The sequence below is a fragment of the Phyllobates terribilis genome, unplaced genomic scaffold, assembly GCF_046119375.1.
Source record: "Phyllobates terribilis strain yellow unplaced genomic scaffold, ASM4611937v1 Scaffold_4__5_contigs__length_816908805, whole genome shotgun sequence".
Taxonomy (NCBI): domain Eukaryota; kingdom Metazoa; phylum Chordata; class Amphibia; order Anura; family Dendrobatidae; genus Phyllobates; species Phyllobates terribilis.
This window is the reverse complement of record NW_027362764.1, coordinates 799,367,474-799,438,341: the sequence shown is the minus strand read 5'-3', so window position 1 is coordinate 799,438,341 and position 70,868 is coordinate 799,367,474. Positions and strand designations below refer to the sequence as shown.

Sequence of the window (70,868 nt, the reverse complement as noted above, 5' to 3'; positions counted from 1 at the left end):
GAAAATTTTGCAATTTTCAAAATTTGAATTTTTAAGCCCTGAAATCAGAGCGATATGTCACACAAAAGAGTTAATAAATAACATTTCCCACATGTCTACTTTACATCAGCACAATTTTGGAACCAAATTTTTTTTTTGTTAGGCAGCTATAAGGGTTAAAAGTTGACCAGTGATTTCTCATTTTTCCAACAAAATTTACAAAACCATTTTTTTAGGGACCACATCACATTTGAAGTCATTTTGAGAGGTCTTTATGACAGAAAATACCCAAAAGTGACACCATTCTAAAAACTGCACTCCTCAAGGTGCTCAAAACCACATTCAAGAACTTTATTAACCCTTCAGGTGCTTCACAGGAATTTTTTGAATGTGGAAGAAAAAAATGAACATTTAACTTTTTTCACAAAAATGTTATTTTAGACCCAATTTTTTTTATTTTCACAGGGGTAACAAGAAAAAATGGACCCCAAAATTTGTTGTGCAATTTCCCCTGGGCACGCAGATACCCAATATTTGGGGAAAAAACACTGTTTGGGCGCACGGCAGGGCTCGGAAGGGAAGGAGTGCCATTTGACTTTTTGATTGTAAAATCGGCTCAAATTGTTAGCGGACACCACATTGCGTTTGGAGAGCTCCTCTGTGCCCAAACTTTGGAGCTCCCCCACAAGTGACCCCATTTTGGAAACTAGACCCCCCAAGGCACCTTTCTAGATGCATAGTGAGCACTTGGAACCCCCAGGTGCTTCACAAATTGATTCGTAAAAATGAAAAAGTGAAAAAAAAAAACACTTTTTCATTTTCACGAATCAATTTGTGAAGCACCTAGGGGTTCCAAGTGCTCACTATGCATCTAGATAGGTGCCTTGGGGGGTCTAGTTTCCAAAATGGGGTCACTTGTGGGGGAGCTCCAATGTTTGGGCACACAGGGGCTCTCCAAACGCAACATGGCGTCCGCTAACAATTTGAGCCGATTTTCCATTCAATTTGTTAGCGGACACCATGTCGCGTTTGGAGAGCCCGTGATGTGCCTAAACAGTGGAGCTCCCCCACAAGTGTCCCCATTTTGGAAACTATACCCCTCAAGGATTTAATTAAGGTGTATAGTGAACATTTTGAACCCAGAGGTACGGCACAGAATTTGTTTACATTAGGTCATCATATTGAATAAGTTGTCATTATTCTTAAGCGCAAGTGCTCGCTACTTGAGTTTGCATTGGGTTCTCAGGTATGCACCATGTACAGCGTGTGCTCGAGTGAGATGCTCGAGTCCCTGCTCCGCATGTTTCACGGCTATTAGACACCCAAAAAAAAACATGCGGGGATCGCTCGTGCATGGCAGGCAATCCCCGTAAAGTTTTTTGGCCGCGAAGCATATGGGGCAGAGACTCGAGCATGTCACTCAAATACCCACGATACTCAATGCATACCAGAGCACCCGATGCAAACTCAAGTAGCGAGCACTTGCGCTCAACACTAGTCGCCATATCGTCATCTTTTTTTCTTACTTTTGAAAAAAATCCCAACCCCAGCCCTAGCCCTAGCACAACCCTAGCCCCAGCACAACCCTAGCCCCAGCACAACCCTAGCTCCAGCACAACCCTAGCCCCAGCACAACCCTAGCCCCAGCAAAACCCTAGCCCCAGCACAACCCTAGCCCCAGCACAACCCTAGCCCCAGCACAACCCTAGCCCCAGCACAACCCTAGCCCCAGCACAACCCTAGCCCCAGCACAACCCTAGCCCAAGCACAACCCTAGCCCCAGCACAACCCTAGCCCCAGCACAACCCTAGCCCCAAACCCAGCCCTAACCCTTGCCCAATCCTAACCCAAGAGTTTATTTTTGACGCCGTTCCTTGTGCGGTATAAGTGATTAGACGACTTTATTCTTCGGGTCGGTGTGATTACAGCAATGCCAGAATCATATGGGGTTTTTATGACTGACAGCTGTCACACACTAAAAGACGCATTTTTTGTAAAATCTAGTTTTTGCATCGCCATATTTTGAGAGCTATAATTTTTCCAGATTTTGGCAGACAGTCATGTGACGGCTCGTTTTTGCGGGATGACTTGACGTTGTTATTGGTGCCATTTTCAGGCACGTGACATTTTTTGATCGCTTTCTATTCCGATTTTTGGGAGGCAGAATAAACAAAAACCAACAATTCAGGAATTGTTTTTTTTTTTTTTTTTTTATTCTGTTCCGCGTGTGGTAAAATTGATGAGGTAGCTTTATTCTTCGGGTCAGTACGTTTACAGCGGTACCACATTTGTATCATTTTTCTATGTTTTGGCGCTTATACACAATAAAAGCTATTTTATAGAAAAAAATATTTTTTAGCATCGCTTTGTTCTGAGAGCTATAACTTTTTTATTTTCGGCTGATGGAGCTGTATGGCAGCTTGTTTTTTGCGGGACGAGATGACGTTTTCAGCGGTATCATTTTTATTTATATGCGTCTTTTTGATCGCGTGTTATTCCACTTTTTGTTTGGCGGTATGGTGATAAAGCATTGTTTTTTGCTTCGTTTTTTTTTTTTTTTTTTTTACCGTGTTCACTGAAGGGGTTAACTAGTGGGACAGTTTTATAGGTCAGGTTGTTCCGGACGCGGCGATACCAAATATGTGTACTTTTATTGTTTTTTTTTTATAATAATATTTATTGATGGGTACATTATATTTTTATTTTTGGTGTATTATTTTTTTATTTTTTTATAATATTTTTGCACATTTTTTTTTTTTTTTTTTTCACTTTCACACAGTTTATACACTTTATTACTTTGTCCCACTCTGGGACTTTCACTTTTTTTTCTGATCGCCTGCATGGCACAGGAATGAAGCACCATCCCTATGCCATGAAGGCTGTCAGCGGTGCAAAGTGTGAAGATTGCTTGGAGATGCACTGCGCATGCCCAAGCAATCTTCCTGCTCTCTGGTGACCCGGATGTTGTCATGACGACATCGGGTCGTCATCGCAACACCCGGGAAGCCTTTGCAGACTGCGCTGGAAGCCGGAAGAGGAGGTGAGTATCGCCGATCACCTCCCCTTGCCCCCGCAATGCCGCGATCGACTTCAATCGCAGCATCGCGGGGGTTAATGTGCTGGGAGCGGTGCAGGACTGCTCCCTGCACATAGTACCGGGTGTCAGCTGTGACAATCAGCTGACACCCGGCGGCGATCGCGCCCGCACAGCCTGTGTGCGCGCGCGATCGCCATGACGTACTAATACGGGTCTGGCTCTTAAGTCCCAGGGCACAGACGCGTATTAGTACGTCAGATGTTAAGGGGTTAAAAAAGCCGGTCGGCAATTCAGCATCTGTACCCGACAATTTATAACAGAAAGAATAGAGCATCACACATAGATTAGATACATAGAAACATGTCAGTCACATATATAAGAAGTACAGTGACAGTGTTGATTACTGTACTTGTCATTTAGTGTTAAAATAAAGGATTTATTAAAAAAAAAAATTGGCGTGGGGTTCCCCGTAATTTTAGTCTCTAGCGGAGGTTAAGCAGACGGCTGGGGCAGATGTTTGAAGCCTGGGAAGGGGGTAATATCAGCCCCCAGCTGAATACCTAGCCTTTACCAGCTATTAAAATGGGGGACCCCCCAAAAACTGATGTGGGGTCCCCACTATTTTAATAGCTAGCAAAGGCTAGGCAGACAGCTGGGGGCTGATATTAATAGCCCAGGAAGGGTGCCATGAATATTGGCCCCCTCCCAGGCTAGAAACACCAGCCGTCAGCCGCCCCAGAAATGGCGCATCCATAGGATGTGCCAATTCTGGCACTTAGCCTCGCTCTTCCCACTGCCCTGTAGCGGTGGCAGTGGGGTAATAGGGTTGGGTTTGATGTCAGCTTATAATGCCAGCTGACATCAAGCCCAGGTTAGTAATGGAGAGGCGTCTATAAGACACCCCCATTACTAACCCCATAGTCAAAGTTAAAAAAAACACAAACACCCAGAATAAAGTCCTTTACTTGAAATAAAGACACAATTCTTTATTGTTCTAAATTAAACCATACTTACCATCACGCCCATTCCAGCTGAAGCCAACGATCTCCTGCAATAAAAGTAAAATAATAAACCAACATTATCCTTACCTTTCCATGGTTCCCACGACAGCTTCAGCTCTGCTACATCGAGATGACAGGCTGGACCGCAGCAGAACGCTGCCATCCAGCCTGTCATCCCGCGGACACTGAGAAGCGCAGGCATGCTTGCGCTCCTTAGTGTCTGGCTGTGACGGCATAAAGATGAGCCGAGGTCATGTCCAATGAATTCAGCTCACCTCATGCACGTCACTGACAGCGTGGGAGAATTCTCCTGTGCTTGCAGTGAGCGTGAGAGAATTCTCCTGGTGAAGCGCTGAGCGCAGGAGAATTTTCCCACGCTGTCAGTGACGTGCATGAGGTGATCTGAGTTCATTGGACATGACCTCGGCTCATTTGGATGTTGTGTTTTTTTAAATACTTTCCTAGAAATTCATGACGGTCATGTCTAATATTGGCGTGACCCCATGAATTTCGGGCTTAGGGCCAGCTGATAATGCCAAGCTGGCCCTAACCCCTTTATTACCCAGTGAGCCCCCGCACCAAGGCCCTGGATGAGTTGGGTACAGCGCCAGAAGATGGCGCTTCTATGAACGCGCCATTTTCTGGGGTGGCTGCGGACTGCAATTTGCAGCGGGGGGGGGCAGAAAGCTTGGGCCTCCCTGCGCTGCGGATTACAGCCCCCAGCAGCCTAGTTGTACCTGGCTGGACACAAAAATAGGGCGAAGCCCCACGTATTTTTTTTTAAAATTATTTCATGAAATTCATGAAATAATTAAAAAAAGGGCTTCCCTGTATTTTTGTTTCCAGCCAAGTACAAATAGGCATCTGGGGGTTGGGGGCAGCCTGTTCCTGCCTGCTGTACCTGGCTGGACACAAAAATATGGCAAAGGCCACGTCAAATTTTTGGTAAAATTAGGTACCGAGATGAGATCCTCAGACCCCTTGTGAGACCATATGCTGGTGCGGTTGGCCCTGGGTTCCTCCTAATGCAGGACAATGCCAGACCTCATGTGGCTGGAGTGTGTCAGCCGTTCCTGCAAGATGAAGACATTGACGCTATGGACTGGCCACCCGTTCCCCAGACCTGAATCCGATTGAGCACATCTGGGACATCATGTCTCGCTCCATCCACCAACGTCATGTTGCACCACAGACTGTCCAGGAGTTGGCGAATGCTTTAGTCCAGGTCTGGGAGGAGATCCCACAGGAGACCATCCGCAACCTCATCAGGAGCATGCCCAGGCGTTGTAGGGAGGTCATACAGGCACGTGGAGGCCACACACAATACTCAGCCTCATCAGGAGCATGCCCAGGCGTTGTAGGGAGGCCATACAGGCACGTGGAGGCCACACACAATACTGAACCTCATCAGGAGCATGCCCAGGCTTTGTAGGGAGGTCATACAGGCACGTGGAGGCCACACACAATACTCAGCCTCATCAGGAGCATGCCCAGGCGTTGTAGGGAGGTCATACAGGCACGTGGAGGCCACACACAATACTCAGCCTCATCAGGAGCATGCCCAGGCGTTGTAGGGAGGTCATACTGACGCGCCCCCTGGGCCTGTGCTGTGCAGGGGAACCCAGAACCGGGCCTGTTGTAGAATGCTGGGGGTTGTAGTCTCCGTGTGGCGGTGACCCGGTCCGTGCCCAGGGTGGTCAAACCAGTGGCAGTCTATTTGTATTGTAATAAGTGTCCGACTACGCCACCCGTGGATTGCAGTCAGTGGGGACCGCCGCTGCCGACCGCTGAGGCTGATGTTTGTTGCGCAGCCGAGTATGGGATAACTCTCCACGGGAGGAGTATGGCCTCAGGGCAGCTAATGTGAGAGAGATGATGGGAGTGATGGTGTGAGCGTCCCAGTACTTATGGTGCTGGTGCGGTGAGGAATCACAGAGACGTGCAGTTGCAGTTTTCAAAGCTTTACTCACGGTTGTTATTCTGGTCACTTGTGCACATGAGGGACCGCCTGAGCCGTGCTGCGTTCACCAGGCAAGGGACTCGGTCAACTCCCAGGCAATTCCAGAGTGTGGTTCAGAGCTCCCCTCTCTTCCTTTCTACTGGCCGTCCCCACCAGGGACCCACCTTTGTCCAGCTTCCTCGGGCCTTCTGTTGGTGAAACCTCTCTCCGGTTTCCCTGACCCTATACGGTATGCCTTTCTGGTGGATGTAGTGAGGGGTCGCACCAAGATGTGGTCACAACCTCCGGTTTTGGCTGAGGATTAGTCGCCTCCACCAATTCGGGTTCCGGTACCCTGCTCTGCCAACCCTTCACCCAGTATCTCCTGGGCATATGGGGTTCCTTCTGCCTTCGTGTCTCTGGGCCTTTCTCTGTGTTCCTTGCTTCCTTTCTCCTCTGTTCCAGTTCCTTTCTTACTTTCCTTTCTGTTCTTTCTTCTCTCTCAGGCTCCAGCCTCCTGACAAGGCCTGCCTGCGGAGCAAAGCCCATGAAGGGGCTCTGTTTCCTGCCTTCTCCTCAGACTGTCTCCACTGAACTGAACTAGACTGGACTCAACCCTGTTCTAAGGTGGTGCCCACCTTATATACCTCCTTCTGACACCCGAGCCCAGGTGACTAGCAACCAATGGGCTCCTACCTATGCTCAGAGACCCACCCCTATCTGCTCCTACACCACTGGGTATTCCACACCCCTCCGTCCCCACTCCGGCCTGGAACAGATGCTGTCGTGCCTGCACTTCTGTCTAGTGGGAGCACCGTTGAGCTGTTCCTCGGAAATGGGGTGTGTGTGGTGCATGCAGCCTACTGAGCCCTGGTCCACACTCCATCCTTACCCGGGAGTGGAATATCACACCTCTGGCAGAGGTGCAATACCCCTGTAGCAGCCTAGCCCTCGGGGTGCTACAATACAGGCACGTGGAGGCCACACACAATACTGATACTCATCAGGAGCATGCCCAGGCGTTGTAGGGAGGTTATACAGGCACGTGGAGGCCACACACAATACTCAGCCTCATCAGGAGCATGCCCAGGCGTTGTAGGGAGGTCATACAGGCACGTGGAGGAAACAAACAATACTCAGCCTCATCAGGAGCATGCCTAGGCATTGTAGGGAGGTCATACAGGCACGTGGAGGCCACACACAATACTCAGCCTCATCAGGAGCATGTCCAGGCGTTGTAGGGAGGCCATACAGGCACGTGGAGGCCACACACAATACTCAGCCTCATCAGGAGCGTGCCCAGGCGTTGTAGGGAGGTCATACAGGCACGTGGAGGAAACAAACAATACTCAGCCTCATCAGGAGCATGCCCAGGCATTGTAGGGAGGTCATACAGGCACGTGGAGGCCACACACAATATTCAGCCTCATCAGGAGCATGCCTAGGCGTTGTAGGGAGGTCATACAGGCACGTGGAGGCCACACACAATACTCAGCCTCATCAGGAGCATGCCTAGGCGTTGTAGGGAGGTCATACAGGCACGTGGAGGCCACACACAATACTCAGCCTCATCAGGAGCATGCCTAGGCGTTGTAGGGAGGTCATACAGGCACGTGGAGGCCACACACAATACTCAGCCTCATCAGGAGCATGCCCAGGCGTTGTAGGGAGGTCATACAGGCACGTGGAGGCCACACACAATACTCAGCCTCACCAGGAGCATGCCCAGGCGTTGTAGGGAGGTCATACAGGCACATGGAGGCCACACACAATACTCAGCCTCATCAGGAGCATGCCCAGGCGTTGTAGGGAGGTCATACAGGCGCGTGGAGGCCACACACAATACTCAGCCTCATCAGGAGCATGCCCAGGCGTTGTAGGGAGGTCATACAGGCACGTGGAGGCCACACACAATACTCAGCCTCATCAGGAGCATGCCTAGGCGTTGTAGGGAGGTCATACAGGCACGTGGAGGCCACACACAATACTCAGCCTCATCAGGAGCATGCCCAGGCGTTGTAGGGAGGTCATACAGGCACGTGGAGGCCACACACAATACTCAGCCTCACCAGGAGCATGCCCAGGCGTTGTAGGGAGGTCATACAGGCACATGGAGGCCACACACAATACTCAGCCTCATCAGGAGCATGCCCAGGCGTTGTAGGGAGGTCATACAGGCGCGTGGAGGCCACACACAATACTCAGCCTCATCAGGAGCATGCCCAGGCATTGTAGGGAGGTCATACAGGCACGTGGAGGCCACACACAATACTCAGCCTCATCAGGAGCATGCCCAGGCGTTGTAGGGAGGTCATACAGGCACGTGGAGGCCACACACAATACTCAGCCTCACAAGGAGCATGCCCAGGCGTTGTAGGGAGGTCATACAGGCGCGTGGAGGCCACACACAATACTCAGCCTCATCAGGAGCATGCCCAGGCATTGTAGGGAGGTTATACAGGCACGTGGAGGCCACACACAATACTCAGCCTCATCAGGAGCATGCCCAGGCGTTGTAGGGAGGTCATACAGGCACGTGGAGGCCACACACAATACTCAGCCTCATCAGGAGCATGCCCAGGTGTTGTAGGGAGGTCATACAGGCACGTGGAGGCCACACACAATACTCAGCCTCATCAGGAGCATGCCCAGGCGTTGTAGGGAGGTCATACAGGCACGTGGAGGCCACACACAATACTCAGCCTCATCAGGAGCATGCCCAGGCGTTGTAGGGAGGTCATACAGGCAAGTGGAGGCCAAACACAATACTCAGCCTCATCAGGAGCATGCCCAGGCGTTGTAGGGAGGTCATACAGGCACGTGGAGGCCACACACAATACTCAGCCTCATCAGGAACATGCCCAGGCGTTGTAGGGAGGTCATACAGGCAAGTGGAGGCCAAACACAATACTCAGCCTCATCAGGAGCATGCCCAGGCATTGTAGGGAGGTCATACAGGCACGTGGAGGCCACACACAATGCTCAGCATCATCAGGAGCATGCCCAGGCATTGTAGGGAGGTCATACAGGCACGTGGAGGCCACACACAATACTCAGCCTCATCAGGAGCATGCCCAGGCGTTGTAGGGAGGTCATACAGGCACGTGGAGGCCACACACAATACTCAGCCTCATCAGGAGCATGCCCAGGCGTTGTAGGGAGGTCCTACAGTAGAGGCCACACACAACACTCAGCCTCATCAGGAGCATGCCAAGGCGTTGTAGGGAGGTCATACAGGCACGTGGAGGCCACACACAATACTCAGCCTCATCAGGAGCATGCCCAGGCGTTGTAGGGAGGTCATACAGGCACGTGGAGACCACACACAATACTCAGCCTCATCAGGAGCATGCCCAGGCGTTGTAGGGAGGTCATACAGGCACGTGGAGGCCACACACAATACTCAGCCTCATCAGGAGCATGCCCAGGTGTTGTAGGGAGGTCATACAGGCACGTGGAGGCCACACACAATACTCAGCCTCATCAGGAGCATGCCCAGGAGTTGTAGGGAGGTCATACAGGCACGTGGAGGCCACACACAATACTCAGCCTCATCAGGAGCATGCCCAGGCGTTGTAGGGAGGTCATACAGGCACGTGGAGGCCACACACAATACTCAGCCTCATTGTGACTTGTTTTAAGGACAATGAGAATATTTCAGTCATTCAAATCTAGGATGTGTTATTTCACTGTTCCCTTTATTTTTTTGAGCAGTGTATATATATATATATATATATATATATATATATATATATATATATATATATATATATATATATATATATATATATATTGCATTGTAAAAGTATTTGGCCCCCTTGAACTTTTCTACCTTTTGCCACATTTCTGGCTTCAAACATAAAGATATAACATTCTAATTTTTTTGTGAAGAATCAGCAACAAGTGGGACACAATCGTGAAGTGGAACAAAATTTATTGGATATTTTAAACTTTTTTAACAAATTCAAAACCGAAAAGTGGGGAGTGCAATATTATTCGGCCCCTTTACTTTCAGTGCAGAAGTTCAGTGAGGATCTCTGAAGGATCCAATGTTCTCCTAAATGACTGGTAATGATAACTAGAATCCACCTGTGTGTAATCCAGTCCCCGTATAAATGCACCTGCTCTGTGATAGTCTCAGGGGTCTCTGCTCTGTGATAGTCTCAGGGTTCTGTTTCAAGTGCAGAGAGCATCATGAAGACCAAGGAACACACCAGGCAGGTCCGAGATACTGTTGTGGTGAAGTTTAAAGCCGGATTTGGATACAAAAAAAATTCCCAAGTTTTAAACATCTCAAGGAGCACTGTGCAAGCGATCATATTGAAATGGAAGGAGTAGCCCACTGCAAATCTACCAAGACCCGGCCATCCCTCTAAACTTTCATCTAGAACAAGGAGAAGACTGATCAGAGATGCAGCCAAAAGGCCCATGATCACTCTGGATGAACTGCAGAGATCTACAGCTGAGGTGGGAGAGTCTGTCCATAGGACAACAATCAGTCGTTCACTGCACAAATCTGTCCTTTATGGAAGAGTGGCAAGAAAGCCATTTCTCAAAGATATCCATAAATAGTCTTGTTAGAAGTTTACCACAAACCACCTGGGAGACACACCAAACATGTGGAATAAGGTGCTCTGGTCAGATGAAACCAATATTGAACTTTTTGGCCACAATGCAAAACGATATGTTTGGCGTAAAAGCAACACAGCTCATCACTCTCAAAACACCTTCCCCACTGTCAAACATGGTGGTGGCAGCATCATGGTTTGGGCCTGCTTTTCTTCAGCAGGGACAGGGAAGATGGTTAACCCCTTAACCCCCGAGGGTGGTTTGCACGTTAATGACCAGGCCAATTTTTACAATTCTGACCACTGTCACTTTATGAGGTAATTACTCTGGAACGCTTCAACGGATCCCCCTGATTCTGAGAATGTTTTTTCATGACATATTGTACTTCATGATTGTGGTAAAATTTCTTCGATATCACTTGCGTTTATTTGTGAAAAAAATGGAAATTTGGCAAAAATTTTGAAAATTTTGCAATTTTCAAAATTTGAATTTTTATGCCCCCAAATCAGAGAGATATGTCACACAAAAGAGTTAATAAATAACATTTCCCACATGTCTACTTTACATCAGCACAATTTTGGAAGCAAAATTTTTTTTGTTAGGGAGCTATAAGGGTTAAAAGTTGACCAGCGATTTCTCATTTTTCCAACAAAATTTACAAAACCATTTTTTTAGGGACCACATCACATTTGAAGTCACTTTGAGGGGTCTTTATGACAGAAAATACCCAAAAGTGACACCATTCTAAAAACTGCACCCCTCAAGGTGCTCAAAACCACATTCAATAAGTTTATTAACCCTTCAGGTGCTTCACAGGAATTTTTGGAATGTGGAAGAAAAAAATGAACATTTAACTTTTCACAAAAATGTTACTTTAGACCCAATTTTTTTTATTTTCACAGGGGTAACAGGAAAAAATGGACAGCAAAATTTGTTGTGCAATTTCCCCTGACCACGCAGATACCCCATATGTGGGGAAGAAACACTGTTTGGGCGCACGGCAGGGCTCGGAAGGGAAGGAGCACCATTTGACTTTTTGATTGAAAAATTTGCTTGAATAATTAGCGGACGCCATGTTGCGTTTGGAGAACCCCTGTGTGCCCAAACATTGGAGCTCCCCCACAAGTGACCCCATTTTGGAAACTAGACCCGCCAAGGCACCTATCTAGATGCATAGTGAGCACTTGGAACCCCCAGATGCTTCACAAATTGATTCGTAAAAATGAAAAAGTGTTTTTTTTTTCACTTTTTCATTTTTTCGAATCAATTTGTGAAGCACCTGGGGGTTCCAAGTGCTCACTATGCATCTAGATAGGTGCCTTGGGGGTCTAGTTTCCAAAATGGGGTCACTTGTGGGGGAGCTCCAATGTTTGGGCACACAGGGGCTCTCCAAACGCAACATGGTGTCCGCTAACAATTTGAGCCGACAATTTGTTAGCGGACACCATGTTGCATTTGGAGAGTCCCTGTGTGCCCAAACATTGGAGCTCCCCCACAAGTGACCCCATTTTGGAAACTAGAACCCCCAAGGCACCGATCTAGATGCATAGTGAGCAGTTGGAACCCCCAGGTGCTTCACAAATTGATTCGTAAAAGTGAAAAAGTGGAAAAAAAATACTTTTCCATTTTTACGAATCAATTTGTGTAGCACCTAAGGGTTCCAAGTGCTCACTATGCATCTAGATAGGTGCCTTGGGGTGGTCTAGTTTCCAAAATGGGGTCACTTGTGGGGGAGCTCCAATGTTTGGGCACACAGGGACTCTCCAAATGCAACATGGTGTCCGCTAACAATTTGAGCCGATTTTCCATTCAATTTGTTAGCGGACACCATGTCGCGTTTGGAGAGCCCCTGATGTGCCTAAACAGTGGAGCTCTCCCACAAGTGACCCCATTTTGGAAACTATACCCCTCAAGGATTTAATTAAGGTGTATAGTGAACATTTTGAACCCAGAGGTACGACACAGAATTTGATAACATTAGGTCATCATATTGAATAAGTTGTCAATAGTCTTGAGCGCAAGTGCTCGCTACTTGAGTTTGCATCGGGTACTAAGGTATGCACCATGTACTGCGTGTGCTCGAGTAACATGCTCGAGTGTCCGCCCGGATGTTTCACGGTTATTAGACACCCAAAAAAAAAAATGCGGGGATCGCTCGTGCATGGCAGGCAATCCCCGCAAAGTTTTTTGGGCCGTGAAGCATATGGGGCGGAGACTCGAGCATGTCACTCAAATACCCACGATACTCAATGTATACCAGAACACCCGATGCAAACTCAAGTAGCGAGCACTTGCGCTCAACACTAGTCGCCATATCGTCATCTTTTTTTCTTACTTTTGAAAAAAATCCCAACCCCATCACAACCCCAGCCCTAACCCTAACACAACCCTAACCGTAGCACAACCCTAACCGTAGCACAACCCTAACCCTAGCACAACCCTAACCCTAGCACAACCCTAACCTGAGAGTTTATTTTTTACGCCGTTCCTCATGCGGTATAAGTGATTAGACGACTTTATTCTTCAGGTCGGTGTGATTACAACGATACCAGAATCATATGGGGTTTTTATGACTGACAGCTGTCACACACTAAAAGACTAGTTTTTGCATCGCCATATTTTGAGACCTATAATTTCTCCAGATTTTGGCAGACAGTCATGTGACGGCTCGCCTTTTGTGGGATGAGTTGATGTTGTTATTGATGCCATTTTCAGGCACGTGACATTTTTTGATCGCTTTCTATTTCGATTTTTGGGAGGCAGAATAAACAAAAACCAACAATTCAGGAATTTTTTTTTCTTTTTTATTCTGTTCCGCGTGTGGCAAAATTGATAAGGCAGCTTTATTCTTCGGGTCAGTACGTTTACAGCGGTACCACATTTGTATTGTATTTCTATATTTTGCACTTTTACATAATAAAAGCAATTTTATAGAAAAAATTATTTTTTAGCATAGCTTTATTCTGAGAGCTATAACTTTTTTATTTTTCGGCTGATGGAGCTGTATGGCAACTTGTTTTTTGCGGGACGAGATGACGTTTTCAGCGGTACCATTTTTATTTATATTTGTCTTTTTGATCGCGTGTTATTCCATTTTTTGTTTGGTGGTATGGTGATAAAGCATTGTTTTTTGCTTCGTTTTTTATTTTTATTTTTTACCGTGTTCACTGAAGGAGTTAACTAGTGAGACAGTTTTATAGGTCAGGTTGTTCCGGACGCGGCAATACCAAATATGTGTACTTTTATTGTTTTTTTTTTTTTTATAATAATATTTATTGATGGGTACATTATATTTTTATTTTTGGTGGATTATTTTTTTTTTAATATTTTTACAATTTTTTTTTTTTGCACTTTCTGATAGTTTTAATACTTTATTACTTTGTCCCACTGTGGGACTTTCACTTTTTTTTCTCTGATCGCCTGCATGGCACAGGAATGCAGCACCATCCCTGTGCCATGCAGGCTGTCAGCGCTGGACAGGGAGAAGATTGTTTGGAGATGCACTGCGCATGTCCAAAAAATCTTCCTGCTGTCTGGTGACCCGGATGTTGTCATGACGACATCGGGTCGTCATGGCAACATCCTGGAAGCCACGTCAGTCAGCGCTGGAAGCTGGAAGAGGAGGTGAGTATCTGCGATCACCTCCCCTTGCCACCGCAATGCTGCGATCGACTTCGATTGCAGCATCGCGGGGGTTAATGTGCTAGGAGCGGTGAAGGACCGCTCCCTGCACATAGTACCGGGTGTCAGCTGTGACAATCAGCTGACACCCGGCGGCGATCGCGTCCGCACAGCCTGTGTGCCCGCGCGATCGCCATGACGTACTAATACGGGTCTGGCTCTTAAGTCCCAGGGCACAGACGCATATTAGTACGTCAAATGTTGTTAAGGGGTTAAAATTGATGGGAAGATGGACGGAACTAAATACAGGACCATTCTGGAAGAAAACCTGTTGGTGTTAGAACCTTGCTCTTAGGTTTTTTCCTTTGCTGGTCACATGACCTTGTTGGCCTATTTAATCCTGCTCCGCCCTTCTGGCTTTGCTGGACTTCATTGTATAACTACTTTCTAGCTAGCCTGTGCTCTGTATCTAGCTCTGTTAGTTTGCTTGGTCTACGGACCTCTATGTTCTATATATTTTGTTTGTTCGTCTGTCTGCTACTATTTCTGTTAGGAGGTGTCCCATTTTCCTCCCAGTCCTTAGTACTTGTAGGGATTCCTTCCCCACATCTATAGGTCTCCGTACAGACTAGCTTAGGACTTTAGCAGGTCTGATCGCAGGATCAGGTTCCCTGTTACATCGTAGGGATTCAGCTGAGTTCTATCGTAGGGACAGATCTCCTCTCTTTCCTTAGCTCTGGTAGCAGAACATAACAGTAAGTCCAGCCTGCAAATTCTCTAAGGAAAAACCAGGATGTTGAGCAGTTCTTGCGTTGTTTTGTGGCAGACAATCAAGAGGGGTGGTCTGAGTTTCTGCCACTTGCTGAATTTGCTCTGAACAATCATACATCTTCTTCTGCTGGTTGTTCGCCTTTTTTTTGTTGTTCTGGGAGACATCCGTCGTTTGGGTCGTTCTCCAAGTTGGGATCTGCCGTGCCTGAGGAGGAGAATTTTTCCGGTGATTTGGAGAGAGTTTGGACGGATGTGCGTGGTAATCTTCAGGAGGCCAACAGAAAATCTAAAGACTACTTTGATAGGAAACGACAGGAGGTTTTGTTCACTGTTGGTGACATGGTTTGGTTGTCCTCTAGGAATCTGCGGTTGAGGATTCCTTCTAAGAAATTGGGTCCCAAGTTTGTAGGGCCCTTTAAGGTGCTTCAGGTTGTCAACCAATCTGCTGTTAGGTTGGAGGTTCCTACCTCCTGGAGAATTAATCCGGTATTTCATGTCTCTCTGTTAAAAAAAGCTGTTGTGTCGGATGGTGACGCCTCTGCCTCTGTTCCTCCGGTGGTGGAGGACGGGGAATATGAAATTTCTCGCATCCTTAACTCTAGACGGTATAGAGGTAGTTTGCAGTATCTTGTGGCCTGGAAAGGTTTCGGACCCGAGGATAACTCTTGGGTGAGGTCAGATGATGTTTCCGCGTCCAGACTTATCAGAGCGTTTCACAGGAGATTTCCTGATAAGCCTGGTCCTAGGGGATCCGGAGGATCCTCTTAGAAGGGGGGGTACTGTTAGAACCTTGCTCTTAGGTTTTTTCCTTTGCTGGTCACATGACCTTGTTGGCCTATTTAATCCTGCTCCCCCCTTCTGGCTTTGCTGGACTTCATTGTATAACTACTTTCTAGCTAGCCTGTGCTCTGTATCTAACTCTGTTAGTTTGCTTGGTCTACGGACCTCTATGTTCTATATATTTTGTTTGTTCGTCTGTCTGCTACTATTTCTGTTAGGAGGTGTCCCATTTTCCTCCCAGTCCTTAGTACTTGTAGGGATTCCTTCCCCACATCTATAGGTCTCCGTACAGACTAGCTTAGGACTTTAGCAGGTCTGATCGCAGGATCAGGTTCCCTGTTACATCGTAGGGATTCAGCTGAGTTCTATCGTAGGGACAGATCTCCTCTCTTTCCTTAGCTCTGGTAGCAGAACATAACAGTTGGAGTCTGCAAAAGACCTGAGACTGGGATGGAGATTTATCTTCCAACAAGACAATGATCCCAAACATTAAGGAAAATCTACAATGGAATGGTTCAAAAATAAACGTATCCAGGTGTTAGAATGGATAAGTCAAAGTCCAGACCAGAATCCAATCGAGAATCTGTGGAAACAGCTGAAAACTGCTGTTCATAAACGCCCTCCATCCAACCTCAATGAGCTCGAGCTGTTTTGCAAGGAAGAATGGGCAAGAATTTCAGCCTCTCGATGTGCAAAACTGATAGAGACATACCCCAAGCGACTTGCAGCTGTAATCGCAGCAAAAGGTGACGCTACAAATTATTAACTCAAGGGGGCCGAATAATATTGCACACCCCACTTTTCAGTTTTTAATTTGTTAAAAAATTTTAAAATATCCAATAAATTTCGTTCCACTTCACGTTTGTGTCCCACTTGTTGTTTATTCTTCCCAAAAAAATTAGAATTTTATATCTTTATGTTTGAAGCCAGAAATGTGGCAAGAGGTAGAAAATGCACTATATATACATACATACAGGGTGGTCCAAAAGTAGGTGGACAGAAAGTGTAATAAGGTTATGAAGGGGGAGATTTATCAAACATGGTGTAAAGTGAAACTGGCTCAGTTGCCCTTAGCAACCAATCAGATTCCACTTTTCATTCCTCACAGACTCTTTGGAAAATGAAAGGTGGAATCTGATTGGTTGCTAAGGGCAACTGAGCCAGTTTCACAGATCTAGTTTTCACAGATAGATCTCCCCCAAATCTGTTTTCTTTTCAGATAATTCAGATAACACATAATGGCAAATAATTTAAATACAGATCTAAGAAAATGGATTTTAACGGAGTATTTGAAATCTCTAAATGCTGAAACCGTTAGAGCAAATTGGGTTGAAACATTTGGTACTCAAGCCCCAAAGAGACAAACCATTTACCGCATTGGTGACAAATTCAATGCCACTGGCTCAATCCTTAATGCTCCAAAAACTGCTCGACCCAAAACAGTCTGTACAGAAGATAATAAACAACTTGTTGCTGAAACATTTGTTCAGAGTCCAAAAAAGTCACCAGAAGAGCCTCTGTGGAATTGGGAATTTCACGAGCTTCTATCATGCGAATCCTGAAATCTATCTATGGGGTGGAAAGCTTCTCGTCCACGTCTAATTCATGGTTTATTGGAAGATGATCCAGACAGGCGGCTGCAATTTAGTGAGATTATGCTTAACGAAATTGAAGAAAATCCAGTAATTTTAGATAACATTATGTGGAGTGTGTTACGCACACGCCCTGACTGACTGACGCGAGTGTGGTTAGTGATCCCACTGGACCATGAACCGAGGAGTGCCTGGAGGGGCGTGACTAAGTATCCACTCGGTCCGACCAAGGTCGCACGGCGGCTCAATCGACTCCGTGAACCAGGGAGGAACCAAGCAGAGAGACCAGGTGCTACTCCAGGTCAGACCCCGGTCACAGCTGTTGACCCATACCGGGGAATGCAGGAACAGGCAGGTTAGGCTGGCATACTGACAGGTGGGTACTGGCAGGCACGGCTGGTATGCAGACAGGTGGATACTAGCAGGCACGGCTGGTATACAGACAGGTGGGTACTGGCAGGCACGGCTGGTATGCAGACAGGTGGGTACTAGCAGGCACGGCTGGTATACCGACAGGTGGATACTGGCAGGCACGGCTGGTATACATGTGGCACCCCAGGGTTCTGGTTACCACAGTAATAGCAATATTACGTCTGTGAGCAGGTGGGAGGTCTCCTGGTCAGGAACCCTAAGCATGCCACACCTCCTGCCCAGTCCTGGGAGGGGAAGAACTTCCCCTATATAAACTGGGGCTGAGGTGGGGTTAGGTAAGAAAAAGAAGAGAAGAAGAGGAGTCCCAGACAGAGACACAGTCTGGTCTGGAGTGGAGCAGATGCAGGGAGAGCAAGATCAGGAGCTCTGTGGGAGCAGTGATAAAAGGGGTCCAGGACTGGAAGCTGTAGAGCTCGTCCTGACTGAAGAGATCTCACCGGACACGGAGTCCGAGGCTGTGGGGACTGTTCCATACCCAGCAGCAGAAACCGTCCGGCAGGGGATTTCAGGTCCTCTGGCCAAGAAACCCGAAGGCACGGTCACACGCAAGGGACCAGCACCGCCGTCGTGGAGCGGAGGCTACCAGAAGGCCCCGAGTCACCGGCCATACGGGTGAGCACCACACGGTACACTCAGGGACGTGGGCTACTTTTACCCGCTTCTAGCAAGGTAGCCAGGAAGAGTACAATTAGTTGGGGAGGCCTACAACTCCGCCTGGCCGGGGGAGATCCTATCTGCTCACGCACTGACCAGGCCCCGATCGCTAGCCAGTACTCCCGGGAGGGTCTACCTTTGCCACCAGTAAAGACCCTGAACTACACCGCACCGTCTCTGAGTGGTTCCTGGTGCCTGCGTGCAATTCTGCTATCCCCATCATCCACGTCTGCTGCCCTGAGGCCATACCCCTCCCGTTGGGGGTTATACTACCCATGCTGCACAACTGTACCACCGGCCTCAGCGGTCTGCCCTGCAGCGGCGGCTTCATAACCGCATTCAACGGGTGGCGTAGTCGAACACTATAACATCTTCTGCTAAATTCCGCCACTTAGTTTGACACCCTGGGCACGGACCGGGTCACCGCCACGAGGACTACTAATCCCGACAGATCCGGCTCCGGGTATTCCCCGCGTGCGCAACGCTACACAACACAGGCCCAGGGGGCGCGTCAACATTGGCGTAGTCGGCAGGATCTCGTGCCCGCAACCACCGGGTACTGCGTGCCTGAAAAAGACTGTTAAACTTACCTGTGGTGAAGATTCCCGCCATCCGACGCCATCTTTTGCCTTCTTCCCGCCATCCGTGGAGTTTTCCCGCCATCCGACGCCATCTTTTGCCTTCTTCCCGCCATCCGTGGAGTTTTCCCGCCATTGGACGCCATCTCGAGGATGCCGCGCGAGAAGAAGAGGGGCGTGGACTCCGAAAGCGCGCGAGAACTGAAGCCCCGCCTCACGTCCGGACGTTGCGTAAGGTCCTGGAAGGAGCCCAGCAGACGCCGACGTCACAGGAGCGCGACGGAAGGTCCTCAACCCTGACGATCCACTGCGGAGCTGCGGCCTACGGAAGAGGATCATCGCAAGGTAGGCCACGGTCCACTAGGGGGGAGAAGGATGTCGGATACGGAGGAGAGCTTCACTGCACAGCCACCGCCAGCACCACCGCTGCTGCGGTCATGCCTTTCACCATGCCCTACATCCCGGGGGCAGCCTGGCTACCCCAGTACTCAGGGGAGTCCCATACCCTAAATGACTTCAGAGAAAGGCTGGATAGCCTCTTCCAGGTGTACCCCCTCACAGAAGAGCAAAAAGTGAGCATCCTGGTGGCTCAATTAACAGGGGCAGCCCAAAGGGAGGTAAAGTCCTGGCCACTTGGGAGGAGGAAGACTGTCGCAGAGATACTAGCCCGGCTGAAGGACACCTTTGATACCCGTACCTCAGCCGAGATCAAGCTTAGATTCTACGGGTGCAAGCAGCGAGCACATGAGAATATAAGGGACTATGCACTAAACCTACAAGAGGCCCTGAGAGCCATTAAGCAGGCCGACCCTGACGGCGTGGGAAACGAAGACAAGTTGTTGACTGAACAATTTATAGAGGGTCTACATTGCAATGCCCACCGAACCCAGTTGCGAGCAATGGCCTTACAGGACCCTCATCTGGACTTTTCACAGTTCAAGGACAGAGCCATCCGGGTGCTCCGAGAACCGACACCAGGTGGCGCTGTGACCCACAAACGCCCTGCTACCATTTACCACCAGGAGACGGCGCCCTTGTCGGCAGGGCCTGTGGGAGCTGATGCGCAGGCTTTAAACAATGACCCGGCTACAGACCTGCACCGTCAGGTCCAAGAGCTAACTAAAAATGTTGCCGCGCTAACCCGAACTGTGCAGTCTTTACAGGTTTCTACTCCAGGGAAGATCCAGCTGGCATCCGGACCGGAGGATATCCCGTGGCGCCGACCAAGGAGGACCCCACCGGCCAGAGGAAGACCCAGCGACCGATACAACGAGGACGGACAACCCATCTGCCGCCGCTGCAATCAACCCGGACATATGGCAAGGTACTGTCCTTTAAACTGGCACAACCTGGGGTAGAGGGCCAACCCCTAGGAATAAGATCACCAGGCCCATCGAACTGGCGTGACAAATACGTGGGAGGACGTCCAGTTTTGCCTGTAGTACTGGATGGCATTCCTATGAGTGCCCTACTTGACACCGGGTCACAGGTCACCACCATCCCGTACGTGCTCTTCAAGCAGTACTGGAATGACTCGGATATAACCCGCTACCCAGACGACGACTTGAGTATCATCGCCAGCAATGGTCAGCCCGTGCCACAGATCGGATTTAAAGAGATGACCATTAAAATCGGTAAAGTCGAACTGGCAGCACAGGGACTGATCATTGTAGACATTGACAAGCGCGAGAGTCACCCAAAGATAACTCTAGGAACTAATGTGATTGAAAATTGTCTTGCAGAGGTGATTCTCATTTTACAGCAGATTGCCAAGAACGCCAGCTCCGGCCAGCAGCGAGTGCTCCAAAAAGAGATCCGGGCACTGATGCGACGGCAACAGGTGGAACTCTCCGGTGGTGAGATTGGTAGCGTGAGAATGTGTGACCCTTTCCCTATTGCCATGCCCCCGAAAAGTGAAATGATGATTTGGTGCCGGGCAGCTATTGGTCTGAGAGGTAGAGATTACCAGGCAATGGTAGAACCAGTCTACTCAGATAGTAGGCCCACCATTTTGACTGCACGGGGGGTGGTTGATGTACGCCATGGGAGGGTGCCCGTTCGCATAATAAATATCGGGAAGAGGGAAGTGTACCTGCCCCGGTATGCTACGCTAGCCAAATTGTATACCATCAACCAAAATTCTGTACAGTCCGTGGAACCCTTGCCTCCATCTCATCCAGAGGAAGGTAACGGCTCTAAGCAACAAATGGAGGACTGGTGTCAGCAACTGCATTTGGGTACTGACTCCACACCTGCTCACCAAAAGCAGGGAGTCTACCGGGTGATCCAGGAATACGAGAGAGTGTTCAGTAAACACCCGCTGGACTTCGGGCGAGTAAAGGGAGTGGAACATCACATCCCCACGGGAGATCATCCTCCCATAAAGGAAAGGTATCGTCCCGTACCCCCTGCACACTACCAACACGCCAAGGGGATGCTTAGAGACATGAAGGAGGCTGGTGTAATCAGGGATAGCTGTAGCCCCTGCGCAGCTCCACTAGTCTTGGTTAAAAAAAAAGACAACACCATGAGAATGTGTGTAGATTACCGGAAAATCAACCGTATCACACACAAAGATGCGTACCCCTTACCAAGGATAGAGGAGTCTTTGGCTGCTTTAAAATCTGCTAACTTCTTCTCCACTTTGGATCTCACTAGCGGGTACTGGCAGGTTCCTGTCGCAGAGGCGGACCGGGAGAAGACCGCATTCACTACCCCGATGGGACTTAGCGAGTTTACCTGCATGCCGTTCGGACTCTGCAACGCACCAGGAACCTTCCAACGATTGATGGAATGCTGTCTGGGACACCGGAACTTTGAGACGTTCCTGCTGTACCTGGACGATGTTATAGTTTATTCCAAAACCTACGAGGACCACCTGAAACACCTGGCGGAAGTGTTCGAAGCCCTGGCAAACTACGGTCTGAAGGTGAAACCGTCGAAGTGTCACCTGCTAAAACCAAAAGTGCAGTACCTGGGACACCTGGTGAGTGCTGACGGAGTGGCTCCCGACCCTGATAAGATCACCGCGTTTAAGGAATGGCCAAGACCCTCCAGCGTAAAGGAAGTGCGGCAGTTCCTCGGGTTGGTAGGCTACTACCGAAGATTCATTCCCGGTTTCACCAAAAAGGCAGCTCCTATGAAGGACCTCCTGATAGGCCAGTCCAGGAAGGCCAAGAACCAGAAGCCGCCCTTCAGATGGGAGAAGCTGGAAGAAGAGTCCTTCCGCCAGCTGAAGATGGCCCTCACGGGGGATGAAATCCTGGCGTACCCTGATTACAGCCAGCCCTTTATCCTCTACACCGACGCAAGTAACATCGGGCTAGGAGCCGTACTGTCCCAGATCCAGCAGGGGAGAGAACGGGTAATTGCTTACGCCAGCCGAAAACTGCGACCCACCGAAAGAAACCCTGAGAATTACAGCTCATTTAAGCTAGAGTTCCTGGCAGTGGTGTGGGCAGTCACCGAACGCTTTAAGCACTACCTCGCCTCTTCGCGGTTCACCGTGTACACGGATAACAACCCGTTGACACACCTGGACACTGCAAGACTCGGTGCCCTGGAGCAGAGATGGATGGCCCGCCTGTCCAACTATGAGTTCACGATCAAATACCGGGCAGGACGCTCCAATACCAACGCGGATGCCTTGTCCAGAATGCCAAACCTACCGGACGTAGGGGAAGATCCAGAGGAACTGGAAGAAGTTGAACTCCCCGCGTTTCACCGTCATGGGACTACCCAGTATTCCCACCGTGTAAGGGGTAAGCAATCCGCTACGTTCAACCCCTTACCTCATTACAACTGGGCGGAAACACAAGACAGTGACCCCGCCATCCGACTAGTGGAGGAGATGCTGACTCGGCCAGATGCCCGCCTTGACCCAGACGCTCCGGAGGAGACCAAACAACTGTGGGCTGAGAAGAGTCGACTGTTTCTTTACAAGGGGAAGTTGTGCCACAGAATGGTTAACTCCCGGACGCATGAACTGATCTGGCAAGTAGTGGTGCCAAGAAGAGACGCGGCTATGGTACTGGAGGCATACCACGACGGAGCTGGGCACTTCGGATGGAAGAAGCTGGAGTTCCTGCTGCGCGGGCGGTTCCACTGGGTAGGCATGAGAGGGACCATCGAGAGGTGGTGCAGAGACTGTGGCCCATGCAACCTAAGAAGGAAGGACCGTGCCAGCCAGAAGACTCCCCTGCAGTCCATCGTCACCAGGCAGCCGTTGGAACTGGTAGCCTTGGACCATGTAAAACTGACCCCCAGCAGAAGTGGCTACGTCTATGCGTTAACCATCGTGGATCACTACTCCCGGTTCTTGGTTGTAGTCCCCGTCAAGGACTTAACGGCTCAAACAGCAGCTAGAGCCTTCCAGCAGCACTTCTGTCGTCCACACGGATACCCAGAGCAGGTGCTGACGGACCAAGGACCTGCCTTTGAAGCGGAAGTCTTCCAGGAGTTCTGCACTCTGTATGGCTGCCGGAAGATAAGAACAACACCCTATCATCCGCAAACCAATGGACTTTGCGAGAAGATGAACCAGGTGGTGATAGACCTTCTGAAAACATTGCCCCTGGAAGAACGCAGTCTGTGGCCTGAGAAACTGCCTGATCTGGTGGACCTATACAACCACATCCCTGTAGGTTCTACCAACTGTACCCCGGCTTACCTAATGAGAGCAAGACCTGGTAAGCTGCCTGTTGATCTGGATATGGGAGTCCTGACACCCGAGGACACTTCACCAGAAGCAGACTGGGACACAGAGAGGCAGCAGCAGTACCGGAAAGTACAGGAGAGCGTTGAGCGAAGTCTCCGTCAAGCAAGAGAAAGACAGGAGAAGACTTACAACCAGCATGCTCCCGCTGTTCCCCTGGTACCTGGAGAGCAGGTCTTGAAGAGGAAAAGACGGCTCCACAAGTTGGTCGACCAGTGGGAGAAGGACCCGTACACCGTACTGCCATCAAGCCATGAAAACCCAAAAATCTGCACAATCAGTAAGGATGGAGGAGAAACCACAGCCATTGTCTCCCGAGATCACCTGAAGAAGTGTCCCGAGCAGCTACGAAACCCTGAAGAAGATCAAGAAAACCCTCAAACCGCAGAGGAAAGGGAAGAGATGGTCAGTACTGTACTCGGAGACTTCCCTCGGTCTTGGACACAGGTAAATGGCGCGGTTGTGGTACCCGTCCTCACCTTCCTCCAGCCAGCATCCCAAGTGCCTACGGAAAAACAGGTAGAGCTGGAAGAGCAGCCGGTCCAGGAGGCAGAAGACCCCACACAAGCAGACCAGGAGAATCGACCCTCTGCTTATAGTGAGCCTGCCGTGCCCCTAGTGAGCCAAAGAGTCCGTAGACAGCTGCCCAGCTTACCTTTGACAGCTCCTACACCCTGTAGCTCAGGACCGGTCAGTAAGCTCCGTAGGTCTACTAGGGCCAATAGAGGCCAGTTGCCCGTACGTTGGAGGATCTAAAGTGTTCAGACTGTCTTATTGGTATTTACCTGTTTACTGTTGCTTGTAAATAATTATGTTTTTCCAGTTATTTTATAGGTGTCTTTTGTGGATTAACCGGAACTCTGTTGTATATATGTTTGGATCGTAACCCAGGAACGGACTATAGACTGTTAAAGACTCGGGGCAGGACAGACCCCTACCTGGTTACGGCTCCCCGTTCTTTGGTGAAATGGACACCCTTTTTGCTTCAAAAATTGCACCCGGTTGCGGACACTCCGTGACCACCCTAACGTGTTTTTCCTTATTGTATTGTTCCTGTTTATACCCTGTTATGTTTTCAAAAATATGTTTAGTCCCGGAGTACTAAATTTTACTAGGGGGGAATGTGGCACCCCAGGGTTCTGGTTACCACAGTAATAGCAATATTACGTCTGAGAGCAGGTGGGAGGTCTCCTGGTCAGGAACCCTAAGCATGCCACACCTCCTGACCAGTCCTGGGAGGGGAAGAACTTCCCCTATATAAACTGGGGCTGAGGTGGGGTTAGGTAAGAAAAAGAAGAGAAGAAGAGGAGTCCCAGACAGAGACACAGTCTGGTCTGGAGTGGAGCAGATGCAGGGAGAGCAAGATCAGGAGCTCTGTGGGAGCAGTGATAAAAGGGGTCCAGGACTGGAAGCTGTAGAGCTCGTCCTGACTGAAAAGATCTCACCGGACACGGAGTCCGAGGCTGTGGGTACTGTTCCATACCCAGCAGCAGAAACCGTCCGGCAGGGGATTTCAGGTCCTCTGGCCAAGAAACCCGAAGGCACGGTCACACGCAAGGGACCAGCACCGCCGTCGTGGAGCGGAGGCTACCAGAAGGCCCCGAGTCACCGGCCATACGGGTGAGCACCACACGGTACACTCAGGGACGTGGGCTACTTTTACCCGCTTCTAGCAAGGTAGCCAGGAAGAGTACAATTAGTTGGGGAGGCCTACAACTCCGCCTGGCCGGGGGAGATCCTATCTGCTCACGGACTGACCAGGCCCCGATCGCTAGCCAGTACTCCCGGGAGGGTCTACCTTTGCCACCAGTAAAGACCCTGAACTACACCGCACCGTCTCTGAGTGGTTCCTGGTGCCTGCGTGCAATTCTGCTATCCCCATCATCCACGTCTGCTGCCCTGAGGCCATACCCCTCCCGTTGGGGGTTATACTACCCATGCTGCACAACTGTACCACCGGCCTCAGCGGTCTGCCCTGCAGCGGCGGCTTCATAACCGCATTCAACGGGTGGCGTAGTCGAACACTATAACATCTTCTGCTAAATTCCGCCACTTAGTTTGACACCCTGGGCACGGACCGGGTCACCGCCACGAGGACTACTAACCCCGACAGATCCGGCTCCGGGTATTCCCCGCGTGCGCAACGCTACACAACACAGGCCCAGGGGGCGCGTCATACAGACAGGTGGATACTGGCAGGTAGGAACGCAGGCAGGATAGGGACCAGTACAGACTGGGATACAGGAACAGAGCCGCAAGTGCGGCAAACAAGCAGAGAAGAGCAAAACCCGCAAGTGCGGTAGACAAGCAGAGCAGAGCAAAACCCGCAGGTGCGGTAGACAAGCAGAGCAGAGCAAAACCCGCAGGTGCGGTAGACAAGCAGAGCAGAGCAAAACCCGCAGGTGCGGTAGACAAGCAGAGCAGAGCAAATACACACAAGGTACTTACAATGAAGTAGCAAGTGGACACTAAACTCACAAACAGAAGTACAGAGACAACGAGTTGGAGTTAGGTGCAGGTTCAGACACTGCAGGAAAAGGAAAGATATGAACATAGAGACAAACAAGTAACGGGCTAGGACACTGTTCAGACAGGAACAAGATACAGGAACGAGCCTGGGTATTCAGCCCCCAATGTGGCAGAACAGACTAGAAGTCACAGATACAGGTAGCAGGCCTGGGTATACAGCCCCCAGGGTGGCGGAGCAGACTAGAAGTCACAGATACAGGTAACGGGCCAGGGTATACAGCCCCCAGGGAGGCAGAAACAGACTAGAAGTCACAGATACAGGTAAAAGGCCGGGGTATACAGCCCACAGGATGGCGGAAACAGACAAGATACAGGACAGGACCTGGGAGCTCAGTTGCACATAACATACTGAAAGAAAGTGTTGCTCAGGCACCTCCTACTGGGTGGAGGGGGTTTAAGTATCCAGTGACTCACAACAATAGGCTGGGGACGCATTAGGAGTGCGCACACAGTAACTATAAGACTCAGGCAGTAACCGCGCCGCCGCCTTAAGCAATCAGACAAGAGACATGCACACAGCAGGTACTGGAGCAAAGTGTGCAGCCTGGACTGATAGGTAAGATGGCGGTCTTGCATGGTGGGAGGTGGTAAGCCATGCCAGCATGCCGCCAGGGATGTTACAGAGTGATGAAGCTTCTTTCAAATTATCCGGCCATATTAACAGACATAATTGTATTTACTGGTATAATGAGAACATGCATTTAACATTAGAGCAACAACTAAATGAGCCTGGTGTCAATGTTTGGGGGGGTATTTCAAGTTTTGGTGTTTTAGGACCAATATTTTTTGATGGAACAGTCACAGGAGATAAGTATCTCGAAATTCTAATGAATCAAGTTGTTCCCCAGTTACAGCAACAGCCTAATTCAAATGACCTTTATTTCCAACAAGATGGGGCCCCTCCACATTATTCAAGAGTGGTCCGCGAGTATCTTGATGAAACATTTCCTAACAAATGGATTTGCCGAAGAGGCCCACGTGATTGGCCGGCACGTTCACCAGACTTGACCCCAATGGATTTATTCTTTTGGGGAGTACTCAAGGACAAAGTTTATAGTCGAAAACCAAAAAGTGTCAGTGATTTGAAAAATTACATAAGAGATGGATTTCAAGAAATTAATACCCAAAGAGACTTGTGCAAAAAAGTTTGTTGAAGCGAAAGAGGCGACTTCAAAGCTGTGCAAATTGCAATGGAAAACAGTGCGAGCCCCTGTGGTGATAAAATTTAAGGGCTTTTGTATTATTGTTCAGAATAAAATGTAATTGTCAATGTTATGCTTGTGTTAGTAAATATCATTTTATATATAAATCAAAATAAATGTTATTATTTTCTAGCCACCTACTTTTGGACCACCCTGTATATATATATATATGTGTGGAGTGGAGCTGCAGGGAGCGGAGCCTAATAACAGGAGAGGAGGTGCAGGGAGCGGAGCCGCCTGTGTCCCCCATACACTGCATACACGGGATATATATACAGTACAGACCAAAAGTTTGGACACACCTTCTCATTTAAAGATTTTTCTGTATTTTCATGACTATGAAAATTGTACATTCACACTGAAGGCATCAAAACTATGAATTAACACATGTGGAATTATATACTTAACAAAAAAGTGTGAAACAACTGAAAATATGTCTTATATTCTAGGGTCTTCACAGTAGCCCCCTTTTGCTTTGATGACTGCTTTGCACACTCTTGGCATTCTCTTGATGAGCTTCAAGTAGCAGTCACCGGAAATGGTCTTCACTTCACAGGTGTGCCCTGTCAGGTTTAATAAGTGGGATTTCTTGCTTATAAATGGGGTTGGGACCATCAGTTGTGTTGTGCAGAAGTCAGGTGGATACACAGCTGATAGTCCTACTGAATAGACTGTTAGAATTTGTATTATGGCAAGAAAAAAGCAGCTAAGTAAAGAAAAACGAGTGGCCATCATTACTTTAAGAAATGAAGGTCAGTCAGTCCGAAAATTGGGAAAACTTGAAAGTGTCCCCAAGTGCAGTTGCAAAAACCATCAAGCGCTACAAAGAAACTGGCTCACCTGAGGACCGCCCCAGGAAAGGAAGACCAAGAATCACCTCTGCTTCTGAGGATAAGTTTATCCGAGTCATCAGCCTCAGAAATCGCAGGTTAACAGCAGCTCAGATTAGAGACCAGGTCAATGCCACACAGAGTTCTAGCAGCAGACACATCTCTACAACAACTGTTAAGAGGAGACTTTGTGCAGCAGGCCTTCATGGTAAAATATCTGCTAGGAAACCACTGCTAAGGACAGGCAACAAGCAGAAGAGACTTGTTTGGGCTAAAGAACACAAGGAATGGACATTAGACCAGTGGAAATCTGCGCTTTGGTCTGATGAGTCCAAATTTGAGATCTTTGGTTCCAACCACCGTGTCTTTGTGCGACGCAGAAAAGGTGAACGGATGGACTCTACATGCCTGGTTCCCACCGTGAAGCATGGAGGAGGAGGTGTGATGGTGTGGGGGTGCTTTGCTGGTGACACTGTTGGGGATTTATTCAAAATTGAAGGTATACTGAACCAGCATGGCTACCACAGCATCTTGCAGCGGCATGCTATTCCATCCGGTTTGCGTTTAGTTGGACCATCATTTATTTTTCAACAGGACAATGACCCTAAACAACCTCCAGGCTGTGTAAGGGCTATTTGACCAAGAAGGAGAGTGATGGGGGGCTACGCCAGATGACCTGGCCTCCACAGTCACCAGACCTGAACCCAATCGAGATGGTTTAGGGTGAGCTGGACCGCAGAGTGAAGGCAAAAGGGTCAACAAGTGCTAAGCATCTCTGGGAACTCCTACAAGATTGTTGGAAGACCATTTCCGGTGACTACCTCTTGAAGCTCATCAAGAGAATGCCAAGAGTGTGCAAAGCAGTCATCAAAGCAAAAGGTGGCTACTGTGAAGAACCTAGAATATAAGACATATTTTCAGTTGTTTCACACTTTTTTGTTAAGTATATAATTCCACATGTGGTAATTCATAGTTTTGATGCCTTCAGTGTGAATGTACAATTTTCATAGTCATGAAAATACAGAAAAATCTTTAAATGAGAAGGTGTTTCCAAACTTTTGGTCTGTACTGTATATATATAACAGGAGAGGAGCTGCAGGGAGCGGAGCCGCCTGTGTCCCCCATACACTGCACACACTGGATATAGATATATAACAGGAGAGGAGCTGCAGGGAGCAGAGCCGCCTGTGTCTCCCATACACTGCACACACTGGATACATATAAAACAGGAGAGGAGCTGCAGGGAGCGGAGCCGCCGTCTGTGTCCCCCATACACTGCACACACTGTATATATATATATATATAACAGGAGAGGAGCTGCAGGGAGCGGAGCCGCCTGTGTCCCCCATACACTGCACACACTGGATATAGATATGTGGCACCCCAGGGGTCTGGTTTCCACAGTAACAGCAATGTTATGTCTGAGAGCAGGTGGGAGGTCTCTTGGTCAGGAATCCTATGCATGCCACACCTCCTGCCCAGTCCTGGGAGGGGAAGAACTTCCCCTATATAAACCTGGGGCTGAGGCAGGGTTAGAGAGTTGAGAGGGAGAGTTCAGCCAGGAGGGCTGACAGGAAGCTGTGGCTCCGGCTGGGCCCAGCTCCTGGGCCATGCCAGAAGTAGAGAAGAGAAGCAGCATAGGAAGAAACAACAGGAGCTCTGTGGGAGCAGTGTTACAAGGAGTCAGGGGCTGGCAGCTGCAGAGCTCGCCCTGACTGAGAAGATTTCTTACCGGACCCGGAGTCCGAGGCTGTGGGGACTAACTCCTACCCAGCAGCAGAATCCGTCAGGCAGGGGATTTCAGGTCCTCTGGCCAAGAAACCCGAAGGCACGGTCACACGCATGGGACCAGCACCGCCGTCGTGGAGCGGAAGCTACTAGAAGGCCCCGAGTCACCGGCCATACGGGTGAGCACCACACGGTACACTCAGGGACGTGGGCTACTTATACCCGCTTCTAGCAAGGTAGCCAGAAGAGTATCGTTAGTTTGGGAGGCCTACAACTCCGCCTGGCCAGGGGAGATCCCATCTGCTCAAGGACTGACCAGGCCCCAACCGCTAGCCAGTACTCTGGGAGGGTCTATCTTTGTCACCAGTAAAGACCCTGAACTACACCGCATCGTCTCTGAGTGGTTCCTACTACCACCATCATCCACGTCGGCTGCCCTGAGGCCATACCCCTCCCGTTGGGGGTTATACCATCCACGCTGCACCATCCTTCCACCGGCCTCAGCGGTCTGCCCTGCAGCGGCAGCTCCATAGCTGCATTCAACGGGTGGCGTAGTCATCCTACATCTACTGCTAATATACCGCCACTTAGTCTGACACCCTGGGCACGGACCGGGTCACCGCCACAAGGACTACTACCCCTATCCAGATCCGGCTCCGGGTATCCCTTGAACATGGCCCAGGGGGCGCGTCAGATATATAACAGGAGAGGAGCTGCAGAGAGTGGAGCCGCCTGTGTCCCCCATACACTGTACACACTGGATATATATAATAGGAGAGGAGCTGCAGGGAGCGGAGCCTCCTGTGTCCCACATACACTGCACACACTGGATATATATATAACAGGAGAGGAGCTGCAGGGAGCGCAGCCTCCTGTGTCCCCCATACACTGTACACACTGGATATATATATAACAGGAGAGGAGCTGCAGGGAGTGGAGCCGCCTGTGTCCCCCATACACTGCACACACTGGATATATATATATAACAGGAGAGGAGCTGCAGGGAGCGGAGCCGCCTGTGTACCACATACAGTGTACACACTGGATATATATATAACAGGAGAGGAGCTGCAGGGAGAGGAGCCGCCTGTGTCCCCCATACACTGTACACACTGGATATATATATATATATAACAGGAGAGGAGCTGCAGGGAGCGGAGCCGCCTGTGTCCCCCATACACTGCACACACTGGATATATATATATAACAGGAGAGGAGCTGCAGGGAGCGGAGCCGCCTGTGTACCACATACAGTGTACACTCTGGATATATATATAACAGGAGAGGAGCTGCAGGGAGAGGAGCCGCCTGTGTCCCCCATACACTGCACACACTGGATATATATAACAGGAGAGGAGCTGCAATTAGCGGAGCCGCCTGTGTCCCCCATACACTGCACACACTGGATATATATATATATATATATATATAACAGGAGAGGAGCTGCAAGGAGAGGAGCCGCGTGTGTCCCCCATACACTGCACACACTGGATATATATAACAGGAGAGGAGCTGCAATTAGCGGAGCCGCCTGTGTACCACATACAGTGTACACACTGGATATATATATAACAGGAGAGGAGCTGCAGGGAGAGGAGCCGCCTGTGTCCCCCATACACTGCACACACTGGATAAATATATATAACAGGAGAGGAGCTGCAGGGAGAGGAGCCGCCTGTGTCCCCCATACACTGCACACACTGGATATATATATATAACAGGAGAGGAGCTGCAGGGAGAGGAGCCGCCTGTGTCCCCCATACACTACACACACTGGATATATATATATATATATAACAGGAGAGGAGCTGCAGGGAGCGGAGCCTGTGTCCCCCATACACTGCACACACTGGATATAGATATAACAGGAGAGGAGCTGCAGGGAGAGGAGCCGCCGTCTGTGTCTCCTTCCGGCCTCTCAGCAGATCCAGGTCGTCCTCACATCGTACAATCAGCTTCCTGCACGATACAGATTTGGGCACAGATCCCGGTGATGGTGACCGGTGCCGGGAATAGAAGGGACGAGCTCCCGCAGCAGTTTTATCTCCGCAGATACACAGTGAGGTGCAGCCCGGGAGGACTATGGGGAGATCCCGGCTCCTCCGGCTCCTTCCTGCCTCCTCCTCCGCCAGTGACGGCTGTAGACATGTAGGGGAGATGTCAGGGAGGAGGAGGACACGAGTCACTTTTAGCTCCTCTGAACTTGAAACGACAGATGGGGAAACGGAAGAAGATGAAAATGATTGGTATGGTTCAGGAGAAGGATCTAGTGGGGCAAAAAACGGTGCAGCTCCAAACCCAGATCCAAATCAAAATCCTGCAGGAGAGCGGGGCGTAAGCACAGATCTAAAACACCGGAAACACAACTACAGGACGAGATACCGCAAATAAATCAGTTTACGGTCCTAAATCAATCTGCATGTATCCTTACGAACAATGAATTGAAAATATTGCGCAAAGGGCTTAACTTTGTGCCAAAGGACAATGGTGACTTTTTTTCCACAATCTTGGATGTCAACAAATTTGTGAGAAGATTGACTATCAGGAAACATTTTTTTGACCAGGATCAATCAGCTGCTGAAACTAATGCTTCTTTTTTGCCAGTTAATGGGTATGCAGGACTTTCGTTTAAAGAACAAGTTGCCCTGACAGAACTTAATTCCTTATCTGATTTTTCACAAAGTTACGATCTTGTTGGTGATAACAGTGTTGTTTCTAAAGTGCCAAACATAGATTTTTATCCCTTACAATCAAGAGCCCCCATTATGGATGAGTTTCAGCTTTCTGTGGAACGGGAATTAAAATCTGTATTTTCTAATTGTAATAAGGGGGATAATCTATTTAAGGGAGAAAGACAAGCACTAAAAAGTATACAAAACAACCCAAACATTGTAGTGAAGAATGCTGATAAGGGGGGGATCAGTGGTAATATTGGATAAGACCCTATATGCAAGAGAGGTTAATAATATTCTAAATGACAGCCACTCATACAGAAAAATAGATGGGGATCCAACCCGAACTATAGAGGAAAAATTGGGGAAAATTCTACAAGATGGGGTAGATTTAGGTATTCTTAATTTAAAACAAAAAGAATTCCTATTACCAGAAAATCCCAAAATTCCTATTTTTCATGCCCTACCAAAAACTCATAAAGGGCTTTTTCCTCCTCCATTTAGGCCTATAGTGTCGGGTGTGGATTCACTATTGGAAAGACTAGGTTCCTGGCTAGATGGGAGACTGCAACCATTGGTAGTTATGTCACCCAGCTATTTGAAAGACAGCAAACATGTACTATCAGTAATGCTAAATCAGAACTGGGATGAAAATCTCATGTGGATTACCTGTGATGTAAAAACATTATATTCTTGCATTCCACATGGTTTAGCCATGCAAGCATTGACAGATCAACTAAACACATATTCCAATTATTCTGATGTAATGAAAGAATTTATTCTGGATGTCACTCTATTTTTGCTTCAGAACAATGACTTTATATTCTCCCACCAGTTCTATGTCCAGTGTCAGGGATGTTCCATGGGAGCTAAATTCTCCCCGTCCCTGGCTAATCTGTACATGAACTGGTGGGAGTCCAAATTCATCTACTCTGAATCTAACCCTCATTCAGACTGCATAGGACAATACCTGCGTTTTATAGATGACATCTTGATAGTGTGGAAAGGATCAGATGATTTAGTCCCTGGTTTTAATGATTACATTAATGATAATGATTTAAAATCTGTCTTTTACAGTAGACACCAATAGGGATACGATTTCCTTTCTGGATATACAGCTGAGTGGAGATAGTTTGAATAGGAAAGTAGACTGTCAGCTTTTCCGCAAAAAAATCTCAGGAAATTCTATTTTGCTTCCAGTCAACACCCACAACATGTAATCAGGAATATCCCCATCGGGGAATTCATCAGAGCTCGCAGGTGTTGTACTGATGGCAGAAAATATAAGGAAGAATGTGACAACATTAAAAAGATACTCGAGCACAGGGGCTATAATCATAAAACCATTGAAAAAGCTGAAATAAAAGCCAATGAAAAAAGCCGAGATCAGTATCTACTCCAGACAAAAAAATCAGACAGGAAAGATTTCTCTAAAGAAATGATCTTCTCCAGCACATATCACAGCAATTATTATAAAGTAATTAATGTGGTTCGAAAACATCTACCATTGTTAACCACTGACAGCACCCTCAGAGAAATTCTAAAAAATGGTTGTAAATTTGTTCCAAAAAAAATCCCTGACAATAGGAAATGTAATCTCCCAAAGTGAACTCCGAGAAGTACAGGTAAAATAGGTCGTACATGGTTATCCGCTAAGGGCTCATTCAGATGCGGGCAGAAGTCATGCGGTTTATGCAAATTCATGATAAGTAATAACACGTCTGTCATAAGTAATGAGGGTCAAGTATGTAATCTGAAGACTTTCCTGAACTGTGCTACTGACCACTGTGTTTATATCATTTATTGCACGATATGCAGAAAACAATATGTGGGATCTACAAGCCGTAGTATAAGAAAAAGACTGTCGGAGCACATTTATGACATTAACAATGTCACTACCCGCAGTCTTTCGGGGGCTTCCAAGCATTTTTTGTACGAACACAAGGGGGATTTAAGTAGCCTGCGAGTAAGTGCTTTGGAATTTGTTTCTGCTCCCCGGCGAGGTGGTGATAGGGTTAAATTACTCCAGATGACTGAAGCTCCATAGATTCTAAAACTAAATACCAGACACCCAGCAGGACTAAATCTAAAACATGAATTGATGGATCTATACTAAAAAAGTTGGGACAAATTGAGGCATTTAATAAATGGAAATGAAAAATTTTTTCCTTTTTTTTTTTTTTTCAGGAGAGAGAGAAAAAATAAAAAGAAAGAAAAAATAAATAAATAAACATAGGAGAAAAATTTTTATTTTTTATTTTTGTGATCACTCTAGGGGACTCTATAACTAATAGTATACAAAACAAAACATGCTAATTACGCTTTGTAATAATTTCCAGCCATTTTCATATGGTTTTAAAGTGGAGAAGGTTTTTTTTTTTTTTTTTGGGAAAAGTATGCCCTTGAAATCAAATGTTCGATATTTTTAGAAGCTCTTATTGTTACATATATATTTAAATAGTGCATCAATTCATTATTCAGTGAATTCACATATATAATAAACTTGGGTAAAAAGTGATCAAATAATTAGTGCATTACTAAGTGACAGTTCACATTGTAATATGTTTGTAGAGGATGGATGTACTATAGGGTTAAACTAGTGTTTAGATCACTGCTAGCCTTGAATTAGTGATGCTGATATCACAGCTGATTTTGGCTGAGTGTTACCCTTGGCAGCTTCCCTTGACTGTTTTTCCTTGAAAAGTGCAACATTTATTCAGTACTTTATGCTATGACTAAGGGTCAAATATGATCCAAAACGCGTAAGCCTACACATGCTTTTATCTCTGTTGGAATTGTATTTTTTAACGATGGATTAAATAAAGGCTTTTTTTAATTTTTCTACATCGTGTGCTGGAAAAACTATTTTTTGCTTTTACTGAGGATTTTTCTCCCAGATGGGGATGGATTAATTCCGAGCACCGAGATCATGGAAAGGAGGACTGGGCAGGCTGGGCCAGGTGAGCTGAATATCTTTTTCTTACCTGCTTAAAAGCGATGCTGGTTCAGTATGCCTTCAATTTTGAATAAATCCCCAACAGTGTCACCAGCAAAGCCCCCCACACCATCACACCTCCTCCTCCATGCTTCACGGTGGGAACCAGGCATGTAGAGTCCATCCGTTCACCTTTTCTGCGTCACACAAAGACACGGTGGCTGGAACCAAAGATCTCAAATTTGGACTCATCAGAGCAAAGCACAGATTTCCACTGGTCTAATGTCCGTTCCTTGTGTTCTTTAGCCCAAACAAGTCTCCTCTGCTTGTTGCCTGTCCTTAGCAGTGGTTTCCTAGCAGCTATTTTACCACGAAGGCCGGCTGCACAAAGTCTCCTCTTAACAGTTGTTGCAGAGATGTGTCTGCTGCTAGAACTCTGTGTGGTATTGACCTGGTCTCTAATCTGAGCTGCTGTTAACCTGCGATTTCTGAGGCTGGTGACTCGGATAAACTTATCCTCAGAAGCAGAGGTGACTCTTGGTCTTCCTTTCCTGGGGCGGTCCTCATGTGAGCCAGTTTCTTTGTAGCGCTTGATGGTTTTTGCAACTGCACTTGGGGACACTTTCAAAGTTTTCCCAATTTTTCGCACTGACTGACCTTCATTTCTTAAAGTAATGATGGCCACTCGTTTTTCTTTACTTAGAATTTGTATTATGGCAAGAAAAAAGCAGCTAACAGTCTATTCAGTAGGACTATCAGCTGTGTATCCACCAGACTTCTGCACAGCACAACTGATGGTCCCAACCCCATTTATAAGCAAGAAATCCCACTTATTAACACTAGGACTACTGGACTCGTGACCCCGCCTAGAACTACTGAAAGGAGTCATTTTGACTCCTTGCTTGTTTTCGTTTATTTTTAGAGTTTCATTTGTGCTTATTTATTAATAATTATATTTTTTGTAATGTATTATTATTGTGAGATCCAACAGTAATGCTTTTGATTGTTTTTTTTCTGCTTTTCTTATTTTTCTACAGAAAATAACAATAATTATAATAGACGTTTTTCAAACATTTTTTTTTATTCAAGTGCACACATATAAACAACAACTGAAGAACAAAAAGCAGAGAAAATGTAGGTGGAGGAGCATAAAAATGAAAATATGGCGCAGAATTCACCTTCTAAACATTTGGTGTTTCGCATTTTAGGCATTGTCTTTGATTTATGGCAGTACATTGCCCACGCAAAGACTTACCACAAGTCTTACAATTTCCGACAGATCTATTTTTCTTGCACTTTTCTTTGATCTGGCAAAATTTTGTTTGAACCATCACTTCTGAGCATGTAGAAACTTGGGACGTGGAACCCTTTTCCCTATCTGTGACATAAGGACCACTCAACTCTCTCACAAGCGTTTGCAAAAATGCCTTGCGTGACATTTTTTGGTGGGTAATCTCCTTGAATATTATCCATGCATTTATACCCGCAAAGTCTAAGGCATTTTCAAATGCATGAACAGGCCATCTCCTTGTGCATGTTCGTGTGGTATATTTTCGTGCCATCTGATCCACTACATCTACTCCATATTTTGTTTCATTGTAAAACTTTACCGTTTCTGGAGTTTTTTTAGCGGAATCAAACGCAACAACAACATCTGGATGGACGGAACTCAAAATGACAACATTTTTGTTGGGCTTTCCTTGATATACTGTAAGTGTAAAATTGTCTTCATTTCTAAACACTTTAGTGTTGTACAATTCCTCTTTCATGGATTTTATTTCTTTAGGCACTTCTCGCCTTATCTTGTTCAGTGTTCCCACGATGGTTGTTCCTTTGCTTTTGAGCTGTTTAGCTAATTTTACTGAAGTAAAATAATTATCGGTTGTAACATTGCGACCTTTTTTCAAAAACGGGTCCAATAACTTCATTACCACATGGTCAGCTAAACGGTCCTCAGCACGGCGTGTGTCATCTTTGCCTAGATAAGGGAAGCCATTTGCCAGATATTTGCTCCTCTTATCAACAGCTAGCCAATATTTGTGGCCATATTTATCTGGTTTGGAAGGCATGTACTGCGTGAATGGACACCTAGTTTTGCTTGGGAAAAGTTGCTCAACCACCGTTATGTATGGGCCAGGTTTATAACACGCAATACAATTTTCAATAAACCTGTCCCACACAGTAGAAAATAGAGCAAACTTGTCCGTTTGCAGTCTCTCCGATCGAGTAGATTTCTCATCAAATCTGAGAAACCTCATAATTTCAACAAAGCGGTCCCTAGACATTGTCGCTTTGCAAAACGGTATTCCCCAGTCATTACACCAAATACTGCTAATCGAGTGACGGTTCGTGCCAGATATTCCACGAGCATAGAATATCGCAATGAATGCATCTAGCTCCTCATCAGATAGAGTAAACTGTAAATTATTGTTCCTGCATGCTTCTGCAAGCGTACAGTTCTTTATATGTGTCAATATATATGAATCAAAAAATAAACGCCATGCGCTCAAAGGACTATCGATAATGATATTTCTTCTGGCGTATCCTGTAGGGCCAGGTGCTTCTCGAAGAATATTTTGGCTGTCACGCCTACCAGGCAAGTGTTCTCCAATTTCAACAGGTTTCCATTGAATACCATCCGCTGAAACTAGTATTCCTTCAGATTCGCCTTCTCTGGTGTTTGTTGTTGCATTACCTTCGCCGCCATCGTTATCTGTTGTTCTTTCATTTCTGGGACGTTTTGCTGATTTTTTCTGTCCACGACCAGGAGGATGGTCACGAGGCAACATAACTGCATGAGCCCGATCCCCAGTTGATGTGCTTGGAATATCTGTAAAAAAGTTGATGAATATTTAGAATTTTTGTTTTGTAAGGGTCCGTGCACACTGGCTGGATTAGCGGCGGAATATCCGACCGGATATTCTCACCACAATCCGGCCCATACCTGCCCGCTCAGGTACAGAGCGGAGTTTCATACCTGAAGCTCCGCTCAGAACCCCGGGCTGGAGCCGCTGTCTGGGACGGAGCTCGCGCGTAAGCAAGCGCTGCTCTGTCCCTGACAGCGGCTCCAGCCTGGGGTTCGGAGCGGAGCTTCAGGCATGAGCGGGCAGGTACGGCCTGTATTGCGGCAAGAATATCCAGATGGCTATTCAGCCAGAATTCTGCTAGTGTGCACAGGCCCTAACTCAGTGTGTGGAAGAACAAATAAATACACATAACTACTTACCTTCTGGATTTGTTCCTTCTGAGTCTTCAGATTCACTTGATATGTTCTGAGGAATGAAATCTTCATCACTGTCAGAATCAAATACATGTTCCTGCAATTCGGATTCCGATTCATCCTCCGGTATGGATTGCAAAGTAGCCAGAATATCCTGAGGCTTTATCAAACGTCTTCTCTCCATATTCCTCACAAATTCCATAATTCTATATAGTTCCCTGCTGAAAAATAGAAATGAAATGAAAACTAAAAGAAATAATAACTGTTCTGCCACCTTCAAAAGTAGGTGGGCTGAATCAGTTGACAGACAGCTAAACTATTTCATAACAATTCATACCTGTATGAGTCTTCAGAGCTCGTATGTCTGCGTCTGTTCTCTTTGTCTCTTCAGCTGAACTGAAAGTAAAGTTACTATGCAGAATACTGTCTCCTGCTAGGACCTTAGAAAAACACCACCCTTCATTAGCATAAGATAAGAGCCTAGAGTAAACAAGCTATTTTGTTCAGCATTACACAGTAATACAAGCAGGTAAAACACAAGGAAAATGTGAAAAGTTGACATGTAAATTGAACTACATCTATATGAACATCAGGGTAAATAAGACAGAGTGAAAAAATTATGCACAAAACTTTATAGCAACATTTAGTGACAAAAGGACCTCAAAATATAGTAGGGAGTCAAAATGACTCCCTTCAGTAGTTCTTGGTAAATTTTGAAAAAAAACGCGCAAATTTTTCACCAAAATTATTTATTCTCACAAAATCTTTTTTCACATCATATTTGAGGAAAAGTCACCGAGTTTCAAGCCGGAATTCTGAAAAATGTAGTCACAGAAGAGAAATAAAAAACGAAAGGAGTCAAAATGACTCCATCAGTAGTTCTAGTGTTAAACCTGACAGGGCACACCTGTGAAGTGAAGACCATTTCCGGTGACTACCTCTTGAAGCTCATCAAGAGAATGCCAAGAGTGTGCAAAGCAGTCATCAAAGCAAAAGGTGGCTACTGTGAAGACCCTAGAATATAAGACATATTTTCAGTTGTTTCACACTTTTTTGTTAAGTATATAATTCCACATGTGTTAATTCATAGTTTTGATGCCTTCAGTGTGAATGTACAGTTTTCAAAGTCATGAAAAAAACAGAAAAATCTTTAAATGAGAAGGTGTGTCCAAACTTTTGGTCTGTACTGTATATATAACAGGAGAGGAGCTGCAGGGAGCGGAGCCGCCTGTGTTCCTCCATACACTGCCCACACAAGATATATATATATATAACAGGAGAGGAGCTGCAGGGAGAGGAGCCGCCTGTGTCCCCCATACACTGCACACACTGGATATATATATTACAGGAGAGGAGCTGCAGGGAGCGGAGCCTGTGTCCCCTATACACTGCACACACTGGATATATATATAACAGGAGAGGAGCTGCAGGGAGCGGAGCCGCCTGTGTCCCCCATACACTGCACACACTGGATATATATATATATATATATATAAAACAGGAGAGGAGCTGCAAGGAGAGGAGCCGCCTGTGTCCCCCATACACTGCACACACTGAATATATATATAACAGGAGAGGAGCTGCAGGGGGGGGGAGCCGCCTGTGTCCCCCCATACACTGCACACACTGAATATATATATATAACAGGAGAGGAGCTGCAGGGAGCGGAGCCGTCTGTGTCCCCCATACACTGCACACACTGGATATATATATATAACAGGAGAGGAGCTGCGGGGGGGGGGAGCCGCCTGTGTCCCCCCATACACTGCACACACTGGATATATATATATATATATATATAACAGGAGAGGAGCTGCAGGGAGCGGAGCCGTCTGTGTCCCCCATACACTGCACACACTGGATATATATAACAGGAGAGGAGCTGCAGGGAGAGGAGCCGCCTGTGTCCCCCATACACTGCACACACTGGAGATATATATATATATATATATATATATATATATATATATATATATATATATATAAAACAGGAGAGGAGCTGCAAGGAGAGGAGCCGCCTGTGTCCCCCATACTCTGCACAGACTGGATATATATAACAGGAGAGGAGCTGCAGGGAGAGGAGCCGCCTGTGTCCCCCATACACTGCACACACTGGATATATATATGTAACAGGAGAGGAGCTGCAGGGAGCGGAGCCGCCTGTGTTCCTCCATACACTGCCCACACTAGATATATATATATATAACAGGAGAGGAGCTGCAGGGAGCGGAGCCTGTGTCCCCTATACACTGCACACACTGGATATATATATATAACAGGAGAGGAGCTGCAGGGAGCGGAGCCTGTGTGCTCCATGCACTGCACACACTGGATATAGATATAACAGGAGAGGAGCAGCAGGGAGCGGAGCCGCCTGTGTCTCCCATACACTGCACACACTGGATATATATAACAGGAGAGGAGCTGCAGGGAGCGGAGCCGCCTGTGTCCCCCATACACTGCACACACTGGATATATATATAACAGGAGAGGAGCTGCAGGGAGAGGAGCCGCCTGTGTCCCCCATACACTGCACACACTGGATATATATATATAACAGGAGAGGAGCTGCAGGGAGCGGAGCCGCCTGTGTCCCCCATACACTGCACACACTGGATATATATATATATAACAGGAGAGGAGCTGCAGGGGGGGGCCGCCTGTGTCCCCCCATACACTGCATATATATAACAGGAGAGGAGCTGCAGGGAGAGGAGCCGCCTGTGTCCCCCATACACTGCACACACTGGATATATATATATAACAGGAGAGGAGCTGCAGGGAGCGGAGCCGCCTGTGTCCCCCCATACACTGCACACACTGGATATATATATATATATATATAACAGGAGAGGAGCTGCAGGGAGAGGAGCCGCCTGTGTCCCCCATACTCTGCAGACACTGGATATAGGTATAACAGGAGAGGAGCTGCAGGGAGCGGAGCCGCCGTCTGTGTCTCCTTCCGGCCTCTCAGCAGATCCAGGTCGTCCTCACATCGTACAATCAGCTTCCTGCACGATACAGATCGGGGCACAGATCCCGGTGATGGTGACCGGTGCCGGGAATAGAAGGGACGAGCTCCCGCAGCAGTTTTATCTCCGCAGATACACAGTGAGGTGCAGCCCGGGAGGACTATGGGGAGATCCCGGATCCTCCGGCTCCTTCCTGCCTCCTCCTCCGCCAGTGACGGCTGTAGACATGTAGGGGAGATGTCAGGGAGGAGGAGGACACGGAGGAAGCGCGCTCTGCTGCCCGGTCCTGGCCGGTACTGGGCTCTTATCCCGGGCAGGGAAGCACAAGGGAGAGCGGAGCTTCACTCGGCTCAGACAGGAGGGACGGGGCCTGTGTCCAGTGTCAGCCAATAGAAGCTCAGGAGGAAGCAGCCAATCAGTGCGCAGTGTGACTGTATATATAAGAGGCGCCTCCAGCTCCGTCCTCAGTGTTTTCCTTCCAGGAGATTCTTGTGTCTGTTCCTCATCACACAATGGCAGAGACCGCGCCAGCCGCCGCTCCTCCTCCCGCCGAACCGGCCGGCAAAGCCAAGAAGCAGCCGAAGAAATCCGCCGCAGGTGGCGCCAAGAAGAGCAAGAAATCCTCCGGTCCCAGCGTGTCCGAGCTGATCGTGAAAGCCGTGTCCGCCTCTAAGGAGCGCAGCGGGGTGTCTCTGGCCGCCCTGAAGAAGGCTCTGGCTGCCGGAGGCTACGATGTGGAGAAGAACAACAGCCGCCTGAAGCAGGCCGTCAGGACTCTGGTCGCCAAGGAGTCCCTGCTCCAGGTGAAGGGCAGCGGCGCCTCCGGCTCCTTCAAGCTGAACAAGAAGCAGGAGACCAAGGACAAGCCGGCCAAGAAGAAGCCGGCGGCTGCTGCCAAACCCAAGAAACCCGCGGCAAAATCCCCAAAGAAGCCCAAGAAGGCTCCGACCGCGGCCAAGAAAAGTCCGAAAAAGGCCAAGAAGCCCGCAGCAGCCGCGGCCAAGAAAGCAACCAAGAGCCCCAAGAAGCCGAAGGCCGCTCCGAAGCCCAAGAAGGTGACTAAGAGCCCTGCTAAGAAGGCGGCCAAACCAAAAGCTGCCAAGAGTCCGGCTAAGAAGGCAACTAAAGCCAAGAAGCCCGCGGCCAAGAAATAAGCGGAGCCGCTCTGTCCTCCTACCACAAAGGCTCTTATCAGAGCCACCACCTTGTTCCTGCAGAGCTGTATGATCAGTGCCACCACCTTATCTCTGCAGAGCAGTATCATTATAGCTACTGTGCCAAGCACTAATAGATGATTATATGCAGAAAGGATTATACCCACTGAGCTAAACACCAATAGCAGGGATTATACCCACTGAGCTATATCCACTTTCACTTTCCCTCTGATGTCACACACCCTTCGCTCTCCAGGCCGGTGGAGGCGTCTGATCGATGATGATCTCCCAGAGATTGATCTATTTCCAGCCTGGATCTCCCGCTGTCATTATTGGAGCAGGCAGGATCTCCAGTCTCCGAGCAGCAGCGGCGCCGAGATGAGGAGAGAAGCGGGAAAATTACAGCACAATGAGCGGGAAATTCAAAATCACCAACTGATCTGTGTTCAGCCAATCAGAGAGAAGGGGAGGAGCTGATAATGCAAATTTAGTATCAAATCTCGCCCCGGAAACGCATCATCCCTGCGGTTCTCGTTCCGGTCCGCTCACACTCTATATAAAGGAAGGGCTCGGCGCTGCTCAGTCATTGTGTTCTGCTGATTACGTGGAAGATGTCAGGTCGCGGTAAAGGAGGGAAAGGTCTCGGGAAGGGCGGCGCCAAGCGGCACAGGAAGGTACTGCGTGATAACATCCAGGGCATCACCAAGCCTGCCATCCGCCGTCTCGCTCGCAGGGGAGGCGTCAAGCGCATCTCCGGCCTCATCTATGAGGAGACTCGCGGCGTCCTGAAAGTCTTCCTGGAGAACGTGATCCGTGACGCCGTCACCTACACCGAGCACGCCAAGAGGAAGACCGTCACCGCCATGGACGTGGTGTACGCGCTCAAGCGCCAGGGCCGCACTCTCTACGGCTTCGGAGGTTAATTGTGTTCTCCGCTCCATCCTCACCCCCCCAAAGGCTCTTATCAGAGCCCCCCACATGTACAGTGGAGAAGCTGTGATTCCTGCTGGATGAATGCAGTAATGAGGTGACGGGATCTCGGGTCTGGAGCAGGAGGCGCCGCGGTGTTAGTTCCGCTCCCTGCAGCGTCAGGTGCTGGGGACGGAGGGGAGAGATCACTAATATCCGCGTCAGTGTAAAGTGCGGCCGGAGCAAATATCTCTAATTAGAAATGTAGTATAGTTCTTCTGATTCGCTATGACTCTTTCCTCATGTGCAGGCAATACAGGACCTTATGTATCCATAAGGAAAGGAAGCGACACGTGAGAGTCCCCCCGGGCAGCTCCATCACCTGAGAGGCGGAAGAGTCTCAGATACAAGAAAACGACATCAAATATCCAGAAGTGATCGGCAGCGACCATCGCAGCGCGCGGGGGAGGATCTGCTCCAATCAGTGTCGCACATGAAGAAACCGACAGCAGCCTGAGATCACCACCTGCATCATCGTCATCATAGAGAGGATGTGATGGGCAGCAGCGGTCACCGGTCTGGAAGCGACGTGTGATGATGATGATACATAAAGCTGAATAATAATCATCACCTGGACTGATCCAGCAAACAAGGACTGTGGACTATACAGTAGATTCCCATGAATTATTATCGGGGAGGGTTTTCATACATTTATTCTCCATAGATCACTAGAAGTTTTCTCTTCGCATTTCTGCTCTTTATTTCTTGTATTTTTCTCACTATTCGCGAGTAGCGGGACAGATTCTTATTATAGCTGACAAAAGCATCGGGTGTTTATTGGTCGCTTTTTAATATAAGAACCAATGGCGTGCAGGGGGCGTGGTTCCCACAGACCAATGAGGACGCGCACACGAGTATAAATGCCCTGCTCCCGCCGCTCCGCTCATCATTTCTGTGTCCGTCTATACAGCGCTATGGCCAGAACCAAGCAGACCGCCCGTAAATCCACCGGAGGGAAAGCTCCCCGCAAGCAGCTGGCCACTAAGGCCGCCAGGAAGAGCGCTCCTGCCACTGGCGGAGTGAAGAAGCCGCATCGCTACCGGCCAGGAACAGTCGCTCTCCGGGAGATCCGCCGCTACCAGAAGTCCACCGAGCTGCTGATCCGTAAGCTTCCCTTCCAGCGCCTGGTGAGGGAGATCGCCCAGGACTTCAAGACCGATCTGCGCTTCCAGAGCTCGGCGGTGATGGCGCTGCAGGAGGCCAGCGAGGCTTATCTGGTGGGGCTGTTCGAGGACACCAACCTGTGCGCCATCCACGCCAAGAGGGTCACCATCATGCCCAAAGACATCCAGCTGGCCCGCAGGATCCGCGGGGAGAGAGCTTAGATCTGCCCGGGCCCCGAGAACAACACAAAGGCTCTTTTCAGAGCCACCAAATCCTCCAAGACGAGCTGATCTCTATTACTCTGATCCCTCAGAAGCGGCCGGGGCTGCGGGATGTCGGTGCTGTTCTCACTGCTGCGGTTGCTGTCAGATTATGCCTGTGATGGAGCTGAGCCCAGTGATGCGACCTGTATGCAGCTTTATAACTGGCAGTGGTTATATTATAGGTGATCAGCAGGTGGCGCTCTCTTACATCTGGGGCTGATAAATGATCCGTGAAGTGTCTGCGGAGCAGAGAGATGTCCGCGCTCATCCGCCGCCTCCTCCGCACAGTCCTCGGGACTCCGGGGTCGGGGACGTTTATCACTGGCTCCTCCCCTCCGTCTATAGGGGGCTTCTCCCCGTCACTCCTCGGTTCTGGCTGATATTACAGTAAGTTCTCGGTTCTGCTGCCGGTAGCCGACATTCTCCACCGCCCTCATATAGGACGTCAGACACTGAAGGGTTAATTCTGCCTCCGCTTTGCCGGTTTCTAGCTCGGTGCTGCTCGGCTGATCCCGCTTCTCCCGCTCTTTCTCTCCATGTAATATTTGGGGTCAGGACGAGCGTTTCTCGTGCGGTTCGTCACAATCTGTAATAACCGCTGAGAGGAGGCCGCACTGGATCAGGCGCCATCATGATGACAAAGGGTTAATGGCAGAAGAGATCGCTGCGCCAGTCCGTGTCTTAATGTAACCAGCAGAGCCTGAGGGGAGGGGGCAGGCGACGGCTCTGTGTTCCCGTATGTGATCATAGGACAGGCAAGGGTTAAGGATAAAGATCGCATCGCTGTGTCTGCACCCGGACGACAGGCAGGAAAGCAATCAGCCAGTAAAGAGTTAACGTAACGGCTTTCACGAGCTGCTGTGATGAGGGCGGGTGGCGGTTGGGTGAGAAATTGATCTGACCTATGTGACGTCACACCTTCCCTCCTGCAGCTGATTGGTGTTTTCTCAAGTCTGATCTCCATAAGCGGCTTCAGATCCGTCCAATGACAGGAGAGGAGGGCGGGGCAGCAGCTTATATAAACCTCCAGCAGCGCGGGCTCCTCACATTCTGCTGATTGTTATCTGCTGATTGTACGATGTCTGGACGCGGAAACAGGGAGGAAAGGCCCGGGCTAAGGCCAAGAGCCGCTCATCCCAGGCAGGACTGCAGTTCCCGGTGGGCCGTGTGCACAGGCTTCTCCGCAAGGGTATCTACGCCCAGAGGGTGGGCGCCGGTGCTCCGGTCTATCTGGCCGCTGTGCTGGAGTATCTGACCGCTGAGATCCTGGAGTTGGCCGGTAATGCCGCCCGGGACAACAAGAAGACCCGCATCATCCCCCGACACCTGCAGCTGGCGGTGCGCAATGACGAGGAGCTGAACAAGCTGATGGGTGGGGTGACCATCGCCCAGGGGGGCGTCCTGCCCAACATCCAGGCCGTGCTGCTGCCCAAGAAGAGCGAGAGCAGCAAGAAGAGCAAGTGAGCGCTGCAGCCGATCTGTCCACAACCAAAGGCTCTTTTAAGAGCCACCACATCCTCCTGATAAGAGCCGGTGCCGCCGATCATCTGTCTCCTATAGTGTGTATTAGGTTGAGTTCACATGATGCGTTTTTAATGCGTTTCCGCGGCGTTTTTGCAGTTGCGGAAAAGCATTAAAAACGCATGGTAGAAGGGCAGCAATGTTCCCCAATTGAAATCCGCATGTGCTGTGCCCATGATGCGGATTTTTCCGTGGGAAGCAGGATGGCAAGAAGTGCCATGAGTGGCCATCATTACTTTAAGAAATGAAGGTCAGTCAGTCCGAAAAATTGGCCAAACTTTGAAAGTTTCCCCAAGTGCAGTTGCAAAAACCATCAAGCGCTACAAAGAAACTGGCTCACATGAGGACTGCCCCAGGAAAGGAAGACCAAGAGTCACCTCTGCTTCTGAGGATAAGTTTATCCGAGTCACCAGCCTCAGAAATCGCAGGTTAACAGCAGCTCAGATTCGAGACCAGGTCAATGCCACACAGAGTTCTAGCAGCAGACACATCTCTACAACAACTGTTAAGAGGAGACTTTGTGCAGCAGGCCTTCATGGTAAAATAGCTGCTAGGAAACCACTGCTAAGGACAGGCAACAAGCAGAAGAGACTTGTTTGGGCTAAAGAACACAAGGAATGGACATTAGACCAGTGGAAATCTGTGCTTTGGTCTGATGAGTCCAAATTTGAGATTTTTATTTCCAATCACCGTGTCTTTGTGCGACGGAGAAAAGGTGAACGGATGGACTCTACATGCCTGGTTCCCACCGTGAAGCATGGAGCAGGAGGTGTGATGGTGTGGGGGGGCTTTGCTGGTGACACTGTTGGGGATTTATTCAAAATTGAAGGCATACTGAACCAGCATGGCTACCACAGCATCTTGCAGCGGCATGCTATTCCATCCGGTTTGCGTTTAGTTGGACCATCATTTATTTTTCAACAGGACAATGACCCCAAACACATCTCCAGGCTGTGTAAGGGCTATTTGACCAAGAAGGAGAGTGATGGGGGGCTACGCCAGATGACCTGGCCTCCACAGTCACCAGACCTGAACCCAATCGAGATGGTTTGGGATGAGCTGGACCGCAGAGTGAAGGCAAAAGGGCCAACAAGTGCTAAGCATCTCTGGGAACTCCTTCAAGATTGTTGGAAAACCATTTCCGGTGACTACCTCTTGAAGCTCATCAAGAGAATGCCAAGAGTGTGCAAAGCAGTCATCAAAGCAAAAGGTGGCTACTGTGAAGAACCTAGAATATAAGACATATTTTCAGTTGTTTCACACTTTTTTGTTAAGTATATAATTCCACATGTGGTAATTCATAGTTTTGATGCCTTCAGTGTGAATGTACAATTTTCATAGTCATGAAAATACAGAAAAATCTTTAAATGAAAAGGTGTGTCCAAACTTTTGGTCTGTACTGTATATATAACAGGAGAGGAGCTGCAGGGAGCGGAGTCGCCTGTGTCCCCCATACACTGCACACACTGGATATATATATATATAACAGGAGAGGAGCTGCAGGGAGCGGAGTCGCCTGTGTCCCCCATACACTGCACACACTGGATATATATATAACAGGAGAGGAGCTGCAAGGAGCGGAGCCGCCTGTGTCCCCCATACACTGCACACACTGGATATATATACAGTACAGACCAAAAGTTTGGACACACCTTCTCATTTAAAGATTTTTCTGTATTTTCATGACTATGAAAATTGTACATTCACACTGAAGGCAGCAAAACTATGAATTACCACATGTGGAATTATATACTTAACAAAAAAGTGTGAAACACCTGAAAATATGTCTTATATTCTCGGTTCTTCACAGTAGCCACCTTTTGCTTTGATGACTGCTTTGCACACTCTTGGCATTCTCTTGATGAGCTTCAAGAGGTAGTCACCAGAAATGGTCTTCCAACAATCTTGAAGGAGTTCCCAGAGATGCTTAGCACTAGTTGGCCCTTTTGCCTTCACTCTGCAGTCCAGCTCACCCCAAACCATCTCGAGTGGGTTCAGGTCTGGCGACAGTGGAGGCCAGGTCATCTGGCGTAGCACCCCATCAGTCTCCCTCTTGGTCAAATAGCCCTTACACAGCCTGGAGGTGTGTTTGGGGTCATTGTCCTGTTGAAAAATAAATGATGGTCCAACTAAACGCAAACCGGATGGAATAGCATGCCGCTGCAAGATTCTGTGGTAGCCATGCTGGTTCAGTATGCCTTCAATTTTGAATAAATCCCAAACAGTGTCACCAGCAAAGCCCCCCCACACCATCACACCTCCTCCTCCATGCTTCACGGTGGGAACCAGGCATGTAGAGTCCATCCGTTCACATTTTCTGCGTCGCACAAAGACACGGTGGTTGGAACCAAATATCTCAAATTTGAACTCATCAGACCAAAGCACAAATTTCCACTGGTCTAAAGTCCATTCCTTGTGTTCTTTAGCCCAAACAAGTCTCTTGCACACTGCACACACTGGATATATATATAACAGGAGAGGAGCTGCAGGGAGCGGAGCCGCCTGTGTCCCCCATACACTGCACACACTGGATATATATATATATAACAGGAGAGGAGCTGCAGAGAGCGGAGTCGCCTGTGTCCCCCATACACTGCACACACTGGATATATATAACAGGAGAGGAGCTGCAGGGAGAGGAACCGCCTGTGTCCCCTATACACTGCACACACTGGATATATATAACAGGAGAGGAGCTGCAGGGAGCGGAGTCGCCTGTGTCCCCCATACACTGCACACACTGGATAGATATATATAGATATATATATATATATATATATATATATAAAACAGGAGAGGAGCTGCAGGGAGTGGAGCCGCCTGTGTCCCCCATACACTGCACACACTGGATATATATATAACAGGAGAGGAGCTGCAGGGAGCGGAGCCGCCTGTGTCCCCCATACACTGCACACACTGGATATATATATATATAACAGGACAGGAGCTGCAGGGAGCGGAGCCGCCTGTGTCCCCCATACACTGCACACACTGGATATATATATATAACAGGAGAGGAGCTGCAGGGAGAGGAACCGCCTGTGTCCCCCATACACTGCACACACTGGATATATATAACAGGAGAGGAGCTGCAGGGAGCGGAGTCGCCTGTGTCCCCCATACACTGCACACACTGGATATATATATATAACAGGAGAGGAGCTGCAGGGAGCGGAGCCGCCTGTGTCCCCCATACACTGCACACACTGGATATATATATATAACAGGAGAGGAGCTGCAGGGGGGGGGGGCCGCCTGTGTCCCCCCATACACTGCACACACTGGATATATATATATAACAGGAGAGGAGCTGCAGGGAGCGGAGCCGTCTGTGTCCCCCATACACTGCACACACTGGATATATATAACAGGAGAGGAGCTGCAGGGAGAGGAGCCGCCTGTGTCCTCCATACACTGCACACACTGGATATATATATATATATATAAAACAGGAGAGGAGCTGCAAGGAGAGGAGCCGCCTGTGTCCCCCATACTCTGCACACACTGGATATATATAACAGGAGAGGAGCTGCAGGGAGAGGAGCCGCCTGTGTCCCCCATACACTGCACACACTGGATATATATATAACAGGAGAGGAGCTGCAGGGAGAGGAGCCGCCTGTGTCCCCCATACACTGCACACACTGGATATATATATAACAGGAGAGGAGCTGCAGAGAGAGGAGCCGCCTGTGTCCCCCATACACTGCACACACTGGATATATATATAACAGGAGAGGAGCTGCAGGGAGAGGAGCCGCCTGTGTCCCCCATACACTGCACACACTGGATATAGGTATAACAGGAGAGGAGCTGCAGGGAGAGGAGCCGCCTGTGTCCCCCATACTCTGCACACACTGGATATATATATATATAACAGGAGAGGAGCTGCAGGGAGCGGAGCCGCCGTCTGTGTCTCCTTCCGGCCTCTCAGCAGATCCAGGTCGTCCTCACATCGTACAATCAGCTTCCTGCACGATACAGATCGGGGCACAGATCCCGGTGATGGTGACCGGTGCCGGGAATAGAAGGGACGAGCTCCCGCAGCAGTTTTATCTCCGCAGATACACAGTGAGGTGCAGCCCGGGAGGACTATGGGGAGATCCCGGATCCTCCGGCTCCTTCCTGCCTACTCCTCCGCCAGTGACGGCTGTAGACATGTAGGGGAGATGTCAGGGAGGAGGAGGACACGGAGGAAGCGCGCTCTGCTGCCCGGTCCTGGCCGGCAATGGGCTCTTATCCTGGGCAGGGAAGCACAAGGGAGAGCGGAGCTTCACTCGGCTCAGACAGGAGGGGCGGGGCCTGTGTCCAGTGTCAGCCAATAGAAGCTCAGGAGGAAGCAGCCAATCAGTGCGCAGTGTGACTGTATATATAAGAGGCGCCTCTAGCTCCGTCCTCAGTGTTTTCCTTCCAGAAGATTCTTGTGTCTGTTCCTCATCACACAATGGCAGAGACCGCGCCAGCCGCCGCTCCTCCTCCCGCCGAACCGGCCGGCAAAGCCAAGAAGCAGTCGAAGAAATCCGCCGCAGGGGGCGCCAAAAAGAGCAAGAAATCCTCCGGTCCCAGCGTGTCCGATCTGATCGTGAAAGCCGTGTCCGCCTCTAAGGAGCGCAGCGGGGTGTCTCTGGCCGCCCTGAAGAAGGCTCTGGCTGCCGGCGGGTACGATGTGGAGAAGAACAACAGCCGCCTGAAGCAGGCCGTCAGGACTCTGGTCGCCAAGGAGTCCCTGCTCCAGGTGAAGGGCAGCGGCGCCTCCGGCTCCTTCAAGCTGAACAAGAAACAGGAGACCAAGGACAAGCCGGCCAAGAAGAAGCCGGCGGCTGCTGCCAAACCCAAGAAACCCGCGGCAAAATCCCCAAAGAAGCCCAAGAAGGCTCCGACCGCGGCCAAGAAAAGTCCGAAAAAGGCCAAGAAGCCCGCAGCAGCCGCGGCCAAGAAAGCAACCAAGAGCCCCAAGAAGCCGAAGGCCGCTCCGAAGCCCAAGAAGGTGACTAAGAGCCCTGCTAAGAAGGCGGCCAAACCAAAAGCTGCCAAGAGTCCGGCTAAGAAGGCAACTAAAGCCAAGAAGCCCGCGGCCAAGAAATAAGCGGAGCCGCTCTGTCCTCCTACCACAAAGGCTCTTATCAGAGCCACCACCTTGTCCCAGCAGAGCTGTATGAGCAGTGCCACCACCTTGTCCCAGCAGAGCTGTATGAGCAGTGTCACCACCTTGTCCCAGCAGAGCTGTATGATTAGTGTCACCACCTTGTCACTGCAGAGCTGTATGATTAGTGTCACCACCTTGTCACTGCAGAGCTGTATGATCAGTGTCACCACCTTGTCACTGCAGAGCTGTATGATCAGTGTCACCACCTTGTCACTGCAGAGCTGTATGATCAGTGCCACCACCTTGTCACTGCAGAGCTGTATGATCAGTGCCACCACCTTCTCCCCGCAGAGCTGTATGATCAGTGTCACCACCTTGTGACTGCAGAGCTGTATGATTATAGCTACTGTGCCAAGCACTAATAGATGATTATATGCAGAAAGGATTATGTCCACTGAGCTAAACCCTAATAGAAGGGATTATACCCACTGAGCTAAACACTAATAGAAGGGATTATACCCACTGAGCTAAACCCTAATAGAAGGGATTATACCCACTGAGCTATATCCACTTTTCCGCTGATTTCCCTCTGATGTCACACACCCTTCGCTCTCCAGGCCGGTGGAGGCGTCTGATCGATGATGATCTCCCAGAGATTGATCTATTTCCAGCCTGGATCTCCCGCTGTCATTATTGGAGCAGGCAGGATCTCCAGTCTCCGAGCAGCAGCGGCCCCGAGATGAGGAGAGAAGCCGGAAAATTACAGCACAATGAGCGGGAAATTCAAAATCACCAACTGATCTGTGTTCAGCCAATCAGAGAGAAGGGGAGGAGCTGATAATGCAAATTTAGTATCAAATATCGCCCCGGAAACGCATCATCCCTGCGGTTCTCGCTCCGGTCCGCACACACTCTATATAAAGGAAGGGCTCGGCGCTGCTCAGTCATCGTGTTCTGCTGATTACGTGGAAGATGTCTGGTCGCGGTAAAGGAGGGAAAGGTCTCGGGAAGGGCGGCGCCAAGCGGCACAGGAAGGTACTGCGTGATAACATCCAGGGCATCACCAAGCCTGCCATCCGCCGTCTCGCTCGCAGGGGAGGCGTCAAGCGCATCTCCGGCCTCATCTATGAGGAGACTCGCGGCGTCCTGAAAGTCTTCCTGGAGAACGTGATCCGTGACGCCGTCACCTACACCGAGCACGCCAAGAGGAAGACCGTCACCGCCATGGACGTGGTGTACGCGCTCAAGCGCCAGGGCCGCACTCTCTACGGCTTCGGAGGTTAATTGTGTTCTCCGCTCCATCCTCACCCCCCAAAGGCTCTTATCAGAGCCCCCCACATGTACAGTGGAGAAGCTGTGATTCCTGCTGGATGAATGCAGTAATGAGGTGACGGGATCTCGGGTCTGGAGCAGGAGGCGCCGCGGTGTTAGATCCGCTCCCTGCAGCGTCAGGTGCTGGGGACGGAGGGGAGAGATCACTAATATCCGCGTCAGTGTAAAGTGCGGCCGGAGCTCCAGCCGACAGCGATCTCCTGTGCTCGGTCTGACGGATGAATCACATCGCTATAATACCGGCTGCGGGGAGGAGCGGATACCGCGCAACTAATCCGGGAATCGCACTCCTGTGTGGAAGGAAAGCGGCCGCCGATCACTGAGCACAACCTGATCGCCCGATCTCACACCGCGTATTGCACAATCACCGGAAGAAACCAGCAGCGATTAAGCGCGAAATTAAAGGGGTATTCTCATCTCCAAGATCCCATCCCAATATGTAGTAGGTGTAATAAGAATATTAGCAAATATCTCTAATTAGAAATGTAGTATAGTTCTTCTGATTCGCTATGTCTCTTTCCTCATGTGCAGGCAATACAGGACCTTATGTATCCATAAGGAAAGGAAGCGACACGTGACGAGTCCCCGGGCAGCGGCAGGTGACAAGTCATCATAGAGGCGGATGTGATGGGCAGCAGCGGTCACCGGTCTGGAAGCGACGTGTGATGATGCATAAAGCTGAATAATAATCATCACCTGGACTGATCCAGCAAACAAGGACTGTGGACTATACAGTAGATTCCCATGAATTATTATCGGGGAGGGTTTTCATACATTTATTCTCCATAGATCACTAGAAGTTTTCTCTTCGCATTTCTGCTCTTTATTTCTTGTATTTTTCTCACCATTCGCGAGTAGCGGGACAGATTCTTATTATAGCTGACAAAAGCATCGGGTGTTTATTGGTCGCTTTTTAATATAAGAACCAATGGCGTGCAGGGGGCGTAATTCCCACAGACCAATGAGGACGCGCACACGAGTATAAATGCCCTGCTCCCGCCGCTCCGCTCATCACTTCTGTACCCGTCTATACAGCGCTATGGCCAGAACCAAGCAGACCGCCCGTAAATCCACCGGAGGGAAAGCTCCCCGCAAGCAGCTGGCCACTAAGGCCGCCAGGAAGAGCGCTCCTGCCACTGGCGGAGTGAAGAAGCCGCATCGCTACCGGCCAGGAACAGTCGCTCTCCGGGAGATCCGTCGCTACCAGAAGTCCACCGAGCTGCTGATCCGTAAGCTTCCCTTCCAGCGCCTGGTGAGGGAGATCGCCCAGGACTTCAAGACCGATCTGCGCTTCCAGAGCTCGGCGGTGATGGCGCTGCAGGAGGCCAGCGAGGCTTATCTGGTGGGGCTGTTCGAGGACACCAACCTGTGCGCCATCCACGCCAAGAGGGTCACCATCATGCCCAAAGACATCCAGCTGGCCCGCAGGATCCGCGGGGAGAGAGCTTAGATCTGCCCGGGCCCCGAGAACAACACAAAGGCTCTTTTCAGAGCCACCAAATCCTCCAAGACGAGCTGATCTCTATTACTCTGATCCCTCAGAAGCGGCCTGGGCTGCGGGATGTCGGTGCTGTTCTCACTGCTGCGGTTGCTGTCAGATTATGCCTGTGATGGAGCTGAGCCCAGTGATGCGACCTGTATGCAGCTTTATAACTGGGAACATGTGGCTGCTCTGAGCGGCTCCTCTCCACTGGGAACATGTGGCTGCTCTGAGCGGCTCCTCTCCCCGAGGAACATGTGGCGGCTCCTCTCTCCGAGGAACATGTGGCTGCACTGAGCGGCTCCTCTCCACTGGGAACATGTGGCTGCTCTGAGCGGCTCCTCTCCACTGGGAACATGTGGCTGCTCTGAGCGGCTCCTCTCCCCGAGGAACATGTGGCGGCTCCTCTCTCCGAGGAACATGTGGCTGCACTGAGCGGCTCCTCTCCCCTGGGAACATGTGGCTGCACTTAGCGGCTCCTCTCCCCGAGGAACATGTGGCTGCACTGAGCGGATCCTCTCCCCTGGGAACATGTGGCTGCACTGAGCGGCTCCTCTCCACTGGGAACATGTGGCTGCACTGAGCGGCTCCTCTCCACTGGGAACATGTGGCTGCTCTGAGCGGCTCCTCTCCCCGAGGAACATGTGGCTGCACTGAGCGGCTCCTCTCCACTGGGAACATGTGGCTGCACTGAGCGGCTCCTCTCCACTGGGAACATGTGGCTGCTCTGAGCGGCTCCTCTCCCCGAGGAACATGTGGCTGCACTGAGCGGCTCCTCTCCACTGGGAACATGTGGCTGCACTGAGCGGCTCCTCTCCACTGGGAACATGTGGCTGCACTGAGCGGCTCCTCTCCACTGGGAACATGTGGCTGCTCTGAGCGGCTCCTCTCCCCGAGGAACATGTGGCTGCACTGAGCGGATCCTCTCCCCGAGGAACATGTGGCTGCACTGAGCGGCTCCTCTCCACTGGGAACATGTGGCTTCTCTGAGCGGCTCCTCTCCACTGGGAACATGTGGCTGCTCTGAGCGGCTCCTCTCCACTGCGAACATGTGGCTGCTCTTAGCGGCTCCTCTCCCCTGGGAACATGTGGCGGCTCCTCTCCCCGAGGAACATGTGGCTGCACTGAGCGGCTCCTCTCCCCGAGGAACATGTGGCTGCACTGAGCGGCTCCTCTCCCCTGGAAACATGTGGCTGCACTGAGCGGCTCCTCTCCCCTGGGAACATGTGGCTGCACTGAGCGGCTCCTCTCCCCGAGGAACATGTGGCTGCACTGAGCAGCTCCTCTCCACTGGGAACATGTGGCTGCACTGAGCGGCTCCTCTCCACTGGGAACATGTGGCTGCTCTGAGCGGCTCCTCTCCCCGAGGAACATGTGGCTGCACTGAGCGGCTCCTCTCCCCTGGGAACATGTGGCTGCTCCTCTCTCCGAGGAACATGTGGCTGCTCCTCTCTCCGAGGAACATGTGGCTGCACTGAGCGGCTCCTCTCCCCGAGGAACATGTGGCTGCACTGAGCGGCTCCTCTCCCCGAGGAACATGTGGCTGCACTGAGCGGCTCCTCTCCCCTGGAAACATGTGGCTGCACTGAGCGGCTCCTCTCCCCTGGGAACATGTGGCGGCTCCTCTCTCCGAGGAACATGTGGCTGCTCCTCTCTCCGAGGAACATGTGGCTGCACTGAGCGGCTCCTCTCCCCGAGGAACATGTGGCTGCACTGAGCGGCTCCTCTCCCCGAGGAACATGTGGCTGCACTGAGCGGCTCCTCTCCCCTGGAAACATGTGGCTGCACTGAGCGGCTCCTCTCCCCGAGGAACATGTGGCTGCACTGAGCGGATCCTCTCCTCGAGGAACATGTGGCTGCACTGAGCGGCTCCTCTCCACTGGGAACATGTGGCTGCTCTGAGCGGCTCCTCTCCCCGAGGAACATGTGGCTGCACTGAGCGGCTCCTCTACCCTGGGAACATGTGGCGGCTCCTCTCTCCGAGGAACATGTGGCTGCACTGAGCGGCTCCTCTCCCCGAGGAACATGTGGCTGCACTGAGCGGCTCCTCTCCCCGAGGAACATGTGGCTGCACTGAGCGGCTCCTCTCCCCTGGAAACATGTGGCTGCACTGAGCGGCTCCTCTCCCCTGGAAACATGTGGCTGCACTGAGCGGCTCCTCTCCCTTGGGAACATGTGGCTGCACTGAGCGGCTCCTCTCCCCGAGGAACATGTGGCTGCACTGAGCGGATCCTCTCCCCGAGGAACATGTGGCTGCACTGAGCGGCTCCTCTCCACTGGGAACATGTGGCTGCTCTGAGCGGCTCCTCTCCCCGAGGAACATGTGGCTGCACTGAGCGGCTCCTCTCCACTGGGAACATGTGGCGGCTCCTCTCCGAGGAACATGTGGCTGCACTGAGCGGCTCCTCTCCCCGAGGAACATGTGGCTGCACTGAGCGGCTCCTCTCCCCGAGGAACATGTGGCTGCACTGAGCGGCTCCTCTCCCCTGGAAACATGTGGCTGCACTGAGCGGCTCCTCTCCCCTGGAAACATGTGGCTGCACTGAGCGGCTCCTCTCCCCTGGAAACATGTGGCTGCACTGAGCGGCTCCTCTCCCTTGGGAACATGTGGCTGCACTGAGCGGCTCCTCTCCCCGAGGAACATGTGGCTGCACTGAGCGGATCCTCTCCCCGAGGAACATGTGGCTGCACTGAGCGGCTCCTCTCCACTGGGAACATGTGGCTGCTCTGAGCGGCTCCTCTCCCCGAGGAACATGTGGCTGCACTGAGCGGCTCCTCTCCCCTGGGAACATGTGGCGGCTCCTCTCCGAGGAACATGTGGCTGCACTGAGCGGCTCCTCTCCCTGAGGAACATGTGGCTGCACTGAGCGGCTCCTCTCCCCGAGGAACATGTGGCTGCACTGAGCGGCTCCTCTCCCCGAGGAACATGTGGCTGCACTGAGCGGCTCCTCTCCCCTGGAAACATGTGGCTGCACTGAGCGGCTCCTCTCCCCTGGAAACATGTGGCTGCACTGAGCGGCTCCTCTCCCCTGGAAACATGTGTCTGCACTGAGCAGGATGATCTAGTAGCTGACCCAACCTGGCTTAGGACATGCAGAGCAGCACACAGGGGGAGGGAGGCAGAGTACCCCAACAGGCAGGAAGAAGCAGAGTGGTGGCCGCAGACAGAAGGCAGGCAACCATTCCCCGTAACACCAACACGAGGGACGTTGCCAGTACAAGCGGTAGGTCTTCCAGAGTCTGCAATTTTTTTAACCCCTTAAGGACCAGAGCTTTTTCCGTTTTTGCTTTTTCGTTTTTTGCTCCTCTTGTTCCCAGAGCCATAGCGTTTTTATTTTTTGGGCAATATAGCCATGTGAGGGCTTATTTTTTGTGGGACGAGTTGTACTATTCAACGCCATTACTAGTTTTACCATATCATATACGGGAAAACGGGAAAAAAGTTCCAAGTGCGGTAATATTGCAAAAAAAGTGCAATACCACAGTTGTTTTTTATTTATTTTTTTACCACGTTCACTGAATGCTGAAACTGAGCTGCCATTCTTATTCTCCAGGTCATTACGAGTTCGTAGACACCAAACATGTATAGGTTCTTTTATATGTAAGTGGTGAAAAAAAAATCCAAAATTTGGTACAAAAAAAATAGCGCCATTTTCTGAGACATGTAGCGTCTCCATTTTTCGGGATCTGGGGCCGGGTGAGGGCTTATTTTTTGCGCGCTGGGCCGACATTTTTATTGATAACATTTTGTGGTAAATCCGATGTTTTGATCGCCCGTTATTGCATTTTATATTTATCCGATCGGCTCTGCTACATGCAGGGGACGAGCAGATCCCCTGCATGCAGCAGAAATGGTCCTGTGCTATGAGCGCCGACCACTAGGTGGCGCTCATAGCGACCAGATCATGACAACCACAGGCGTCTGCTGTAGACCCTGGGTTGTCATGCCCACCCATCGGTGACCCGCGATCACGTGACGGGGTCGCCGATGGGCGGGGCTTATGACGCGCTACCCGGAAGTGCGCGTTAAATGCCGCTGTCGGAGATTGACAGCGGCATTTAACATGTTAACAGCCGCGGGTGGATCGCTGACCACCACCAGCATGATCAGGCACATGGCAGCAAAGCACCCGACTTTGTGGGACGAACCCCAGGGTCCACGACCAGTGTCAGCGGGTGTCACCACTGCTTCTTCCGCTGTTGTGCATGCAATAGAGCCCCCTGTTGTGTGTGCAAGGCAATCCCCTGTCCATACTGCATGTAAAGATGCCCCCTCCTCTCAGTCTTCACTTGTTATGGCAGTTTCTCAAGAAACAGCATCAACGTCCATGTCCACGTCCCACCGCAGGGTTGAATTGTCCATATCCCAGAGCTTTGAACGAAAGCGCAAATTGGCAGCTAACGCCCCACAGGCCACAGTCCTAAATTCGCACATTTCACGACTGCTTGCGTTGGAAATGCTGCCTTTTAGGCTGGTGGAGACGGAATCCTTCCGCAACCTTATGGCGGTGGCCGTCCCTCGGTACTCGGTCCCCAGTACTTTTTTTGCCCGGTGTGCCATCCCCGCACTACACAAGCACGTGTCCCAAAGCATCTGCCGTGCCCTCAACAACGCAGTTACTGGGAGAGTCCACCTGACAACAGACACGTGGACAAGTGCTTGTGGCCAGGGACGGTACATCTCCCTGACGGCACACTGGGTAAACATAGTGAAAGGCGGGACCCAGTCGGACCTTGGGACGGAACACATCCTCCCCACACCGAGGATTGCGGGCCCTATGTCAGTCAGAGTTGCCCCCACAGTGTACAGCTCCTGCGCATCCTCCTCCTCCTCATGTTCAGCCTCCATCTCAGATATCACCACATCAGTTGCAAGCTGGAAGCACTGCAGTACTGCCTCAGCCAAGCGGCAACAGGCTGATCTGAAACTCATAAGCTTAGGTGAGAAACCTCACACTGCTTGTGAGTTGTGGACAGCTGTAAAAGAGCAGGCAGATCTGTGGATGAGACCGCTGAACCTACATCCAGGCATGGTCGTGTGTGACAATGGCTGTAACCTGGTGGCGGCTCTGAGGCGAGGCGAGATCACACACATACCATGCCTGGCTCATGTGCTTAACCTCGTGGTTCAGTGGTTTCTTAAATCGTACCCCGAGTTGCCAGATCTGCTCGTGAAAGTACGCCGCCTGTCTGCTCATTTTCGGAAGTCGGCTACAGCTTCCGCCACTATTGCTGTGTTGCAGCAGCGTTTGCAGCTTCCGGCACACCGACTGGTGTGTGATGTCCCCACACGTTGGAACTCTACCCTCCACATGTTGCAAAGGATTTGTGAGCAGAAGAGAGCAGTTGTGGAGTACCAGCTGCAACAAAGCTATCGATATTCAGGTCAGACTCCACACATAAGACCTCAGGAGTGGACCTGGATGTCTGACATATGTACCATCTTGACAAACTTTGAGGAGTCCACCAAGATGGTGAGTGGCGATGACGCCATCATTAGTGTCAGCATCCCACTTGTCTGTCTTTTGCAACGCTCTCTACAGAGAATTAAAGAGCAGGCATTGCAGCCAGAGTATGATGAGATGGATCAAGAAGCCGTAGTGGGCGATTACACACAGCCCAGCCTCATCTCATCCCAACGTGCATTGGGGGACAATGAGGGAGAGGAGGAGGAGGAAGAACAGGAGCTGCTATCATGCGCTGTAGACGATAGTACCTGTACAACTGTCATACCGTCGGTTCAGCGTGGGTGGCCTGAAGACGGGGGGGGGGGGGAGGAGGAGAGCATGGTCAGTCGTCATCTTGGTGAGGACACGGAAGTCTTGCCCATTACCAGTCTGTCATGCATGGCTGACTTTGTTACCCTGCCTTAACCGTGACCCTCGCGTTGTCAAAATGTTGGGTGACAGTCATTACTGGTTGGTGACACTTTTAGACCCCCGCTACAAGGAGAACTTTCACTCTCTTATTCCTGAGGTGGAGAGGTCTACAAAAATGGGGCAGTACCAGAAGGCCCTTGCTGCAGAAAAAATTCCCAACTGAACACGCTAGCGGCAGAGGTCACAGTTCGTTGCCCAACCAAGGCGTACAAGCGAGAGAGATGCAACTCCAATCGAGCAGAGGCAGGGGAACACTGTCAATATTCTGGGACAGTTTTCTGAGACCCGCCCAGCTTACAGGCCCTGAGGCGCGGGGTACTCTCACAATGAGTGGAAAGTTTCAAAAGATGGTGACGGAGTACCTTGCCGACCGTACCAGCGTCCTCCGTGGTTCCTCTGTGCCTTTTAATTATTCTGTATCCAAGCTGGACACTTGGAATGAACTTGCTCTCTATGCCTTGGAGGTCCTGGCCTGCCCTGCCGCTAGCGTGTTATCGGAGCGTGTTTTTAGTGCTGCTGGGGGAATTATAACTGATAAGCGCATCCGCCTGTCAACTGAAAATGCTGACAAGCTGACCCTTATCAAAATGAACAAGGGCTGGATTGGGCCAGACTTCTCATCACCACCAAATGACAGCAGAGTAAAATAAAGTCAAATCCACTGTGTTATTTCAGGAGGTGTATTTACATGCACCGCTTCACACCTATTTCGGCTGTTTTATGTTCTTATCCTCAGCCTCCACCACCACTATACCACCAGGGTGACCGTTGTCCGTGTTGCCATTATTGCAAGTTCCCCCGTTCTTATTTTTGGCAGCTTTTGCTTGGAAGTCATAAGCAAAGACTACGGGAGACCCACTCCCCAATAATGGGAATAATGTTTTTAAGATGCTGTACTGTATGGCTCTTGTAAGGGGCATTAAAAGCGTCTTGTTAAGCTACTGTGACCTCCACCACTTTTCCAAGGGGCATTAAAACCGTCTTGTTAAACCACTCTGAACTCCACAGCTCTTCTGAGGGGCATTGAAAAGTTGTTTTTAATTACCTCTAACCTCCACGTTTCTTCCAACGGGCATTGCATTTCCTCCTAATTTTAGTCAGCTTTTGCTTTTCAATGCAAATGCGAAAACTAAGGGAGACCCACTCCCCAATAATGGGTACAAGGTTTTTAGTACTCTGTAATCCACGTGTGTTTCAAGGGGCATTGCAGTTCCTCATAATTTTTTGAAAGCCTTCCATTCACTGCTTAGGCCAACAGTGCACAGGAGACCCAGTTGCTATAAATGGAAAAAACGGTTTAGTTAAGATCCTCGGACCTCCATGTCACTTCCAAGGGGCATTGGAGTGCCTCGAAATTTTTGGTAGGCATTGCACTCACTGTATGCCCTATAACTGTGTAGCCGAACCGCTCCTTTTGGTACAGAAACATATCCTACAAGACATGTGTGGTTGACTGGCCTGATATTGATGTGAATGGTCCCTGTTCCTCCTGCTCTTTCTCCTTTGCCACCACCTCATCCATCATTTATCACCTGAAGCTTTGTTTTAACGGGAGTCATAGAACTTGGATAGTAGCAGGAAAACATCCAGCAATCCTCAGAGGAGGTAGGATATGCGCCAAAACGCTGACCACCTCAGGCCTAGCCGCTACTACATACATGCGCTTGCATTCCAAGAAAACAAAGCAGATGCTAACTTCTATCATCATCATCATGCTCCTCACCTTGGCACTCTCAACTCCCCTGATGGAGAAGCCAGGGCCCACCGGAGGAGTCTGGTTCTCTGGTGGGCTCGTCCAATGCTGCCCTAAAGCAGGCTGGGCTAAGAAAAGTGTGTGGGGGGTTGTTCCAATGAGAAATAGGGGCGGCTGGGGACCGTTTATGGACACCCGGCCGCCTCCTGGCGGCTGGAGACCGAGCGTGGACCCCCGGCCGCCCCCTGGCGGCTGGGGACCGAGCGTGGACACCCGGCCGCCGGGCGGCTGGGGACTGAGTATGGATACCTCGCTGCCGAAGCAGCCATGAGGTAGTGGCCCGCTTCAGCCTCCTCCAAACTAAAAGGCCCCATTTCAAGTGGAGCTAGCAGTATGGAATTGCAACCTGCGGGTAGGTGGGTGGTTGGCTGCATTCTTGCGCTTGCATTGCAAGGAATGGGGGAGGTACAATTGAACACTGCCCTGGGACAAGGACTTGCATGGGGATAGTTGCAAGTCTGCATCTTCTGATGCGGAAAGGATCACTTCTGATGGGCACACTTTTAGGCAGTGACCTGGGAGTCAGAGATGCTTCCTGGGGTCTTCCTCATGCTGTTCCCATGTCTTTTCAGCACTTTATGCATGTGTCACACAGCACATGGCCAGATAAGGTTGTAAAATGTTAAAACGACATTTCCCGGTGAATGCATTTGTCACGGTTGAAAGCAATACAAAAGTGCAAAAACGCATAAAAAATGCTACTTGTGAACATAGCCCAAGGTGTGGAGGAGTATTTTTGTTTTTGGTTATTTATTTTACCTTATACACAAGTCTTTACCCTGGAAAGGAAATTACTTAACATATTTCACAGAAAAGCAGTTTCAGTTTAGTTTTTGAACGTTTTATTGTGAGCCCGCAAAAGTGGCTTAATACCTCTGGCCACGTTGTTGACAGCAGTGACCTGGGGGTCAGAAATGCTTCCTGGGGCGATGCCCATGCTGTCCCCATGTCTTTTGAGCACTGTCATTTCTACAGACTGCCGGGGGTGCCGCCGCAAAAATGCTCGAGTCTCCCATAGACTAACATTGGGCTCGTTGCTCGGGTCGAGCACCCGAGTATCACGGCGAGCTCGGCCCGAGCTTCGAGCACCCGAGCATTTTAGTGCTCGCTCAACACTACTTCCCACACATAATCTCCGGTCCTCCCTAGATGTGCTCCTCTCCTTCACACTCATATTTTCCTCACCAAATCGCTTCAAGACTTCTGCCGAGTATCCCCCAACCTCTAGAATTCTGTGCCCCAACACATACTACTGTCCCGTACATTCGGAACTTTCAAGAGGAACTTGAAAACCAACCTCTTCAGAACAGCTTACGGCCTGCAATGACCCCTCTGCCACCTCGCCACTTCCAGAGCCACCGCTTCACCAACACCAAAGCTGTCGAAACCTCCGATCCTACTGTCTGCTTCCCCATTATCCTATAGAATGTAAGGCCGCATGGGCAGGGTCCTCTCCCCTCTGTGCCTGTCTGTCACTATTAGTTTGTTCATTGTAGTGTCGACTTGTGTTTTGTATGTAACCCCTCCTCATGTACAGCACCATGGAATCAATGGTACTATAAAAATAAACAATAATCATGGCATCTGCAAACCATAACAGTAAAATCTGCACTATAATATGCCGCACCTTCCCTTCTGAGTTTTGCACTGTAGGGTATTGGCGCACTCTGGAGAAGATTTACAACAAACTGAAGTCCATTTGTTCCTATTAGCCCTTAGAAAAATTAAAAACTTGGGGCTAAAACAACATTTTAGTGGTAGAAATGTAATTATTCTTTCTTCACCGTCCAATAGCATAAAATTCTCAGAATCAGTGGGATTGCAGTGCAGAGGATGGAGCGCTGCTGCTGCTGACACAGTGTAGAGGATGGAGCGCTGCTGCTGCTGACACAGTTTAGAGGATGGAGCGCTGCTGATGATGACGCATTACTGAGGATGGAGCGCTGCTGATGATGGGCAGTGCAGAGGATGGAGCGTTGCTGCTGCTGACGCACTGCAGAGGCTGGAGCGCTGCTGATGATGGGCAGTGCAGAGGATGGAGCGTTGCTGCTGATGACGCACTGCAGAGGCTGGAGCGCTGCTGATGATGGGCAGTGCAGAGGATGGAGCGTTGCTGCTGCTGACACAGTGTAGAGGATGGAGCGCTGCTGATGATGACGCAGTGCTGAAGATGGAGCGCTGCTGATGATGACACAGTGCAGAGGATGGAGCGCTGCTGCTGATGATGACACAGTGCAGAGGATGGAGCGCTGCTGCTGATGACGGCGCAGTGCAGAGGATGGAGCGCTGCTGCTGATGACGCACTGCAGAGGATGGAGCGCAGCTGCTGCTGACACAGTGTAGAGGATAGAGCGCTGCTGCTGATGATGACGCAGTGCAGAGGATGGAGCGCTGCTGATGATGACGCAGTACAGAGGATGGAGCGCTGCTGATGATGACGCAGTACAGAGGATGGAGCGCTGCTGATGGTGATGGCGCAGTGCAGAGGATGGAGCGCTGCTGCTGATGACGCAGTGCAGAGGATGGAGCGCTGCTGATGATGGGCAGTGCAGAGGATGGAGCGCTGCTACTGCTGACACAGTGTAGAGGATGCAGCGCTGCTGATGATGACGCAGTGCTGAAGATAGAGCGCTGCTGATGATGACACAGTGCAGAGGATGGAGCGCTGCTGCTGATGATGGCGCAGTGCAGAGGATGGAGCGCTGCTGCTGATGACGCACTGCAGAGGATGGAGCGCTGCTGTTGATGACGCAGTGCAGAGGATTAAGCGCTGATGATGATGGGCAGTGCAGAGGATGGAGCGCTGCTGATGATGGGCAGTGCAGAGGATGGAGCGCTGCTGATGATGGGCAGTGCAGAGGATGGAGCGCTGCTGATGATGACGCAGTGCAGAGGATGGAGGGCTGCTGATGATGGCGCAGTGCAGAGGATGGAGGGCTGCTGCTGATGACGCACTGCAGAGGATGGAGGGCTGCTGCTGATGACGTAGTGCAGAGGATGGAGCGCTGCTGATGATGGTGCAGTGCAGAGGATGGAGCGCTGCTGCTGATGATGCAGTGCAGAGGATGGAGCGCTGCTGCTGATGACGCACTGCAGAGGATGGAGGGCTGCTGTTGATGACGTAGTGCAGAGGATGGAGCGCTGCTGCTGATGGGCAGTGCAGAGGATGGAGCGCTGCTGCTGATGATGGCGCAGTGCAGAGGATGGAGCGCTGCTGATGATGATGCAGTGCAGAGGATGGAGGGCTGCTGTTGATGATGCAGTGCAGAGGATGGAGCGCTGCTGATGATGGCGCAGTGCAGAGGATGGAGCGTTGCTGCTGATGGCGCAGTGCAGAGGATGGAGAGCTGCTGATGATGGGCAGTGCAGAGGATGGAGCGCTGCTGCTGATGATGGCGCAGTGCAGAGGATGGAGGGCTGCTGATGATGGGCAGTGCAGAGGATGGAGCGCTGCTGCTGCTGATGACGCAGTGCAGAGGATGGAGCGCTGCTGATGGCGCAGTGCAGAGGATGGAGCGCTGCTGCTGATGGGCAGTGCAGAGGATGGAGCGCTGCTGATAATGATGGCGCAGTGCAGAGGATGGAGCGCTGCTGCTGATGACGCAGTGCAGAGGATGGAGGGCTGCTGTTGATGATGCAGTGCAGAGGATGGAGCGCTGCTGATGATGGCGCAGTGCAGAGGATGGAGCGCTGCTGCTGATGGCGCAGTGCAGAGGATGGAGAGCTGCTGATGATGGGCAGTGCAGAGGATGGAGCGCTGCTGATGATGGGCAGTGCAGAGGATGGAGCGCTGCTGCTGCTGATGACGCAGTGCAGAGGATGGAGCGCTGCTGATGATGGCGCAGTGCAGAGGATGGAGAGCTGCTGTTGATGACGCAGTGCAGAGGATGGAGCGCTGCTGATGATGGCGCAGTGCAGAGGATGGAGCGCTGCTGTTGATGGCGCAGTGCAGAGGATGGAGAGCTGCTGATGATGGGCAGTGCAGAAGATGGAGCGCTGCTGCTGCTGATGACGCAGTGCAGAGGATGGAGCGCTGCTGATGATGGCGCAGTGCAGAGGATGGAGCGCTGCTGTTGATGACGCAGTGCAGAGGATGGAGAGCTGCTGATGATGGGCAGTGCAGAGGATGGAGCGCTGCTGATGATGATGGCGCAGTGCAGAGGATGGAGGGCTGCTGCTGATGACGCAGTGCAGAGGATGGAGGGCTGATGATGACGCAGTGCAGAGGATGGAGCGCTGATGATGATGACGCAGTGCAGAGGATGGAGCGCTGCTGATGATGGGCAGTGCAGAGGATGGAGCGCTGCTGATGATGATGGCGCAGTGCAGAGGATGGAGAGCTGCTGCTGCTGATGACGCAGTGCAGAGGATGGAGAGCTGCTGATGATGGGCAGTGCAGAGGATGGAGCGCTGCTGATGATGATGGCGCAGTGCAGAGGATGGAGAGCTGCTGATGATGGGCAGTGCAGAGGATGGAGCGCTGCTGATGATGATGGCGCAGTGCAGAGGATGGAGAGCTGCTGCTGCTGATGACGCAGTGCAGAGGATGGAGCGCTGATGATGACGCAGTGCAGAGGATGGAGCGCTGATGATGATGACGCAGTGCAGAGGATGGAGAGCTGCTGATGATGGGCAGTACAGAGGATGGAGCGCTGCTGATGATGATGGCGCAGTGCAGAGGATGGAGGGCTGCTGATGATGGGCAGTGCAGAGGATGGAGCGCTGCTGCTGCTGATGACGCAGTGCAGAGGATGGAGCGCTGCTGATGATGGCGCAGTGCAGAGGATGGAGCGCTGCTGCTGATGGGCAGTGCAGAGGAAGGAGCGCTGCTGATAATGATGGCGCAGTGCAGAGGATGGAGCGCTGCTGATGATGACGCAGTGCAGAGGATGGAGGGCTGCTGTTGATGATGCAGTGCAGAGGATGGAGCGCTGCTGATGATGGCGCAGTGCAGAGGATGGAGCGCTGCTGCTGATGGCGCAGTGCAGAGGATGGAGAGCTGCTGATGATGGGCAGTGCAGAGGATGGAGCGCTGCTGATGATGATGGCACAGTGCAGAGGATGGAGGGCTGCTGATGATGGGCAGTGCAGAGGATGGAGCGCTGCTGCTGCTGATGACGCAGTGCAGAGGATGGAGCGCTGCTGATGATGGCGCAGTGCAGAGGATGGAGCGCTGCTGTTGATGACGCAGTGCAGAGGATGGAGCGCTGCTGATGATGGCGCAGTGCAGAGGATGGAGCACTGCTGTTGATAGTGCAGTGCAGAGGATGGAGAGCTGTTGATGATGGGCAGTGCAGAGGATGGAGCGCTGCTGCTGCTGATGACGCAGTGCAGAGGATGGAGCGCTGCTGATGATGGCGCAGTGCAGAGGATGGAGCGCTGCTGTTGATGACGCAGTGCAGAGGATGGAGAGCTGCTGATGATGGGCAGTGCAGAGGATGGAGCGCTGCTGCTGATGATGGCACAGTGCAGAGGATGGAGGGCTGCTGATGATGGGCAGTGCAGAGGATGGAGCGCTGCTGCTGCTGATGACGCAGTGCAGAGGATGGAGCGCTGCTGCTGATGGGCAGTGCAGAGGATGGAGCGCTGCTGATGATGATGGCGCAGTGCAGAGGATGGAGAGCTGCTGCTGCTGATGACGCAGTGCAGAGGATGGAGCGCTGATGATGACGCAGTGCAGAGGATGGAGCGCTGATGATGATGACGCAGTGCAGAGGATGGAGAGCTGCTGATGATGGGCAGTACAGAGGATGGAGCGCTGCTGATGATGATGGCGCAGTGCAGAGGATGGAGGGCTGCTGATGATGGGCAGTGCAGAGGATGGAGCGCTGCTGCTGCTGATGACGCAGTGCAGAGGATGGAGCGCTGATGATGATGACGCAGTGCAGAGGATGGAGCGCTGCTGATGATGATGGCGCAGTGCAGAGGATGGAGGGCTGCTGATGATGGGCAGTGCAGAGGATGGAGCGCTGCTGATGATGATGGCACAGTGCAGAGGATGGAGGGCTGCTGATGATGGGCAGTGCAGAGGATGGAGCGCTGCTGCTGCTGATGACGCAGTGCAGAGGATGGAGCGCTGCTGATGATGGCGCAGTGCAGAGGATGGAGCGCTGCTGTTGATGACGCAGTGCAGAGGATGGAGCGCTGCTGATGATGGCGCAGTGCAGAGGATGGAGCACTGCTGTTGATAGTGCAGTGCAGAGGATGGAGAGCTGTTGATGATGGGCAGTGCAGAGGATGGAGCGCTGCTGCTGCTGATGACGCAGTGCAGAGGATGGAGCGCTGCTGATGGCGCAGTGCAGAGGATGGAGCGCTGCTGTTGATGACGCAGTGCAGAGGATGGAGAGCTGCTGATGATGGGCAGTGCAGAGGATGGAGCGCTGCTGATGATGATGGCACAGTGCAGAGGATGGAGGGCTGCTGATGATGGGCAGTGCAGAGGATGGAGCGCTGCTGCTGCTGATGACGCAGTGCAGAGGATGGAGCGCTGCTGCTGATGGGCAGTGCAGAGGATGGAGCGCTGCTGATGATGATGGCGCAGTGCAGAGGATGGAGAGCTGCTGCTGCTGATGACGCAGTGCAGAGGATGGAGCGCTGATGATGACGCAGTGCAGAGGATGGAGCGCTGATGATGATGACTCAGTGCAGAGGATGGAGAGCTGCTGATGATGGGCAGTACAGAGGATGGAGCGCTGCTGATGATGATGGCGCAGTGCAGAGGATGGAGGGCTGCTGATGATGGGCAGTGCAGAGGATGGAGCGCTGCTGCTGCTGATGACGCAGTGCAGAGGATGGAGCGCTGCTGATGATGATGGCGCAGTGCAGAGGATGGAGGGCTGCTGATGATGATGGCGCAGTGCAGAGGATGGAGGGCTGCTGCTGCTGATGACGCAGTGCAGAGGATGGAGCGCTGATGATGATGATGGCGCAGTGCAGAGGATGGAGGGCTGCTGATGATGATGACGCAGTGCAGAGGATGGAGGGCTGCTGCTGATGACGCAGTGCAGAGGATGGAGGGCTGCTGATGATGATGACGCAATGCTAGACTGTGAATAGTATTGGTGATTTATCAAGCAGCGGTACACACACTGCGGTTATCAGCTCAGCCCAGATGACAGACAGGAGGGGGCAGGAGGGAGGGAGCAGGACCGTCTCCAGTGTCTGCTCACCCTCCATCCCCCACTGCAGCAGCCAGTAATCGGCAGCAGAAGCAGAGCAAGAAGGACAACCTGATAGTGACAGGCAGGAAAGAGTTAATGTAACGTCTTTCGCGAGCAGCTGTGATGAGGGCAAGTGGCGGTTGGGTGAGAAAGTCATCTGACCACAGTGACGTCACACGTCCCTCCCCTGCAGCCAATTGGTGTTTTCTCGTCTGATCTCCATATTCGGCTTCAGATCCGTCCAATGAGAGGAGAGGAGGGCGGGGCAGCAGCTTATATAAACCTCCAGCAGCGCGGGCTCCTCACATTCTGCTGATTGTTATCTGCTGATTGTACGATGTCTGGACGCGGCAAACAGGGAGGAAAGGCCCGGGCTAAGGCCAAGAGCCGCTCATCCCGGGCAGGACTGCAGTTCCCGGTGGGCCGTGTGCACAGACTTCTCCGCAAGGGCAACTACGCCCAGAGGGTGGGCGCCGGCGCTCCGGTCTATCTGGCCGCTGTGCTGGAGTATCTGACCGCTGAGATCCTGGAATTGGCCGGTAATGCCGCCCGGGACAACAAGAAGACCCGCATCATCCCCCGACACCTGCAGCTGGCGGTGCGCAATGACGAGGAGCTGAACAAGCTGATGGGTGGGGTGACCATCGCCCAGGGGGGCGTCCTGCCCAACATCCAGGCCGTGCTGCTGCCCAAGAAGAGCGAGAGCAGCAAGAAGAGCAAGTGAGCGCTGCAGCCGATCTGTCCACAACCAAAGGCTCTTTTGAGAGCCACCACATCCTCCTGATAAGAGCCGGTGCCAGTGTGAATACTTCCTGATGCTGTGTCCTATACGCTGTATATATGACACCAGTAGTGTATACATTAGGCTCCTCCTATAGTCGCTCCATATAGTGGAGGATCCAGTGCTCAGGGGATCAATAAGATCCCTTGTATTTATCTCCTGATCCTGTGAAATCCTTCACTTCTTGATTTTGATGGTGAGAATTTTACACACTTGGAACATGTAAAGCCATGGAATAAATGGTGTTATAATAAGTAATAAGAATAATAACGGGCTCTCTGGAGGATTTTCCCCGTATAGTGTCCTCTCCCACTGGACTTCTGTGCCATATACCCTCAATATACTACTGTATACCCCCATATAATATTGTATGCCTACTAGTGTTGAGCGAGCACTAAGATGCTCGGGTGCTCTAAGCTCGGGCGGAGCTCGCCGTGATTCTCGGGTGCTCGACCCGCGCAACGAGCCCAATGTTAGTCTATGGGAGACCCGAGCATTTTTGCAGCGGCACCCCCGGCAGTCTGTACAAAGCCTAAAAAGTGCCCAAAACGATAGTGACAGTGCTCAAATGACATGGGGACAGCATGGGCATCACCACAGGAAGCATTTCTGACCCCCAGGTCACTGCTGT

At 50.5% G+C, this 70,868-nt stretch overlaps 7 protein-coding genes across 7 annotated transcripts; all 7 read left to right on the top strand.

Moving 5' to 3' along the window:
• The first annotated feature begins 42,227 nt into the window (after positions 1 to 42,227).
• Positions 42,228 to 42,947, top strand: LOC141264552 (histone H1.5-like). The gene has a single exon (XM_073676827.1). The coding sequence runs from the start codon at positions 42,268 to 42,270 to the stop codon at positions 42,907 to 42,909; it is 642 nt and encodes a 213-aa protein (XP_073532928.1). The 5' UTR covers positions 42,228 to 42,267; the 3' UTR covers positions 42,910 to 42,947.
• A 277-nt stretch (positions 42,948 to 43,224) lies between these two features.
• Positions 43,225 to 45,213, top strand: LOC141264551 (histone H3-like). The gene is made up of 2 exons (XM_073676825.1): positions 43,225 to 43,583; positions 44,129 to 45,213. The coding sequence occupies exon 2, from the start codon at positions 44,739 to 44,741 to the stop codon at positions 45,201 to 45,203; it is 465 nt and encodes a 154-aa protein (XP_073532926.1). The 5' UTR covers positions 43,225 to 43,583; positions 44,129 to 44,738; the 3' UTR covers positions 45,204 to 45,213.
• Positions 43,521 to 43,832, top strand: LOC141264732 (histone H4). The gene has a single exon (XM_073676992.1). The coding sequence runs from the start codon at positions 43,521 to 43,523 to the stop codon at positions 43,830 to 43,832; it is 312 nt and encodes a 103-aa protein (XP_073533093.1).
• Positions 45,214 to 51,170: 5,957 nt separating the features above from the next.
• Positions 51,171 to 51,852, top strand: LOC141264550 (histone H1.5-like). The gene has a single exon (XM_073676824.1). The coding sequence runs from the start codon at positions 51,211 to 51,213 to the stop codon at positions 51,850 to 51,852; it is 642 nt and encodes a 213-aa protein (XP_073532925.1). The 5' UTR covers positions 51,171 to 51,210.
• A 950-nt stretch (positions 51,853 to 52,802) lies between these two features.
• LOC141264549 (histone H4) lies at positions 52,803 to 53,158 on the top strand. Its single transcript, XM_073676823.1, has one exon. It carries the CDS (start codon positions 52,825 to 52,827, stop codon positions 53,134 to 53,136), a length of 312 nt encoding a protein of 103 aa, XP_073532924.1. The 5' UTR covers positions 52,803 to 52,824; the 3' UTR covers positions 53,137 to 53,158.
• A 1,065-nt stretch (positions 53,159 to 54,223) lies between these two features.
• LOC141264731 (histone H3) lies at positions 54,224 to 54,634 on the top strand. Its single transcript, XM_073676991.1, has one exon. It carries the CDS (start codon positions 54,224 to 54,226, stop codon positions 54,632 to 54,634), a length of 411 nt encoding a protein of 136 aa, XP_073533092.1.
• Positions 54,635 to 69,766: 15,132 nt separating this feature from the next.
• LOC141264547 (histone H2A type 2-B-like) lies at positions 69,767 to 70,232 on the top strand. The gene has a single exon (XM_073676822.1). The coding sequence runs from the start codon at positions 69,794 to 69,796 to the stop codon at positions 70,178 to 70,180; it is 387 nt and encodes a 128-aa protein (XP_073532923.1). The 5' UTR covers positions 69,767 to 69,793; the 3' UTR covers positions 70,181 to 70,232.
• Positions 70,233 to 70,868: the final 636 nt, after the last annotated feature.

Excerpts from the sequence above, each read along its gene's own strand:
- LOC141264552 (XM_073676827.1), top strand. The coding sequence starts at position 42,268 with ATGGCAGAGACCGCGCCAGCCGCCGCTCCTCCTCCCGCCGAACCGGCC.
- LOC141264732 (XM_073676992.1), top strand. The coding sequence starts at position 43,521 with ATGTCAGGTCGCGGTAAAGGAGGGAAAGGTCTCGGGAAGGGCGGCGCC.
- LOC141264551 (XM_073676825.1), top strand. The coding sequence starts at position 44,739 with ATGCCCTGCTCCCGCCGCTCCGCTCATCATTTCTGTGTCCGTCTATAC.
- LOC141264550 (XM_073676824.1), top strand. The coding sequence starts at position 51,211 with ATGGCAGAGACCGCGCCAGCCGCCGCTCCTCCTCCCGCCGAACCGGCC.
- LOC141264549 (XM_073676823.1), top strand. The coding sequence starts at position 52,825 with ATGTCTGGTCGCGGTAAAGGAGGGAAAGGTCTCGGGAAGGGCGGCGCC.
- LOC141264731 (XM_073676991.1), top strand. The coding sequence starts at position 54,224 with ATGGCCAGAACCAAGCAGACCGCCCGTAAATCCACCGGAGGGAAAGCT.
- LOC141264547 (XM_073676822.1), top strand. The coding sequence starts at position 69,794 with ATGTCTGGACGCGGCAAACAGGGAGGAAAGGCCCGGGCTAAGGCCAAG.